Source organism: Adiantum capillus-veneris, chromosome 6 (assembly GCF_014529385.1).
Source record: "Adiantum capillus-veneris isolate H3 chromosome 6, ASM1452938v2, whole genome shotgun sequence".
Taxonomy (NCBI): domain Eukaryota; kingdom Viridiplantae; phylum Streptophyta; class Polypodiopsida; order Polypodiales; family Pteridaceae; genus Adiantum; species Adiantum capillus-veneris.
In genome coordinates, this window is record NC_140936.1 from 138,815,373 (window position 1) to 138,887,461 (window position 72,089).

At 41.2% G+C, this 72,089-nt stretch overlaps 2 protein-coding genes across 2 annotated transcripts; one reads left to right on the top strand and one right to left on the bottom strand.

Moving 5' to 3' along the window:
* Nucleotides 1-22,496: 22,496 nt before the first annotated feature.
* On the top strand, nt 22,497-32,114 carry REF6 (relative of early flowering 6). The gene is made up of 8 exons (XM_086514878.1): nt 22,497-23,962; nt 24,107-24,185; nt 24,271-24,338; nt 25,732-25,882; nt 27,346-28,139; nt 28,266-29,885; nt 30,230-31,321; nt 31,400-32,114. Exons 1-8 carry the CDS (start codon nt 22,696-22,698, stop codon nt 31,924-31,926), a joined length of 5,598 nt encoding a protein of 1,865 aa, XP_086371004.1. The 5' UTR covers nt 22,497-22,695; the 3' UTR covers nt 31,927-32,114.
* Nucleotides 32,115-37,995: 5,881 nt separating this feature from the next.
* On the bottom strand, nt 37,996-39,656 carry LOC147456365 (Mitochondrial substrate carrier family protein). The gene has a single exon (XM_086514880.1). It carries the CDS (start codon nt 39,436-39,438, stop codon nt 38,416-38,418), a length of 1,023 nt encoding a protein of 340 aa, XP_086371006.1. The 5' UTR covers nt 39,439-39,656; the 3' UTR covers nt 37,996-38,415.
* Between the last annotated feature and the right edge of the window lie 32,433 nt (nt 39,657-72,089).

Genomic DNA, 72,089 nt, shown 5'->3' on the forward strand with positions numbered 1-72,089 from the left:
GGAATTAGGGTTGCAGAGAAATGCACACATCTTGGAGAAGATGAAGGAAGCTCAAGGCACACAACTGAGAGTGTATTAGTTAGTGTGTAATGGAAAGATGGATAGCCCTAGAGTGATGGGCGTATATACAATGCACGGGGGAAAAAACCTCCTAAAGAGGGAAAAAATGCCCTGACAGTCCTAGTGTGTTCACACACATCACTACCGCATGTATATGGTAACATTTTCTAGAATTTTGGCAAATAAGTAAAGGGAAATACCATGCTCTGAGGACATGATCGGTCCACAAAGGGGACTATTCTTCGTCCTGTCCCTTGATATTTTCATACCAAGTATCCTCTTTGCAGCACCTAAATCTTTCATTGAAAAAGATTTGGACAGCTCCTCTTTTAGGTCTTTGATGTCCTGCATGTTAGCACTTGTAATCAACATGTCATCAACATACAACATTAGGATGATGAATTTCCCATCTCCCAAATTCTTCGTGTAGACGCAGTGATCCGAGTTGCATCTTGTGAATCCATGATCCAACATCCATCGATCAAACTTCAAGTACCATTGTCTTGATGCTTGCTTTAAACCATACAAGCTCTTCTTTAATCTGCAAACCATTTTCTCCTTACCTTTTACTTCAGACCCCTTTGATTGAAGCATGTAGATTTCCTCCTCTAAGACACCGTGAGGGAATGCCGTATTTACATCCATTTGCTCGAGATTTAGATCATGAGCAGCCACAAGGCTTAAGACAAGCCTAATTGAGTTCATTTTTACAACAGGAGAAAATATTTCATTGAAGTCAATACCTTTCTTTTGAGAAAAACCTTTTACCACAAGCCTAGACTGGTACCTTTTCTTCCCACCTTCTTCTTCCTTCAGCTTGTACACCCATTTTTTTTGAAGTGCCCGCTTACCTTTAGGCAACTCAACCAACTCCCATGTTTGGTTGCGATATAGTGAGTCCATCTCCACTTGCATGCTCTTCGTCCATTGTTCTTTGGATTCATGTTGCATAGCTTCTTCGTATGATTCCGGCTCTCCAGAATCTGAGATCAAGAGATGGTTGAAGGAAGGAACAAACCTTTCTGGAGGTCTACTTGCTCTTGTAGATCTTGGGGGAATAGGTTGAGGCTCAGCATTTAGTTGATGTTGTTGCACATTGTCAACGTTTGCAGTCCTTGAGTCTTCACCGTCCTCAAGCTCCATGTACTCATCACCTGTTTCTTTTGTTTGTTTTCTTTCCAAGTAATCTTTGTACATATTTTGTTCGTTAAAAATTACATCCCTACTCCTTAAGATTTTACCATCTTCAGGATTCCATAGGCGATACCCAAAGTCTCCTTCTCCATAGCCAATGAAGAAACACTTTTTGGACTTTGCATCTAGCTTTGATCTTAGGCTTCTATCTATGTGCATGAAAGCCTCACACCCAAAAACTTTGAGAAATGCATAATTCACCGGTTTACCTGTCCATACCTCTTCTGGAACTCCCCCATCCAATGTCGTTGAGGGTGACCGATTGATTAAGTACACAGACGTACTTACAGCTTCCGCCCAAAGCTCAAGTGGTAGGCCTGCATGTAGCCGCATGCTTCGTGCTCGTTCCATGATTGTCCTGTTCATCCTTTCCGAAATCCCATTTTGTTGAGGTGTCCTTGGGGTTGTCCTTTGCCTCCGAATGCCATTGCTAGCACAAAAGCTTTCAAAAGCTTGGCTGCAATATTCGCCTCCATTGTCGGATCTGAGGCATTTAACCTTGGTACCTGTTTCATTTTCCACAAAGGCTTTCCACCTTTGAATATATGGAAAATACATTGGATTTATTCTTCATGACATAAACCCATGTTTTTCTAGTCGCATCGTCTATGAATGTTACATAGTACAATGAGCCACCAAGTGATGGTGTACTTGCAGGACCCCAAACATCAGAATGAACCAACTCAAGTTTTTTATTTTTTCTTTCATTTCCTGATTTTTGAAAATTTACCCTCTTTTGTTTACCATAAACACAATCTTCACAGAACTCTAAGTCCACTTCTTTCAAACCTGGTAGAAGCTTCTTTGTTTGAAGGATTTGCATTTCTTTGGCACTCATATGCCCAAGTCGGTAGTGCCACACCGCACTGTCAACTTCTGTAGTTGTTGCACAAGCTGAAGGTTGCGTGCTAACAGTACACAAGTAAAGTGTACCGACGTTTTCTCCCTTGGCAACCACCAAAGATCCCTTTGAGATCTTCCACCGTTTGTTTCCGAATGCAATGTCGTAACCTTCATCGTCCAATTGTCCTGTAGAGATCAAATTTTTGTGAAGAGAAGGAACATGCCTAACATCTTTAAGCTTCCATTCATTTTCATTAGTAGTTTTGATAGAAATTGTACCTTTGCCGACAATCTCACAAGCTTTATCATCTCCCAAGTATACATACCCAAAATTACCTTTGGTGTAGTCTTGGAAATGTTGTTTGTGTGGTGTCGCATGGAATGAAGCCCCAGAATCTACTATCCAGGCATTAGACACATTGTCTAATGAGAGAATTAGAGCATCTTGCTCTACTTTACCTGCCACATTGGCCTCCGATGTTGGCTTGTTGTCTTGAGACTCTGTCTCCTTCTTCTTCTTGGACCAACAATCCTTCTTGACGTGGCCCTTCTTGCCACAGTTCCAACATTCAAGAACTGACTTTGTGCGTGACTTGCTCCGCCTTGAGCGATCATGACCCTTTTGGTTTTTGAACCTCTCCTTAGGCCTTCCTCTTGTTTCCACTGATAGTGCAGCACTTGATGATTCTCCTGTGCTTCTCCTTTGCATTTCCTCGCTTAGGAGAACACCCACAACATCATCAAACTTAAGAGTATTTGTGCCAGAGATAGAATTACTTACAGCCATCACAAGGCTGTCCCAACTATCCTGTAGAGATGATAGTATAAGGAGAGCTCGCACTTCGTCATCGAAATTGATTTTCATTGATCGAAGTTGACTTATGTTTGTGTTAAAGTCATTTAGGTGTTCTGCAATTGAACCATTCTCTGCCATCTTTAGATTGAACAAGCGCTTCATAAGAAATACCTTATTGGATGCCGATGGTTTCTCGTAGAAGTCGTCAAGTGATTTCATCAAGTCCTCCGTGGTCTTCATCTCTGAAACATTGAAGGCCACCGTTGACGCCAAGCTTAACCGGATTGTTCCCAGTGCCTTTCGATCAAGGACAATCCATGCTTCATCTGCCATTGTTGCAGGCTTCTTCGCAAGACCGCCTAGTGGAAAATAGAGGTCCTTCTGGTAGAGATAGTCTTCAATCTACATCTTCCAATGTTGGTAGTTTTTGCCGTTGAACTTCTCAATCTTGAGCTTCCCTTCCTCCGCCATAACTCCCACTCAATTCAAGGAATCCTTTCCTTGAGATAATTTAGCTACGAGCAAACCTTGCTCTGATACCAGTTGTTAGAAAATAAGACGTAGCTAAATAGATATTTGAGTAGATTACTTAATGGAGAGAGATAGATGTCACACACAAGAGATTATAGAGTAGAGAGAGAGAGAGAGAGTACACACGATATACGTGCTTCACCCAATGTGGGCTACGTCCACGGGAAAGCAGCCACTCAATGGCTTTAGCACTTCAAAAGAAGAAGTAGTTTACAAAGGGATTAAACCCTTGATAGAGCTCCCGCCTTGCTTCACTCTCACCACCTCACACTCACCTTGTTGCATCAACTTCACACTATGAAATGTGTGTAGAAATGGCCTCCTTTTATAGGCCAAAAGGGCTGCCCTCTCTTATGAGAGACAGCCATGTGTAGCCGCCCTTGTGCGAATAAGTCCAAATCGGACCCTCCAATCTGCCCATGTGTGGCCGCCCTTGAGAAGACAAGTCCGTTTTTGAATTTGGCCACCGGCCACCGGCCATTGACTTCCGACCACCGGCCATCGGCCATTGACTACCGGCCAACCGACCGGTTGTTTTCCGACCACTTTCCGGCCGCCGACCGGCCATAATATTCCGGCGAAAAGGAATATTCCGGCGAAAAAAAGTCTGGGGGGCCTCCGCCCCCGAGGCCTCTAAAGTTGCCCCTGATTCTTGTCCGTGAAAATTTTGGTTTCCGGTGAGTGATTTTCCTTCACGCACGATGGCTTCTCCTCATAATGGGGGCCTTACAAATGTGCGCTTTTACCACAGAAAATTACAAGGGTAAATCAGGCTCCATACTTAACACCCCCCTCGATCAGAACGGAGGGTGCCCATAGTACAAGTCGATACATTTTCAGCCATAGCCAGAAATTGTTTAAAGCACATAAAAAATTTGGGACTTTTCTTTAAGCGGAAATACCCGTGCATGCCTGGAGTAATCATCAATTAAAGTCACAAAGTAAAGGTAATTTCCCAAGGACGGAGTTTGCATTGGCCCACAAAAATCACTATGCACCAGTTGCAACCTGCATGTGGCCCTAACTGAAAAATCCTTTGGAAACTTAGATCGTTACATCTTACCCAAAATACAACCTTCACAAACATGTTTGACAAGTGCTTCAAGAGGCGGCAAAGAAGCAACCATATCAGATTTTTGCAAACGCAACAAACTGGCAAAATTCAGATGACCAAAACTGCATGCCACAGTTTTGCATCTGAAATAGCCTTTGAATCCACAACTGGATTTGCAAAATTCTGCCCACACTTGTCATACAAAGTGAGCTTATACAACCCACGACATAAAATGCTAGATGCAACAATTTCATCACCAAAACTGAGATCATGTACATCTATCATCCACAAATTTGAATACAAGACCAAGTCTAGCGAGTGCAGATACAGACAAAAGATTATTATCGATCCAAAGTACATATAGTGCATCAACAAGTGTGCAGTAAGCACAATCTTTCCAACTCTTTGAACCAAATAAGAGGCATTGTTGGCACAAGTGACTAAATTCCCATGAGGGACAGACTCAAGAGAGGTGAACAAATCACGATGTGAGGTAATGTGCTTTGTAGCACCACTGTCAAAATACCACACATGTGAATCTGCAGAGCAACTGACATGCATGCATCATGGACATCAGGATTATAGGTACACTCTACACTAAAAGCCCTATCTGCATCAACATCAGCATCACAGTCTCCTTTCACAAAAGACTCAACAATAGCTGCGTTTGTAGTGGAACCGACATTTGCAGTGGAACCACCCTCTTTCTTCTTAGCCTCTTTGGCCTTCAATTTAGGACACTGCTTGATCAAGTGATCATTAGCTTTACAATAATGGCAACGCATCTTCTTTTTGCCCTTATCACCATTTTTTTAGATGAATTGCTACCATCAGAAGCATTAGGAACATGTGATTTTTCACTATCAGAAGAACCATGAAAAGTGGCAGCATTACTATTACCACCTTTTCGTTGAGCAACAATAAAAGCCTGTTCAACTGCACGCTGTCTTGTCCTTTTTTTTTATATAGAAAGTGACTCTTGCAACAGCAATGTGCATAATGCGTCAAGCTTGACAACTTCAGGATTTCCTTGGGTCATAAGTCTCCAAGTACTAGCAAAAGTCTGGTAAGAATTTGGCAAGGCATCAAGAACAATCTGCACAAGGGAACCGTCTGAAATGACTTCACCTGCAAAAATAAGTTGCTCATTGATATCCTTGACACCAGCAAGGAAAGTATCCATATCAACTTCCTCATGCATAATCTTCGATTCCAACTCTTTACGCAACAATGCAATTTTAGCCTCATTGCGACTTGCATAAAGACCAGCCAAAATATCCCAAGCCTGTTTGGCAGATTTCATCGAACGAATATGGGGAGTAATAGTGCACTTTACAGACAACACAATCAATGCATGAGCATGCACATCTTTTACATCCCAAAGAGCTTGCTCAGCTATAGGCAAAACAACTCTCATAACAGCAATCCTTGCAGCAAGATCTGCAACATCCTCAACATTGCCTACATCCTCAAAACCAGGACGTACATCAATGCCCTGCACAATATTCCAGACGCCCTTCGACACAAGAACATGCTGCATCATATAAGCCCACATAGGGTAATTGTCCCCATCCAATCTGTCCTCAGCAGCAAACATCTTGAACACAGCTGTGTTGTTGTCAACCATGGTAAATGTTGCACACCTGATGTGAAAACTGCCCAAAAAAAGAAGAAACAAAGTGGGAAAAACACATGCTATATAGCACAAACCGTAGAAGACTGTAAGGACTTGTTATGCAAAAAATGACACTGACAAAAATTCTGCACAAAATGACAAAATAGTGTGTGCAGTACTCCCTGTAGTGGAAACGGAGGCCGAAATGAGCCCGAATCAAAAATCCGGGCAGATTTAGCTCTTTGAGTCTTCCCAATTTTTTTGCCGGCCCGCGAACACTCGCCAAAGCTCAGTGAAATCGGAGAAAGTAAGCAGACATGTGTTGGAGCTACCGGTGACTAAGCCTAGGAGGATGCAACCTGCTATGATACCAATTATCGGAATTAGGGTTGCAAGAAAACACACACAGCTTGGAGAAGATGAAGGAAGCTCAAGGCACACAACAAAGAGTGTATTACTTAGTGTGCAATGGAAAGATAGATAGCCCTAGAATGATTGGTGTATATACAATGCACGAGGGAAAAAACCTCCTAGTGAGGGGAAAATGACCCGGTGGTCCTGAGTGTGTTCACACACATCACTACCACATTGGATGGTAACATTTGCCTCAATCCCCATCGAAAATGGCTTTTTACAGGCAAAAATAGGTCTAAAATGGCTCAAAATGGTCCAAAAAATGGTCAAGTTTGGTCCGGATTGGCCAATTTTTGATACATCAGCTCACATGACGTGGAAAACAAAAGGAGGGGTTGCTTACTGAAGTAAAAAAATAGATAACTCATTACTCTAAGAGAGGGAGCCAAGAGGATTCATGGTGGTGTGTGTGTGCACAGTCCAGCACCCGTTTCACGTGCTATTTCTCTTCTTCCCCACCTTTGAAGAGTGAATCATGGGAGAAATGTTTTCTCCAAACTCTTTGAAATGAGAACAAAAAGAATTGGCATGTTCCACTCCTTGAGAGTTTCAACATAAAGATTTTTCTCTTATCAATTTGATGTTTAGGGATCATCTTGGGTGCTCTGTGATCGATCTTTTTTCCATGGTCATGGTGTTTTGGTGAAGAAGATAGAGGCATTTTCTACATATTTTGCAGGTGTGTGTGCTTGTGCCATTGGGACTGAGTGTGCAAGGAAGAGTGAGAGAGATTTGGGAATTGAGTTGAGTGTGAGAGGATATGAGTATTTGTGTTTGTTGACTGAACTTTTGATCATCTTTGGAGGACCTCCACATCGGCTTGGTTGGCTTCTGTTGTGATCCCAAGCCTCATCGTCATCGATTCTCTACACGCGTCTTGTTGGGGTGGTGGGAGCTTGTAATCCCCACAAGTTGCCTCTTGATTCGAGTGAAGAAATACCTATTTGGGTGATTTTACTCATACCATTTGGGTGTGTGAGTGTCCATTTCAAGCTGCAAGCAAGGTATGTTATAGAGGTGAAACGCTTTTAGTCCTCCTTGTCAATTTTTGGTGCCCCCACGGAGGAGGGAAAGAACTCTATGCATACTTTTGGATTGCAGTTCTTGGATTTGATGATGTATATGGTTGTGGGTCCTTTGGGACAACCGCCTATGTATGTGCAAATTGTGGGCAGGAATTGAGGCGGTAATTGAATTAGATTGCGGCCTTTGTTGAGGGTGGTGAGGTTTTGTGAAGCCAAACAATAGGGGATGGGTTACCCAGTGTGAGGTGGATTAGGTACTGGAGTGATCCATCGACATCCTTACCCTATCAATGTCACATGTAAGTGATTTTGTGGTGGACAAAGATGGCACAAAGCTTTCCTAAATTTCATGGATTGCCACATGAAGATGCTAATGCATTTGTGGAGAATATTGAAGTGGAATGTTTACTATGTGGCATATAGGATCCTGCCATTATGCTGCATCTTTTTGGTTACACCTTGTAAGGTGATGCAAGGGGGTGGTTGCAAGATTTTGAGGCACAAGCACAAAATCCACCAGTGTGCCTAGTTAAGCATGCTTTTTTGAATCGCTTTAGAGAAGGAGAGGAGCAAAATACTGTTTGGCATGAGATTCTAAGTCATATGCAAAAGGAGAATCAAAGTGTTGATGATTACCTAAAGCAGTTTACACGTGTTTGGGATCTTTGGTGTGTATCTCTTGGAGATGAGACTCCACCAACCGTGTTAAAGAAGAACCGTTTTATTGCCAACCTCAAAGGTAGTTTAAAACTCAAAGCGGAGTTAAGGAGACCATCCACTTTTGAAGAAGTAGTAAGCATAGCCATGGCAAAAGGAGTGGAAGACGCGACAATTAACTAAATATGGTATAATCGCGGATCATGCAGTGGAAAGAAGGGAAGATGAGTGAGGAGTTCAAGTGAATGGAGGCCAAGGTGAACAAGGAGCCCATAGGCAAATGGATATGGAACAAATGCAATGCAATATGGAAAACATAATGAGTATGATGCAAGAAATGCACCTAAATGTCATGGAGGTAGACGTGGAAGAGGTGGTTATACTAGAGGTGCTTCACCACAAGCGGGAAGAGGGGGTCCTCAACAATATGAAGCTCCACCACCTATTAGAAATCTTGGACGTGGACGTGGTGTGTATCCTAGTATAAGATTTATTCCTACATGCGACAATTGTGGAGAACTTGGACATATTAGCACTCACTGTTGTGATCGACCACCAAGGATGGGAGGTGATATGTAACCTCTTCCCCATAACTTACCAAATAAAGCCAATGATTTTGCTTTGGACATAAGAGGGGATCATGGTGCTCATGAAGTTCACCAAGAGGCCCAAGCTTATGGTGGTGGTGGCCATGTGGGAATCATTCATGTGGAGGGCAAAGAAGCTGACATGATGCCCTTAGGCAAAAGAGAGAGGCAAGGCGGTGCTGCAAGTCCCCGTAAGAAAAAGGGAAAGGAGAAAGCAGGTGAAGATGCCAAAGCTAAGAGGAAAAGAATGCCACGAGGGAGGTTACAAGTTGCAGATCTTCCCTTGGGAGAGGGTGAGCATGCTTATAACCTTCAGAAGGATCTTGTTGGAAGGAAAGCAAACGTCACATTTGGGCAACTCATGAACATGGTTCCTAAACTCAAACACGTATGAAAGGGGCTTGTAAATCCAATCAAGAAGGAGCCAAGGCATGGATCTATGAGGGTCTTATGTATTGGTGAGTTGCCAGACATTTGCCCAGTTGTAGATGCTTGGCATAAAGGGCAAGGATTGGGAGAGTCTTATATTGACGGTGGTGCCCAAATATGCGTAATCACCCAATCCGGTGTGGAGAAGTTGTGACTTATCATTTCAAGTGGCTCAAATTTTAGAATATGGTTGGCCAATCATGCTAAAGTCAAATGTTTGGGAGTTATCAAAAACCTAGAAGTAGAGGCATTTGATGTCAAGACACTTGTCATTTGTCATGTCATGCCTGCGGGCCTTGGAGCTTTTCCTCTTATTCTTGGGAGACCTTGGTTGAGAGCATTGGGAGCTATCCAGGATTGGAGACATGGAACCATTACTATCTATAACAAGAAAGGAAGTAAGAAGAAGTTTGATATGACTAGCAAGATCCCACTAGAAATTGAAGAGGATGAGGACGAAGTATAATCAACTTCAGTTGAGAGAAATCGACTGACGAGGGCAATACTTCTAATTCTAGCTCTACCAGTGAAGTTGATATCTCTTATTTGCTTCTTGAAGAGGAAAAGGATGAGGATGCTCGTGCCTTTCCAGTGTCAGATGATGGAGGTATGTCAAGCCGTTATGAGCAACTAAAAGAGCTTATGCAACCAAGAATGGAGCCTTTGGTCAAGCAAGACATGTTACAAATGATGCTATGTTCAGATATTTTTGAAGGTGAAAGAAATGAGTTCTTAAGGATGTTAAAGAAGTTCCCAAATCTTTTTATCACCTCCTACCAATAAATAAGGGGTTTTAAAGGAAAGTATGTGCAGATTGAACTCAAGGATGGGACACTACCTGTTAGGCAAAAGCTTAGAAGGCTTGGACATAAGCAAATGGCAGCTTTAAGAGAAGAGGTGAATAAGATTCTGGAAGGAGGTTTCATATGCCTTGTTGATAATGCAGAAAGGGTAAGTCCTGATGTGGTGACCCCCAAGAAGGATGGAAGATGGAGAGTCTGTGTTGATTATAAGCCATTAAATGCAGCCACAAAGAAGGACCTTATCCCTTGCCTTTTATTGATGAAGTTATGGACTCAGTTGTTGCAGGACATTAACAATATAGTGTGTGCGATGGTTTTTCACGTTATTTCCAAATGTCTATTTCTCTTGAAGATCGGAAGAAGACTACTTTCATAACTCCATGGGGATGTTCTTGTTATTGTGTCCTACCATTTGGGCTTACCAATGGACCTGGCAAGTACCAAAGAAGAGCTAATTGGGTGTTCACTCCGTATTTGGGAAAGTTTGTCAAAGGTTTCATCGATGATTTTTGTGTGTATAGTACTCGAGTAGATCATTGTGAAGCTTGAGATGGGATTTAAATGATATGATGATTGTGGAGGACAATTGAATCCAAAGAAATGTCATTTGGCACCAACTAGAGTCAAGCTTTTGGGACATGTGATATTAGAGAATGGAATAGATCTAGATCTTGAGAAGGTCAAGGAATTAATGTCTCTACCATCCCCGAAGGATACAAAGCAATTAGCCACTTTTATCCAAAAAGTTAGGTATACGAGTAGATTCATGTCCCTATCATCATACATTCTCTATCCTTTATAGCAAGCAGCATAGGTTGACCCCTTGATTTGGATTTTTGAATGTGAAGACGTTTTTGAGAAAGTCAAGGAGATTTTGGGTTCTGTTCCTACTATGCAAGCTCCAGATTGGGAAAAAGAGTTTTATGTGAACCCATCAGTGGTGGGAGAAAATGTTATTGGTGCCATGCTTTTACAGAAAGGGAAAGGATCATAGTATATGAGGCCCATAGTATATGAGGCCCATATATTGTGGCAGCCGAGTTAAGAATGCTACTAAGAGAGGTTATTTTGAAGTAGCTTGTTATGGTTAGTGTTTTTAATGCTTGTGAAGACTCAAGCACTATCTACCACCACGGCCTTTTACCTTCTTGACGAGCTATTCTCTACTTCCTTAATTGTCAAACATGTCAAAGACAGTGATAAAATGGATAATTGAGCTTCAAGAGTTTCAATTCTCATTTATGATCGAAGAAAGCACTAGAGCTACTTTGGTAGATCTTCTTATGTATAAAGAGAGTCCACTTTTGATCAAAGAAGAAGCCGTGAAGCAAAAAAGGGTGAGAATACAAGAACTTGAAAATGCATGCTTGATGTATTTTGATGGCTCATATAAGAAAAGTCATGATGCAACATCTAGAGGCATTATAATTTATGATCCCAAAGGAGTTTTGATTATGAAGCAAGGCCTAAAGCTTGATGAAGAAAGCAACAATGAGGTTGAATACATTGCTCTTAAAAGTGGTTTACATATGTGTTTGCAACTTGGAATCTATCATTTACGAATAAGGGGTGATGCCTTGCTAGTGGTTAAGCAAGTTTTGGGAGTGTGGAAAAACAAAAATCCAAAATTAAAGGGCCTTTGTCTGCAAGTGAAACAATTGCTAAAACAATTTGAAGCTTATAGCATCATGCATGTTAATAGGTCCAAAAATGAAGAAGCTCATAATGTTGCACATGAGATGATCACTGAAGTGTTTGTCATCAAAGCTGATGAGGCTATGTATCATGGAAGAGAAACCTTGTCAAAAGAAGAAGAGTTTTTGCAGACAAGAGAAGCATGTGTTCATTAGGAAAGCTAGTAAATATGTGCTTCATGATGATGTTCTTTTCATGAAAGGGAGTGATTTGGTGCTACATCATGTACCTTGGAAGGAAGAGATTTAATGAATTTTAGAAGAGAACCATGAGGGATCTTGTAGTGGACACTTTGCAATGAAAGTAACTTTACAGAAGATCTTACAAGAAGGGTATGTGTGGCCAAGCATACAAAAGGATGTCCATCATTGGTGAAAATCGTGTTTACCATGCCAACATATGGGCAAGAGAGTACTCAAAGCTAAATTTCGCAACATTATGTTGGCTTACAATGTGTTTGAGAAATGGGTCCTTGATGCAATAGGGCCATTGCCTATTATTAGTAGAGGAAAATGCTATATTCTTACTACAGTTGACTGTTTTTCAAGATGGGAAAAGGCAAAGACAATAAAGGAGATCACTAGCAAGGATGTTGAAAAATTTGTGTATGAGGATATATGTTGTAAGTTTGGTGTACCATTGGAATTGCTCTCTGATAATGGTACGGGCTTTCATGGAGAGTTGATTGACTATTTATGTGAGAAGGGACAACATAGGTACACCACTCCATATTATACGCAATGCAATGGAATGAATGAAAGATTCAATGGAGAGATTATGAGGATACTTACCAAAATGACTCAAAGTCATAGTAAAACACGGGATCTTGAACTTTCATGTGCTTTGTGGGGTTGTAGAACATTTGTGAAATCAAAAACATGATTTTTTCCATTTCACTTGGTGTTTGGAAAGGAAGCATTGTTGCCCATTGAAGTTGCAATTCTGTCCATCACTATGCCCATAAAGTTAAATGAAGAGGCACGGACATGCTGGAAGAGAGAATTTTGCATTTACAATGTTTACAACTTGATCGTAGTCTTGCTTTTGAGCATCAAGAGAAAAATCAATAGGATCACCAAAGAAGGTTCAATGAAACTGTGAAGGACAAAGAGATAGAGGAGGGTGAAATAGTACTAAGATACAATAGCAAATTGGATAGCAAATCAAATGGGAGGGTCCATTCATGGTAGCAAAAAGAAGTACAAGAATGGCACTTATCAGCTTGCTGATTTGGATGGAACCATGAACTCATCTATAGTTAATGGGTACATGCGCAAGAAGTATGTGCCAAGAATGATGACAATTGTAAACGATGATACACTTCTTGAAGAGCATGACAACTCAAATGTCACTTTACATGTAGAGGTAACTTCTGGGGATGATATGTGCTCTTTGTTTGCCCTGGAAATTGTCATGAATGATCTAGCAGACTACAGGGTTGGCAAGTTATGACAAGTTTTTTATGCCACTAAGAAAAAACCTAAGGATTTTATGGATGCTTGCCAACTTGCTGGAAGAAGTCGCATATGTATATGACATGTACATACTCAAGCGTGGTCAATCAAGGTCACCCTTATGTGCATATCCCCTGGAGGGATTGGACGCTTGTTTGTGGGTGGTTTTTTAGAATTCCTTGCACATGATGTAAATATGCATCTAAGTCTCAACAAAACAAGTGGAAGTATGAAAAATGCTCTCTAATGCACAAAAACGTGATTTGTGTAGTCGCTCGTGCACCTCGGCTATATCCTTGCAGATTTTATCCAGATCACGTGCATCATGTATAGACAATGATGGATTCTAAAAATTGAGTGCTTTGAAATGCTTTGAGGAATCACCGTGACAAATTTGGTGATTTTTGGTAAGCGTTTGCCTCAATCCCCATCAAAAATGGCTTTTTACAGGCAAAAATAAGTATGAAAGGGTCAAATTTGGTCTAAATTGGCCAATTTTTGACACATCAGCTCACATGCCGTGGAAAAAAAGGGGGGTCTACTTACTGAAGTAAAAAAAATAGAGAACTCATTACTCTAAGAGAGGGAGCCAAGAGGATTCATGGTGGTGGTGTGTGTGTGTGCAGTCCCGCCGTTTGCCGCGATGTTTCTCTTCTTCCCCACCTTTGAAGGTGAAATACACCTTTCTCTTATCAATTTGATGTTTATGGATCATCTTGGGTGCTCTTTGATTGAGCTTTTTCCCATGGTCATGGTGTTTGAAGAAGATAGAGAGGTGTTTTATACATAGTCTGCAGGTGTGTGCGTGTGTGCCATTGGGACTGAGTGTGTAAGGAAGAGTGAGAGAGATTTGGGAATTGAGTTGAGTGTGAGAGGATACGATTATGTGTGTTTGTTGGCTGAACTTTTGATCATCTTTTGAGGACCTTTACATCAGCTTGGTTGGCATCTACTGTGATCCCAAGCCTCATCGTCGCCGACTCTCTACACGCATCTTGTTGGGTTGGCGGGAGCTTGTAATCCCACGAGTTGCCTCTTGATTTGAGTGAAGAAGGACCTATTTCGGTGAGTTTACTCTACCATTTGGTGGTGTCCATTTCAATCTGCAAGAAAGATATGCTATAGAGGTGAAACGCTTTCAGTCCTCCTTGTCACCGACTTGGTACAGCGTACCATACATCAACATATATCTTCTTGCGCATCAAAGAAGTGCAATCAACTCATGAAAATATCAAACTCATGATCCCATACGGTAACCTCTCCTTGTTACCACCTGCATAAATAGACATTTTCTTATCCAAATCCATTGATAAATCACACACAAGACTTGATTACATTGACTCAATTTATATTTTAGCATGTCTAATCAAGGTTACTCACATGGAATTTGATAGGTTCCATGAATACATTGGTAAATTTTTGTTGTGATTGAAATAGCATGAAGATCAACCAAGCCTTCATGCCTCGTTGTCATAACATCATATCAAAGGGATTCTCTTCCATGTTTGGTTGGGACTTGTGTGGTGGCTTCAATAATGTCTTTCTTTGCATTTCTATGATTTCCACAATGCAAAGTATACTGGGAGTTTGCCAAAACTATCTCAAACACATTCAAAGTCCCATCTTTGTATAAATGGCTTCAACAAAACAAAGATGGTTTGTGGTAGTTATGAGCCAAGCATTTCCACTTCAAGAGTAATTTTGCACGATCACACTAACTTATTCGATAAAAAAGTGGGGCCCAAAATTTACATTTGGCCGAAAGACCAAAGTAGAGTCAAAGAGGGAGAATCACCAAAAACCAAGGGAAAATGGGATCAAACATGTAGTCTTAGCCATAGGTCTAACCAGGTAGTGGGAGCACATAAAAATTGACATGGATGAATTTGGCATAGTTGCGTGTATCTTTGGAATGAGCTGGTCACTTCTAATAGCTATTCTAGGTTGGATTGTTAGGGTTAGTTAAATCAGATTAGACAACGCAAGCAGATTTCAGACAAAGACTCAACTGAAATAGGACAAGAATCTGAGATTGAAACTGGAATGTATATTCAGATAAGGGAAGTACACTTGATATCAAGTACAATAGTAAGAGCCAAGGAATGCTTTGACCTAATGCCAAAAGAGTATAAGAGTACAACTAGCTCTAATGGTGGCATAGACTCCGCCAAATGAGTAATGGACCCTGTTTATAGGTGTCAGACTAAGCCTCTAACTGATCGTTCCCTGTACAATCATCACAGTAATTGGGATCAGTAATTACCGGCTCCTTCTACCAGTCCCCTGCGAACATGAAGATAAGAATTGTAAACCTTTAACTCCCCACGTAGTACACCTTGGTGAGATCCAAAATCCACCAGAAATCTCAACTTGTAAACTCAATGCCAACGAACATCTCTCAAAGACTACTCTAAGGTCGAAGAAAACTTGAGTCGATGCTAATGTTGATCTCCTAGCTCTGCAAGTCCAGGTTCCATTTCCACCCTTTTCGCAACCTTGTATGAATTCTCTATATTGGTCTAGACATACCTTGCTTATGACCTAAAGCCTTGCTTCTTTTGGTTTGAATGATCTGGAATTCGCCCATCAAGCTAAGCAATTCTTTTTTTAGGATTGAATTTTGTAAATTGATCAAAGTATTGCCTTCGTTCTGCTCCTTATCCATCAAAACAACATTTAAATTAGTCTCTACAATTGGAAAAATGTTCATGGATACAAGCATTTGCTCAATCTTCTTCGTGCCATACTTCCTGCAAAGGTTTTATGGTCTCATTGTTTTTATTTAAATTCTTCTACTAGGCCCCTGAATAGTCACTATTTGACTAGTATAGTCATGTATGGCTCCAATAGTCTTGAGCCACGGTTTGCCCAACAACATTCCATATGCTCCTTGTACATCCATCACTAAGAAGCTGGCCTTGAATTTCTCTTTTCCAACTTTGATTTGCATGTTCTCAATTAGGTTAGGAGCTTGAACTACTCCTGTATCACCATCCATTATAACCCTTGATAATGGTTCCCATTGCTTTTTAATTTTGTAGTCCACTTGAATGATAGGAACCTCGTCATCTCTTATGGTTGATAAGTCTAATGCCATGGATTTTGTTACTAGCTTCCTCTTCTTCCTTATGAACTTTGCAGCTTCTAGTAAGATTCTTCTAATATCATCCAGTTCCACTGTAAGCTTTTGGATCCTTTCACACGCCTTAACATGTATTTCATCTTAATTGGCTTCCTTTGTCTAGTGGTTGGTTGACCCTGTGATGGAGATTATGATTGCTCTCCAACCTTCTTTGTCCCCAAGTCAGTGCTTCTAGCTTTGGCCAAGTCTATTCTAACTTGCCTCATTTCCTCAGCTAGACTTTTGAGTAAAGCTATCAAAGACTCATTCAGTCCATTTGTTGTTGTTTCCTCACTAGATTCTTTGTAGGCTTCTCTTCTTGAGCCACTAAAGACTGAGGCGGAAACCTCTGAATGGTCCTAGCCTCTGAGCATTCTCGTGGCTTTGGATATTCTTTGCCAGATCCTTTGTAATCTTTGCTGCAAGATCCCTTTGCTCCTCTCATCCATCAACCACCTTTGCCTTGCCATTTGCCTTCGAGGTAGCTTTCTGCTATTCCCATTTCTTCGTTTTAGTAGCTTGCTTCATTTCCTTATAAGATTCATCTGGGAGTTTCTCGATCACCACTCCTCTGCTTCTGGTGATCACTCAAACTAGTATTGGTTCTGGTGGCTTTTGCTCAATTGCTTTTGGTTTCGCATTTTCAGGGCATTGGCCTTCAAAATGGCCATACTTCCCACATGTATAGCAACTAAAATTCCTCTTGCCAAAATAAGCTTACTCTTCCTCAGCCATTGCTCCCTTTATACCCGTCTCTACCAGTTCCAATACTGGGCTTCCTTCTCTTTAGAGTCAGCTGCTCCATCCGATTTGACCACTTTTGGGTTGGTTAATGCAATCATCTACATATCTTTCCCCTTCTTGATCTTGGATCTACATTTTGAACACTAGGCCTCGAGCTTTCCAATTGAGGGTCTAATTTTCGCCATTTGCTTCGGCATGTCCTCCAATTTCCTTGTCCATTATCTTTTCTTTTTGCCTTTAGCCTTATCATCTAAACCACTATCAAATGAGCCAGAACTAGAGCTTGATTTGTGACTCCTCAGTTATTGTGTCACTGTCCCTGGAATCTCTTCTACTCCTATGACCCTTTTCCTCCTTGTCTTGTTGCTTAAGGTTTAAAATTCTTGGTTGGGATTGGAACCTCATGTTCCCTCAGCTTCTTTCTTTTTAATCCGTTGAAGAACCAAGCTCTAAGTTTTTTCTTTGATGGGGGTTCATGCAATTTGTCAAGTCAATTCCTTGAAATTTTCAACATAGCGCCAAACTGACAGTTTCCCTTGCGTTATTCTATCCAATCCATAGAGGATGTCCTCGTCAACCCTATTATAAAAAAATTATAGGCAAAAAGCTTTGATCGGTTGTAAGTTTTTAATTGGAATGCAAGGTAACGATAATACCATTTCCTAGTTGCATCTTTCACTGTCTGGGGAAAATACTCCCCCCCCACTCATCTTCATGGCTATCTTTAAACTCGACATATTGCTCAAAAGCTTGAATATGCACATCTGGATCAATACTATAACTGCAATTTTCAAATTCGTAGATCGTTTATGATGTCTGGATTTGTCTTTTGTGACAGATTTTTTCTCTCTGGTTTGTATCAATGTCCCACTTATCATTGTCGTCTTATCAGTCACAATAGTTCCAACTTTCTTTTTGACTTCGTGTGTGCTGATCTGTGAGTTTTTCTACTGCCTTCATTGTCATCTATAGTGTTTAAACACTTGCCCTTATCTTTTTTCTGAGATCCATGGGAGCGAGAGCATCTCTCTGCTCTCTCCGAATGCCTATGCCTGGACTGGTGAGAATGCTAAGAATCCTCCATCCCCTCATTTCGCTAATCCAATTTTGCATGGACTCGTGAGAAGGCTGGGAATCCTCTATCCCCTCAACTTCTTGTTGATCCAAGTTTGCATATGTTTCATTTCAAGGCTCCGTGTCAGTGTCAAAGCCTCACTCTGACTCCTCTAGAATGGTACTTACACGATCTGGGTCCTCCATGAATTTGGTTGTCAACCTTTGTTCATGTCCGACTTTTCTAGGCGGCATGATTGAATTCGGCTAACTCCAAAATCCAACAGGGAGATAGATTCTCTGTCAAGAGCTATTCAGCTCATCACCGTGATTGCCAAAATGGAGTGAGTTGATCACTTCTATCAACTATTCTAAGTTGGATTTTTAAAGTTAGTCATATCATATCAGGCAAGCAGATTTCAGATACAAGATCATACAAAGACTGAACTAAAATAGGACGAGAAACTAAGACTGCAACTAAAATGTATATTCAAATAAGGGAAGTACAACTATAAGAGCCAAGGAATGCTCTAAGCTAATGTCAAAAGAGTACAAGAGTACAACTAGTTCCGATGGTGATAATAGACTACGCCAAATGAGTAATGACCTTATTTATAGGTGCCGATCTGGGCCTCGATTGACTGTTCCATGTATAGTTACCATAGTATCTGGCCTCGACAAATATGGATTCCTACTGCTCGTCTGATTCCCAACTAGGGTATGTTTCCATTGTCTACAATCTCAGTCCATTGTCCACACCCAACACTATAGAGGTTTCATCTATCAACTTAATGAGCGTGAGTCTAGCAACTTTAAGCAAATTGAAATCACCAAAGTTCAACTCTCTATAAGAACTCACTTCTGATAGCTATTCTAAGTTGGATTGTTAGGGTTAATCAAATCAAATTAGATAACGCAAGCAGATTTTAGGTATAAGATCAGGCAAAGACTCAACTGAAATAGGACGAGAATCTGAGTACAATAGTAAGAGCCAAGGAATGCTTTGACCTAATGCCAAAAGAGTATAAGAGTACAACTAGCTCTAATGGTGGCAATAGACTCCGCCAAATGAGTAGTGGACCCTATTTATAGGTGTCAGACTAAGCCTCTAACTGATTGTTCCCTGTACAATCATCACAGTAATTGGGATCAGTAATTACCGACTCCTTCTACCAGTCCCCTGCGAACATGAAGATAAGAATTGTAAAACTATAACTCCCCACGTAGTACACCTTGGTGAGATCCAAAATCCACCAGAAATCTCAACTTGTGAAGTCAATTCCAAAGAACATCTCTCAAAGACTACTCTAAAGTCGAAGAAAACTTGAGTCCATGCCAATGTTGATCTCCTAGCTCTGCAAGTCAAGATTCCATTTCAACCCTTTTCTCAACCTTGTTCGAATTCTCTATATTGGTCTAGGCATACCTTGCTTATGACCTAAAGCCTTGCTTCTCTTGGTTTGAATGATATGGAATTCGCCCATCAAGCTAAGCAATTCTTTTTTTAGGATTGAATTCTGTAAATTGATAAAAGTATTGCCTTCGTTCTCTTTCAGCTTGCTCCTTATCCATCAAAACAACATTTAAATTAGTCTCTACAATTGGAAAAATGTTTATGGATGCAAGCATTCGCTCAATCTTCTTCGTGCCATACTTCCTCCAAAGTCCTTATGGTCTCATTGTTTTTATCCAAATTACTAGGCCCCTGAATAGTCACTATTTGACTAGTATAGTCATGTATGGCTCCAATAGTCTTGAGCCACGGTTTGCCCAACAACATTCCATATGCTCCTTGTACATCCATCACTAAGAAGCTGGCCTTGAATTTCTCTTTTCCAACTTTGATTTGCATGTTCTCAATTAGGTTAGGAGCTTGAACTACTCCTGTCTCACCATCCATTATAACCCTTGATAATGGTTCCCATTGCTTTTTAATTTTGTAGTCCACTTGAATAATAGGAACCTCGTCATCTCTTATGTCTGATAAGTCTAATGCCATGGATTTTGTTACTAGCTTCATCTTCTTCCTTATGAACTTTGCAGCTTCTAGTAAGATTCTTCTAATATCATCCAGTTCCACTGTAAGCTTTTGGATCCTTTCACACGCCTTAACATGTATTTCATCTTAATTGGCTTCCTTTGTCTAGTGGTTGGTTGACCCTGTGATGGAGATTATGATTGCTCTCCAACCTTCTTTGTCCCCAAGTCAGTGCTTCTAGCTTTGGCCAAGTCTATTCTAACTTGCCTCATTTCCTCAGCTAGACTTTTGAGTAAAGCTATCAAAGACTCATTCAGTCCATTTGTTGTTGTTTCCTCACTAGATTCTTTGTAGGCTTCTCTTCTTGAGCCACTAAAGACTGAGGCGGAAACCTCTGAATGGTCCTAGCCTCTAAGCATTCTCGTGGCTTTGGATCTTCTTTGCCAGATCCTTTGTAATCTTTGCTGCAAGATCCCTTTGCTCCTCTCATCCATCAACCACCTTTGCCTTGCCATTTGCCTTCGAGGTAGCTTTCTGCTATTCCCATTTCTTCGTTTTAGTAGCTTGCTTCATTTCCTTATAAGATTCATCTGGGAGTTTCTCGATCACCACTCCTCTGCTTCTAGTGATCACTCAAACTAGTATTGGTTCTGGTGGCTTTTGCTCAATTGCTTTTGGTTTCGCATTTTCAGGGCATTGGCTTGCAAAATGGCCATACTTCCCACATGTATAGCAACTGAAATTCCTCTTGCCAAAATAAGCTTACTCTTCCTCAGCCATTGCCCCCTTGATACCCGTCTCTACCAGTTCCAGTACTGGGCTTCCTTCTCTTTAGAGTCAGCTGCTCCATCTGATTTGACCACTTTTGGGTTGGTTAATGCAATCATCTACATATCTTTCCCCTTCTTGATCATGGATCTACATTTCGAACACTAGGTCTCGAGCTTTCCAATTGAGGGTCTAATTTTAGCCATTTGCTTCGGCATGTCCTCCAATTTCCTTGTCCATTATCTTTTCTTTTTGCCTTTAGCCTTATCATCTAAACCACTATCAAATGAGCCAGAACTAGAGATTGATTTGTGACTCCTCAATTATTGTGTGCACTGTCCCTGGAATCTCTTCTACTCCTATGACCCTTTTCCTTCTTGGCTTATTGCTTAAGTTTTAAAATTCTTGGTTGGGATTGGAACCTCATGTTCCCTCAGCTTCTTGCTTTTGAATCCGTTGAAAAACCAAGCTCTCATTTTTTTCTTTGACGGGGGGTTCATGCAATTTGTCAAGTCAATTTCTTGATATTTTCAACATAGCTCCGAACTGAACAGTTTCCCTTGCATTATTCTATCCAATTCATAGAGGATGTCCTCGTCACCCCTATTATCAAAATATTATTGGCAAAAAGCTTTGATCGGTTGTAAGTTTTTAATTGGAATGCTAGGTAACGATAATACCATTTCTCTTTCACTGTCTGGGGAAAATACTTCTCCCCACTCATCTTCATCGGTATCTTTAAACTCCACATATTGCTCAAATGCTTGAATATGCACATCTGGATCAATATTAAAACTGCAATTTTCAAATCCTTTTTGAAGAGCAAAATTTTTGTGACGATGGTGCGACCTAAAGCAAATTCAGTTTTCATCATCCTATTTAGAGAATATTGCTAAACAAAGTGAGTTTTCTTGTCTAATGAGGAAACATGCCTCCAAAAAGATAGAGACCAAAGAAAGTGTGGGTGCCTCTACGTCACAAGGTCACAAAAGCTCATTTCTCATGAAGCATGCTTTCTAATGAAAGAGAAACTACACACCCATGAATGTCTTCTCGAGCAATTCATGGGTAAAGCTAGGAGGACTATCAAAACCACACATTTTCCTCAACAGATGTAAATGGTCTTGCTAGACATTGGAGATGGAGCCATTCAAGAGACTACATTTAGGGAACCCCTTCATGTTTTTTTTGGAGAACTACTTCATGTTGTCGCCATGAAGAACATATGTTTTCACATGGACAATGCAAAGGTTTGGCAATAGAGATCCATTTTGTGGCCCACTGCACTTTTCTTTGCCGTTGCCATGTCTCATAATCCTAAAGCCTCATTGCACCAACAACGAGATTCACTTCTCCACTCTGATGAGCACGGTTTGCCTATGTGCAATTCTGGCTCCTTAATAACGTCCATATGAACTAAATTTGATTGCCACAATTGAGGTTAGGTGTCATGATTGCGGGACAACATTGGCCTTTCGACTAGCCATCCGACGAGCAACCATCCAGTGTACCCAAGTCAGGCTTTCCCTGCAACGGCCTTAGGTTTTGACATCAGCTAAATGTTGCGTCGCTTAGTTTAAATTAGCAAAGGTTCAGTCGCAAAGGTTAATAACGTATTTTCTTTTCTTACCCTAGGCCAACAAAAGTCCGCCAAGTTAAAATCGAGTTCCGTCGTTTCATCATCTCTGTGGGCTCACCCACACACACACACACACACACACACACACACACAGGAGCAAGCTAGAGAACAGAAAGAGTGTAGCGGACAGCTTCGTAAGCTGGATTGAAACACTGCTGATCTTTGTCCGCTAACTCCATGCCTGTTTCTTCTCATCGACTAGCCCCATCGCTGCTGCCTATTAAGGTTGCAGCTCATGGCGGAAGCTTTTGAAGTGGCAGCTTGGCTCAAGTCACTGCCATGTGCGCCGGAGTTTCGACCCACAGAGGCCGAGTTCGCGGACCCCATAGCCTACATTTCGAAAATTGAAGCAGAAGCTCGAACCTACGGCATCTGCAAAATTATCCCCCCTTTCCCTCGTGCGTCGAAGAAAACGGTAATGGCTAACCTCAATCGCTCTCTTCTTCTTAAAGCTTCTGACTCCGCTTCTTCTTCTGCCGCCCATGGCTCCTCGGCCTGTGAGCCTGAGGTGCGACGCAGCATGGGCGGCTGCATGCCTCCTCAAAAGGTAGGTCGTCGCAGTATGAGTGGTTGCTGTCCTCCTTTTCAGCATCCTAGAACTCGTAGTAGCCCCTCTTCTTTCTTCATTGAAGGAGACGAGGAGCTCAAGGCCAAGTTCAACACACGACGCCAGCAGCTGGGCTGCAGTACAGGCAAGCGATCTAGAGTGTCTGTTCAAACCCTTGCGCAGAAGCTCGTTTGGCAGAGTGGGGAGAGCTACACTTTGGAGCAATTCGAAGCAAAGGCCAAACAATTTTCTCGTGCCCGCCTGAAAACTTCCAGAGATCTTCCCCCATTTGTCATCGAGTCTCTCTTTTGGAAAGCTGCGGCAGATAGGACTGTCACCGTGGAGTATGGAAATGACATTCCTGGTTCTGCCTTTGGGGAGCCGGCCCGGCTTGCTACGATAGATCCGACTTCTCGACTAAAGAGAAAATGGAGTTTTGACGAGGAGAATCAAGTGCATCCTCTTCAACACCCTGCTAAAGAACCTAAGCTTGATGATCCAGGGCTTGCCAATTGTGCTGATGAGTTTGCTTCACAGTATCGGAGCTCTGAGACAGCTTCGAGTTGTGGTATTTCTTCGAAAGGAAAACCATCTTCTACTTTTGCGAAGGAAAGGTTAAGGCCTCGCAAAAAGACAGGGCTTGCAGATGTTCATGGCGGCCGAGCTGGTTCAGAGTTGGCTGATAGTTTCTGGAACATGAAAGTGATGCCTCGTTCACCAGGATCCCTTTTGAGGTACATGCCAGATGAAGTACCTGGTGTGACTTCTCCCATGGTGTACATTGGCATGCTTTTTAGTTGGTTTGCGTGGCATGTAGAAGATCATGAACTGCACAGCCTGAACTACCTGCACATAGGTGCTCCAAAGACATGGTATGCTGTACCAGGAGATGCCGCTCCAGCTTTAGAAGAGGTTGTTAGGGTCTATGGCTATGGAAACTGTACGGACTCTAAAGGTATAATTGCAGTTTGTTTGTTTTGCTGATGGGTTGGTTTGTTATCTTACTGGAATTTTCCAGCTTAATTTTGCTCCATGTGCTTTGTTTGTGTGCACATAGAGAAGACTTTTTATTCGTGGCTTACTGCTTTCTTTATCGCAGCTGCATTTACTCTGCTGGGTGAGAAGACCACTGTAATGTCACCAGAAGTTCTTCTGGCTGCAGGTGTTCCTTGTTGCAGGTAATTCTAAGTCTATCATTGCAGCAGGAAGGTTTTAGCATAGGCAATTACCTTCAATCCCCTCTGCTTTTTCTTTGTCAACCAGGCTGGTGCAAAATGCAGGTGAATTTGTGGTTACATTTCCAAGGGCATACCACCTTGGTTTCAGCCATGGTATGACAGCTGCATTACTTTTGGATATTTTAGATGGACACTTCTTTGGTTCACGAACTAATATGCAGTGCAAGGAAGACTCAGTATAATTTGTAGAGATACTTGTAACTCGTTAGATTTTTGCAAGCTTTTCTTTTTCGTATGATATGAAAGGAACCGTAACTAGAATATCAAGATAAACAGGGGAAGCTATGGACACTATTGTAGTATTGATCAAGATAAAAAGGGGAAGCTCATGGACTTTGTGGTAGTATGTAGTCAATAATATGCATGATGGAGCTATTAGTTAGATAGATCATAGTCATGTGGTTGACTAGCATGAGTTTGTAACTTGCACTTTCCTTAGTGAATCTGGGCTTTTTATCAGACACATTTTTTGACATTTTCCATGTGCAAAGCAGTGCCGGTGGGATTTACATATGGTCCAATTTGCTTTGATGCTTGGAAAATGCTGTGTACTATCTGTCCTCTCTCTTGTATTCTTCCAGGCGAAGCAGCTGGTTTTGATAACTGTTCTGGCAAACAAATGGAGAAGAATGATATCTCTGTGTTGTAGTGTTTTCCCAGTTTCTAGTGTTTTATGAAGAATTTTTCTGATCCAGCTGTGGCTTTTTTTAATTTCTGGCCGTGAATCCGAGCTATAAGTTGTACCACATGCAATGGATTCTTTCACACAGGGAGTCTTCATCATGCGTTGTTTCTTTAGTGGGTGGCCGCTATGTCAGATGTTCCTATTGTTGCAGTGTGTGCTGGCAAACTATGCTTGTATCTCATTGTTAAGTTCACGTTTAATCATAGTCTAGGAGATACATTCCTAAGGTTCCTTTTTGTGCTGCTGGCTCCTTTTTGAGCTGCTGATTGTTTGTTATGTTGAACAGCATGCTTGGGTTGCTGGTTCTTACTTTGTTAAGGAGCGGATGCTAAAATATATGGGGACTTATTGAAATTGGCGACTTTCAGTTTGATTAAGTTGCGTTAAGAAGAGTAAAGTTTCTCCATGTTGCATGCATTTTATGATTCCATCTTTCCCCACTTTTAAATGCTACTTCCAGAACTTGAAGCAACGTGCATAGGAGCTCCAGTTGTTTGAGGTTTAGATGTGTGCAAGGGCTTCCTTCGTTTTGGTCTTGCAGCATAGCTGGGTGTGAGGCTAAAATGTGGGTGAATAGATGTTGCTGTGGCCATTCTTGCTGCAGGGTCTTTTGCGGGTCATTTTTGTGTTTTAAGCCTGTAAGCAGGTTATTAGGTAGTTATGGAATTGCTATAGATTTTTGAGTTAGTAACTTTAATTTTTTGAGCACACCTATTGTTTTTTGTGAGAATCCTATACATAATGACCCTCGAGTTTTGGTGTGGTTGTATTTGAGCTTCTTTGTTTGGGTTGTCCAAGCAGGCTTCAATTGTGGTGAAGCTGCAAATTTTGCAAGTCCAGCTTGGCTTGAAGTGGCTAAGGATGCTGCAACAAGAAGGGCAGCCATGAATTATCTACCCATGCTGTCTCATCAACAGTTGCTGTACCTTCTTGCATTGTCCTTCTCCCCCAGGTTGTTCTTGTTCCTACGCTGTTCTTGAGTGACATAGCTTCAAATGTTGGTCTAACAATTGTTTGAACAAGATGAAGTAGAGTGTACATATTGCTGTGATAAGATCCAAGAAGAAGCAACTTGCTGATAATTCAACTTGTCTTTGGCTCTATCTTTCACTGGACCGCATGTACAGCATTAATGTGAGCATAATTGACTAAAGGTTTTCATGGAATGGAATCTTGCAGCTCAGCTGCATGTGATTGAAGAGTGTAATTTGCATGGTGTAACAAGCTTTTGTTAGGTGAAGCTTCGTACTTATATTTCTCCACGTACGTGTGGTGTGTGTGTGTGTGTGTGACACATTATGCTGGCATGTTGCTAAGATTGCAATTGAAACTTAGATGACTAACACCTACATTGGGTACACTTGCCGCTACTGAGACCTCTTTACCCTGATCTAGAAGCCCTTGCATATTCTTGGTGTCTGCATCTTGAATTTTAACTCTTTACTTACCAAGCCTCAGGTGATGCTTGAGATAGATACGCCTCACCGATTAATCTAGCTCCATGACCAAATGTTTCTAACTTGTTTATGTCCTTCAGACTTTTTTTTTTCCATGTTATCATGAAGTGAGCCAATGTGCATTCTCCCATTGCCCTTCCCAATAACTCGCCTGTAAGTTATTTCACCCCAAGCACATTTGAGATCTTTCACTTGTCTGTTATTATTGTGGAATTTCAATTTATATGCAGGGTGAAAGTGGGAAGTCTTTGGTTGTTTTCTGTCCTCCATGAACTTTCTGAAGTGCTATTTCATCAGCATGCACATCCTCGTCACCATCTAGCAAGTTACTATGTATCAAGCACGACTGTTACTGCACTTAACAGTCATGCAGCAAGATTATTTCTTGTCCGCCCACTTATTTGACTCTCAACTTTGAGCTTTTTTAATCATTGCTTTAAAACATACTTCCTGTAGGCTTTAAGTGAGTTCTGACATGAATCCATTTAGGCATGCTATTTTCTACTGCACTCTTCCTATTGACAGTGTGAATGAAGAAGCTTCTTTGATGGGAATTCGTGAAGTCTCTCTTGAGTGAGAGATATGTGGACTTGGCTCCCCGAATGCAAGGATGTTACCCTTTTACAAGCTAAATGATGAGGTTCAGAAATAAATATCGTGGTATCTGGGGATGCCTTTTGAAAAGGATTGTTTTGAATGCAGGATTTGTAATTTGTTAAAAGAGACTGAGGTCCTGTGTTGTTAGGGCAAGAATCTATAATATTATGAAAATGACTTCACTTCTCTATTGCAAAATTCCTACAGGGAGAAAAGCTAACTGATACACTTTAGCCATAGATCCATGTTTTCTGTTGTTGAAAAATACTGTCTGGCTTGTTGTTTCTGCCGCTAAGCTGTTCAACTAAGCTACCTTATTCCCAATTTGGTTTAAAGATTGGGTTATTGGATTGTTTCACAGGGTTCCACTTGCTTTGGCCTTTGAACCACGGAGTTCACGATCAAAGGGCACAATGTCTTCTTCAGGAGAGGAGGCTGTGAAGATTGTTTTCACCAATGATGCTGCCCATAACAATCGCCTACTTGGACTTCTTGTAGACAATGGAGTCACAGGTTGCGTATTGATCAGCGATGGAGCAGAGTTATCTTCTGCTTTATCAGAGCATTCCAAAGTGTCAAGCTCAGTTGTTGATAATGATTTAAGGACTGCAAGCTTTATGGATGAAATGCTATCAGAAGCTTGTGAAATAGGAAATGGAAAAAACAATTCAGGAGGCTCAGAAGATCATGGCATTTCATCAGAGGATTTGAAATGTTTCCCTGAAGATTGTGAAATACGGCGGACTACCAGTTCGTCCTTTCGGTGGGGGACCCTTCCTTGTGCTGCCTGCGGTCTCTTGTGCTTTCCAAGTATCGCTGTAGTTCAACCAGTTTCCAATATTAGGAAGAGCTTGGCTTTGGCTCAACAACTTAACATTGCCACTCTTCCGTCTTTTTATTTGAAGGAAGAGGAAGGTCATGCTGCTGATACTGGTCATCTTCCATCATTTTTTGCAATGAATCATGTGGACCTACAAACTGATTACATGAGGGCTTCTCTTTCTGAAGGCATATATAGTTCTGTTGACCCACTAGGAAAGACCTCACATTGGGAGATGGAACAAGAAGCAATACAAGGATGCGGTAAAGACTCTCATGGTTCAAAGAGGAAGTCACTTCATTGCGCATTGTCTGGGGAAATAGGGCATGCAAATGGTACTAAGCATCTTTTGACAACTACAAAAGAATTTTGTTTAGAAAATTGTCTGAAAGAATAATAAATTATGAGGTGCTCTAAACATGTTTTATTGACTCTGACCTATATCTAATTGGTTTTTTCAGCACTCCAACAGGATTTAGAAGAAACACAGAAATTTTTGGAGGGTTCGTTCAATTATCAAGGGGACCTGACTAATGAATGTGTAGTTACAAAAGCTGCGAATATGGAAGAGTCTAATGATAGCAAGTTGGTGCTGCAAAAGGATAAAGTAGTGTTTGAAAATTTTTCGGAAAATGTTGATCAAGCAAGCTTTCCTCAGGCTCGGGTACTTGCAGAAAGTTCAGAAGATCAGCGGGACTCAAAGAACTTGCCGTACCAATCATCTGGTTCTATATTTGAGGGTTGCGAGAACTCACTAATGTTAGACAATTTGCTACTTGTGAATGATATTGCAAGGACAGGTCACAGAGTTACTGAAACAGGATCAGCGACATCGGTACTTGACCTTTTGGCAGTGACATACAAAGATGAATCTGAGGATTCAGGTTCACATGGACGCAGAAAGAAATCTGTTCTTCCAGAGGTGGAGCATGGTGGCACTCATTTCCATCCACATTCTTCTTTACTCTCTGATGATGTGGTTGGCTGTACAGTGGACGCCCCATGGCACCGTGTGAAAGAGGAAGCTGAATGTGCCTCGTCACGAGGCAATATCAGCAAGCCTTGTTCTTTTGAATGTGCTTTTGCAACTCCTTTGCGTGAACTGGATAATTTTTTACAGAAAGAGGTGTTGCTACAGAAGGTTGATGGTTCTTACACGGTAACAGAGTGCACACCCAACGTGGACTTGGGTCCTTTTGTGCAAAGTGTGACAAAGTGCATTTCAAATAATCAACTGGTGGCTGTGTCAGGGAAAGCTACAAGTTTAGAGAAAGAGGGAGGCTCTCTTGGTCTACAAGGTGGTCATTCTCCCCTTGAGATGCCTGCCGAAGCAAGAGAACAATTTGTAGGTTCAGAAAAAGCTTCACAGCTAATCGCTCAATCATGTAGGGGGTCTGAAGTGGCAGGCTGTGGTGAAAGCAAGGAAGCTCTTCACTCACCTCTTGCCACTCACTTCTCAGCAGGGTCATCCACCTTTAAAATCAGGACTCCTAACAAAGTCGTAATTCTTTCCGATTCAGGCAGGCAAGTCGTGGGCTCGAAAGATGGTGACCACAGTGCTTTCTCAACAGACAAATCAGTTTCCAGCAATTTTGGTCAGGCCTGCTCACTCGAAATGGGTGGTACTAGGACCTCCACTTCTATGGAGAATTTGTCTACTCTGGACTGCCATAGAACTCGAGTGGTTTGTCAGCAGGCTTGTACAGATGGAACAAGCAATGCATACGTTGGTGCTAACCTTGATCCAAGTGTAAACTGGATGCACATTGAGGGAAGGGATATTGGCACGCTCTCCATGTTTGAGGATAGTTCTACTCTTGTAATGGGCAATAATAAATTTGGTAGTGAGACAGACCACAGCTTAAAAGCTGAATCAGAGGATTTGTGCATGGAAAATGCAGAAATCTGGAAGAGACGCACAAGGGATCATAGATGTAGTGGAGCAGCTCATAACAACCATGATTCTTCATCTTCAAATGCGTCATCAAGACCACGCTTTCTGTGTTTAGAGCATGCATTGGAGGCTCATCATCAATTAAAGCAGCAAGGGGGCTCACAGATGCTGATTATCTGCCATTCTGGTAAATTTCTAGAATTTCTCAACATCCCTTTAAGAATATGTCTTTTGTAAGGCTGTGTGAAAGGTACTCTTATCAATCTTTGATAGCAGCAAGTTTGCATGCTTATCATAGCCTTTACCTTCGACTATTGAATATGCTAGCACACTTATCAAATAATAAATGCCTGGTAGGAGTTCTATTCAACAAGTGATATGTGAGGTGATGGCTTTGAGAAGCAGTTACACAATTAACTTTTAGTTTGAGTGTAGATACATACGTATGTTTACTTGCACACGTTCATATTTGGTGCACTTCGTTGTTATTGATTGTGGATGTCTTTTAATACTTCTTGTGTGATTTCACAGAGATCACAAAAATAGAAAGCCATGCCCAACACCTAGCGGAGGAATCGAGTCTGACTCATAGTTGGAGATCTATCACTTACAGCGAGGCAACACAAGAGCAGAAGCATCTTATTGATTTGGCCATGAAAGCTGAAGAGGAAGGAGAAGATTATTGCGAGGATTGGGTTATTCAACTTGGTATGCGTGCTGGTCAGTCTGAGAACAAGACCTTGTCGAATTTTTCAAATGGCTTTTATGGAACGGATGTCAGCTGTGAAGCCAAAGCTGAACCACTTCACAGCTTGGATGGTGCTAGAGAGGACGAAGCTGTTGGAAAAGTGGCAATGCAGAAGAAAGTTTCAGTTGCAGGGCACTGGTGTGGCAAGGTCTGGATGAATGATGAAGTCCATCCAGAATTGGGAGGCTGCTACACTGCACAGTCACAGCTTCAAGCTCTTCAAAATTCTAGGAGAGAGGACAATGCAAAAGCCCTGTTTCTTGAACAACAGATGTGCACCACAGGAACCTCTAAGGGTGTCGCTAAATGTGCTGAAGAGACTAACCTCATAAATAGTCGCGTAAAGGCAGGGTTTCATCCTGAACCTGCTGTCGAAGCTGAGAGAACTAATAAAAAAAGAAAAGTTCCTGAACATAACATGAATCCATTACAAGTAGGTTTAGATTCCCATACAGAGTCACCCAATGGAAGTAAGAGGAGAGAACTTGCCGTTGATAGTGCTACTCTGGATACTTCTTGCCTCACATCAGCTGTTAGGAAAAGGTCTAACTCCTTCGAAGAGCTTGTTGACTTTGCTAACCAAGACACTAGAGAGGATTGCTGCACTCTGCAATCAACCAACGGTAACACCTCCACTAGCAATGGTGGAAACAGTCAGGTCTCTGATGTTGACGTGATTGACCATGATGCCTCAGATATGGATATATGGCAGGATATTGATGTTGGATGTTATTCACAGGAAGTTCTCTCGTTAGATACAATTGGGGGGGTGACTGACCCGTTAATGGTTGAAACTTGTCATGAGTTGGATGCTGAAGCTCAGGAAGACCTTATTCCTAGCATGCTGAGGTCTTGTTCACCTTTTGATTGTGCAGGTAAGTTGCGATTTCACATGCTTTTGTGTTTTTGTCTATCTTTAGTCATCCCTGATGTTTCTCATTGTCTCTTCACAGATTTCTTCTGTGAGGGTCCCAGCACAAGGTTGCGGTCCAGAAGTGTTTCCAAAGCTGTGAGTATGGATGATGATGAAGTTGTGAATGGGAAACATAGTGAGCTGTTTGGCACTGGGAAAAGACGTAAGCCGCCACGACAGAAGCCCAAGAAGCCAGTTATGAAGGATCTAGAAGAGGAATGTGGTGCATACATTTGTGAATTGGATGGCTGCTCAATGAGTTTTTCATCCAAGCAAGAGCTGAATCTGCACAAAAGAAACACATGCACTTTTACAGGCTGCGGTAAGCGTTTTGGTTCACATAAGTATCTCTTACAACATCGGCGTGTACACCTTGATGACAGGCCTCTCAAATGCCCCTGGAAAGGCTGTAAAATGACATTCAAATGGAAGTGGGCCTGCACTGAGCATTATCGTGTTCACACCGGTGAGAGGCCTTATGTCTGCCCAATACCAGAGTGTGGTCGGACTTTTCGCTTTGTTTCAGATTTCAGCAGACACAAAAGGAAAACAGGCCACACAAAGTAGTTGTAACATTATCTGACATCCCTTGTATGAATACAGGAGAGTTGGGGCCTCTTGCCCCTTGTACTACACAGATTTTCCTCCGACCTTGTGATGTAGAACTGTTCAATAGAAACCAGGTGCCACATTTAGCTTAGGAGTTCTTGTACCGGAAAATCATTTTTGAAATGGGGAGTTGTGCTGTTACGGAATTACGTTTGCCTTTAAGCTCGTGTGGGAACGATGGAAAGGCATGCTTGGATCTGCCAAGAGTTGCTGGTTCATGGAGTTGCCATGAACTTCAGCCATGCCGAGTGGTTTCTGCCATGTTGTCCATGTGGGAAGGGAAAATGAGGGACACGCGGTCGCTAAAGGAGATGTGGGTAAAAGCTCAGGCTCTCAAAGAGGGGGATTGTTAAAATCTTTCATGTCTTCGTTAAGCAGCTTGATCTTCTGAGACAGCTGTCTTCTTCACCTCCCGTTGGAAAACAGAAATTGATGCAAAGATGGTTTCTTTTATCTTAAGCTTGGTTGAAAGATAAACAAGACAGTTCTGGCTTGAACGTCGGCAGTGCGCAATTGCCATAGGTGTTCTTCAGTAGAAGTATGCCTGTGAGGTCTTTTTGACATGTTACTTTTGAACTTTGATCTTTGTAGTATTCAATTCTTTGCATTTGGTTAAAGTGCACATTGAGAAAACGCCGAAGAGAGTTTTTTCATGATCATTGTGCTTGGCCATTGTGTCGGTCATTTTGGGATAAGGAATTCAGATTATGTCAGCTGTTTGCCATTTGCATGATTAAGGTGGGGATGACCTGTTTTGTGTCATTAAGGGGATTCTCGAACAGGGATGCTTAAAGATGGGTTTTGTTAGTGAGTTGATGATATGATAAGCTAACAAGTGGATGCTTTGCCGATAAGGTCAGGTTAGGTTCGAGTGGAAGGTATCAAATGGGGACCCAATTCATGACACAGAGAAATTGAAGGAGTGTTTTTTGCTGGGTTATTGTACCAATTTTCCCTCCCAAATATTAGCCATTTGTTATGGCTCAACCACTCTTAAAGGTGGAGTGATGCAAATGCATTAGAAAAGATGGATTAATAATGAGATGGCAAAGAGAAAGAAAGAGGTAATTATGTTGAGACCCCAAAAAGCTAGTCTCCGTTTTCACGGAAATCTCATTCTATCACTTATTTACAAGAACATGGGGGCTCTCCCTCGATGTCACACATATGTCCTTGTTTGAGTGGTTTGTGTCATCACAAGCAAACTTCCTATGTCTATGACCTCTTGTAGGAGCTCATATCTCTCTGAAAAGAGGCCTTTACCCTTTCCCCAAATCAGGAGTGGACTGGAGTAGCCATGGACTGTCCCCCTAATGCTCAAAATATAATCCTTCAGTTTATCCTCCAGAAAGCTTGCATGAAGCAAAACAGTATCCAAACGAAACAAGATACTAATGAAATTTTGAACGTCTAGGGCAATGCATATGAACATGCATAATGTGCACAAGTGTAGTGCCTATACACTCTTGTTCCATTGAGTGAGCACAATGTCTTTGGGTCCAAGTTGGATCACATCATGGTCCACCATCTTTGACAGTAGATTTGGCTACTAATGAATGTCACGTCCAATATCTGACAAGTTAATGTTGCGACACTCTTGTTGATCGATAATCCTACATGACCTCGTATCCTAATTTAACTACATCAAGAAAAAGTAATATATTCAATTAATATGATATTCTATAAGGGCACCTTCTAAAGGTGGTGTTGCTTCACTCTTCACTAAGTATAGCATGACTTCAAAATCTAACATCATGAAGGTAGTTCCAAAACATAATGATTTTGGATAACAGCCTAAACTCTATCAAGTATAGGAAGAACTACTCTTACAGAACCTATACAATATCCAAACATCTAGTTTTGACGGAAAGAGTTCACTCTCCATATGTCAAATACAAAACCATCTCACAAAATCGACATCCCCTCTACTCCTCAAATACAAAGCATTCCAACACCAAATCAACCGTCCGTAGCTAATTGTAAAAGCATCACTATATTATTTGTTGTGTCATTGCACTCTACAATTGGTTACCTCCCCACTCTTCTTTACCTATTGCAAAGAAGTGCTCCAGTACACCAAGAGTCAAGATATATGCACAAGCCTTCATGTCCCAAGCCACCAAGACAACAACGGATTTTACCAAGATATGACATCCAATAACGAATTATATACTCTTTCCTCTCTTAAAAAGCAACAAAAATTCCTTAGGAGCAGATGGCAACACATGGCAATTCAATAGAAAAGCATAAGAGAGATGCTCTAAAAAACAAGGTCTTTTAGTCTTAGGAGGGCACTCCAACTCATGGTTATGTATACTTGAGTTTATCACAAATTCCTCCAAGTTAGTACTAAATCTATTTCAAAATCTATACATCTATTGGCATGTCTTAGGTGAATCCTCCATCCGAATATGCTATCTAAGGTTGTTGAAACCACTTATTTGTATAGAAGATTCATGGCTATTGATACAAATATCTTTTTTGTAATTTTACACCAAAGACGAGAAAAACATGTCGCAACTTATTAATCATAGCTACTTGTGTCTCTACTCATTAAGAAACGGGCACGATAGGTATTTCCAGTTACAATCGTCATGAACTCAATATGGCCTATGAGAGACCATGCTTCGTCACACAAGAATGTCTTCACATTGACAATGGTGATCTTTGTGTCAACTTCAAATGTGGATGTATCTTGTAGAGTTAATGATGAAGCAAAATATGTAAGTATAAAATCAAAGTAAATTCTTGCATCACTATAGTAACTTTCTCGCATATATGTGCACCCTCATCCTATATCACTAATTTTTTTTGATATGGGTGAGCATTCTTATATTACGTTGCAAATGGGTATTTATACATGGTGATGATACATCATGTGGTTACACTATACCCAAATTAAATGCCTTTCTAAAAATTTGGAAACCTACACATGGAAAATTTAGGAGGTAAATTGACTACATTTTAAGGTTTTTATACTAAATTTCTTTGAATTTTGTATGTTTTTATTGCCAAACTAAAAATAGTGATAAATTTTCAGATTTTTAGGTGGGACTAAACATAGGTAAGTCGTCCCCCCCCTCCCCCGCCCCGGCCCCCCCAAAGCATTGGGTAACATACCTACTTATTTGCACTTCCACTACATGATGCACATTTCATTTGTGTCATATCCATCCATGACAGTAGTATCTAATAACACTTGTTACACAACGAAAAGATGTCACTCTAAGCGAGCACACTTAAATCCCCTTGTCTTTATCGCTAGGCCAACTCATCTTGATAGGAAGCTATAAGATGTCTTACGTATGTGTGCATAATGAGACCATATCATCAATTTACAATCCATCAATTGAGCATGTATATACGTAGCTCATTACTACCCATTGGCACACACTTTTAAGAAAAACTCTTGTTACTGAGTCAAACTTCCAAAAAATAATAGGTGGTAAGCATTTTGGGAGGTGTTTCATTAGCAAGAATCTGGAGAGATGCCTCTTGTTGTTTTACGAGGAAATGAGAAGGGCAAAGTCGTGTGAGGCGAGGTCTGCAATTAGGCCCGTAGAAAAAAAGAAATACATGAATAAAGTGAGTATTAGTAGCATTTGTAATTTCAAGGAACTTGTTTGCTACATATCATTAAACTATTTAAGCTATTGTGTGACCACATTACACTGATTTTTTATTCATACCACAAATACTCATAATTGCTAGTGAGATCGGGCTCTTAGAAAAGAGTCCGGGCTCTTAATTGCTAGTGAGACCGGGCTCTTAGAAAAGAGTATTGAAGCGTTATTCTCAAAATAAGGCTTTATATCTTTGGTGGATCTCTTTACAAAGCTTTGCAAGTTCCAATGGCCTTTCAACTGCCAAGTACCTTGCAATTCTAAACAAGACTCATGTCACTCACTAATGAGTCATCCCTTCTTGCACACAATTGGAATACTTGAATTTTGCACCTGCAAGGATGGGAGACCCTTGGTTATTAGCCTTCACTAGCCTCAGAGTCCTAGCTTCCTCCTTGCATTTGCTACAACGGGGTCTCTCTCCTAGCCCTTGGTTTTAATAATGGGGATATTCTTCAGCTACTAGTTTTTTTTCCCGCGTGGCGGGGGCCCGGGGGGCGGGGGCAAGGCCTTCGTTACTAAATGACATCACAATTCTAGAAGGGATCCATGGTAGAATACCGGCGTTGTTTTTGATAGAGATCACAACCCTAATGTGAACTAAATGTAAACTCCGTCATTGTCAACTTGCATGTAAACTAGATGTGAACTCTACAAGCTATGTGCACTACTACCATTTCCCTTTCATAACAAAATGCATGTACTCGTATGGCATGCAATTCGTGACACAGAGGTCATGAAGTCAAACCCCATCAAACCCATATTTTTTCCTCCAGATGGATCGAACCGTCCAGAATCAACGACGATTTGAGACCATAGATCCCCTCTGTGGTCCCATCCAAATTAGGGGTGTCAAATAGTGCCATGGCAACAACGCCCGTGTCCGTGACACTTAATCTTGGCCATGATCCCCCCTAAGGAGCCCCATGGAAGATAGTGATAAGAATTGCTCAAATATGGTTTTTTTAAATTAGTAATAGCTTTAGTCCAGACTTCATCGATGGTTATAAAATTGTCATTCAAGGACAGGCTAAAAATCCTCCAAATTCCAATCCTCATCTTTTGACAATTACTTGCAAGGGCTTCCCAAAATAAATGAGTCTGGAAGCATAAATTGCATTGCTTTATGTTGGCGGTAGGCTCTTGTGTGTGTGAAGGCGGCCTTGTGAAACTCAAGCTCACTAAAATCCTAGGCCCATCTCATGTAAAATTGGTGGTCAAACATAGCACAAGAAGATTTAGAAATTCTCTCATGTAGGAAAAGGGAGCCTTTTTCTAGTGTTTTTCATACAATGCATAACATCATGAGCTTCTGCTCGGGAGGCACTGCATACCTAGCTAGGTACGTTGGGGGCAGGGGACCACTGGCCCGGCGGTCCCCTGCCCCCAATCGTACCTAGCTAGGTATGCAGTGCCTCCCGAGCAGAAGCTCATGATGTTGAGGTAATTATTGTGAGAATCTGTCCAAAACTTCTTGTGTAGCTTGAATTCATTGTTGAGTGATGCATATATTCTACAAGCTGAGCCCACTAGGATAGCATTAGAGACTTCAGAAGAAGTTGTAATGAAGATCTCGTCTGTCTCCCGCATGAAGTCTCCCACAGCAGAAGAGAATGTGACACTTCATACACCACGCAAATGCGTGCCGGCGACATGATTGATTTGTGTGTAGGAATCTCTAGGTGGTGGGTTCAAATCTCGTGGGCACCACCCTGAGAATCCTTTTGTACCCAAGATTAATTCGCTTTCCTCTCACACGGGGTCTTCAATGAAGATCGAGGGGTAAAGTCAATTACGGGCAACTAGGGCCTGGACTTCAAAATTGGTGTGCACCGTGTCTGAGTTTACTTTTGCCTGTTTGTGTTTACTATATGATGGTATGTTTTGCCATGGGTGACATCATAAGCAACATGGCCGTGTGGCTATGGTGTCCGCCTCCCAACTAGTAGTTCATGGATTCAAGTCACCCAGTGAGTGTTGACCCTGGCTTTTTTTCCACCTATGCTCATTTGACTGCTCGTCTGCATTTAAGACCCCGTGTGATTTAGTGATGTTGCTTCGCCATGGAATCTCCACCATGGATCTTGTCGGGCGTGATTGGTCCATTCCCTCATATGCCTGTGGTAGTTAGTGCTGAGGTATGATCACACAACCAACATTTAAGATGCAGTGTTTCCCACCCAATTCACATCTTTCATCATATAATGATGAATGGTGGGGCCTCAAAGTGAGCTGCACATGGCCCACCCATTCAGCCTCAGAAGAGGCACCACAAAAACCAAACTTGCAGCTGTGAAAGAGTCTAGCACAATGAAGGCAAGGCAACAGGGCATTCTCTGTGGCATACAGGGTCCCTGCCTGAAACCCAAAAATAACCGCCTGAAATGCAAAGACCACAATAGTCTGACGCAATAAGAGAGCAACAATGCCAAAACCAACGGACAATCGAATCTGCACTCGGTGCATAGGTAAGACAAATGGATGAACGAAGGATATGTAAACAGAGCACTTCATCTACAAAGCTAAACCCAGAAGTGACTCTCTTGGTGTGATCAGATTTTTTATATGTACACTTTATATGGTTGCTAGTATACAAGTAACCTCAGAAGCATCTTCGGCAACTGCAGAGATCTCCGTCGTAGCCGACTGCTTTAGAGCAGGGGATCATATACACATTTGAAGCTGATACCCCCTTGAGATAAGCGGCACCCTTACACATTGGGTTCTTTCCTCCTCAGACAAAGCAATTGAGGATGTATGCTTGGTGAGAGCAAGTGCCTCGCCCCTTCCATGTGATGTATACATGTCATGGTTTCAGCTGATATCAAAAAACTTCACTGCCTCCCCTACCATACTCTTGTTTGGTCGACATCCGCTTCAGAAACTCGTATGTGGTGATCATGGTAGTCGCAGACATAGACATGCTTGCCCAGCGAGGACCAAGCCCTTTGTAGCATGCCCTCCAGCCTCCCTCTTTCAGAAGAGTTCTCACTGTCTCCCTTACAGTGGGTCTCTTGTTCTCCTCACTTTCCATCACCTGAAGCCTTGTCTTGATGGTGTCTAAAGGTGTTGTCAATATGGCCGCCACACCTCCAGCACATGCCGCACTAACCCCTTGCACACCTACCAGCAATGGGGAGCTCAGCCTACCCTGCTCCTCGCCATCTGGATTGCGATTCATGCCAAAACCTAGGGTCTTCCAGAGAATTCTTTGAGTCACACAATATGTCACCCACCAAAGAGCACTAGAAGGTGCATATGTCATGATGGACATGCCGAAACCTCTGTAAAGACCCCTCAAACCATCCATTCTGAGAATGGTTCTAAACGCATCGAGCCCACCTCTGTATTTGCAAACCGGGCTGGAGGTTCTGTGATTCCCTTGAACCATGAGACGCTGACTGATAACATCGACAGGGGTCCATACAAGCTGTGCTGCCATGGATGCGCTTAGCCCTGCCATTGCATTAGCCGTAGCAGCCGCAGCAGATTCCTGCAAGCCGAGATGGAGTGCAGCACACCCTACATTACATTTGGTTATTTCAAGAGTGCTCATATACAAGGCTCTTGCAGGGATGGTACCAAGCAAGGAAGTACCAAACCCTCTGTAGAGGGCGCCCACACCTTCAGTTCGGAAGATATGGAAACCCAACTTGATGCTTGACCCATTGCCTGCAGAGACCTGCTGTCTTGTCTTCAAAACCATCATAGGGTAGAGGGTGGCCGAAACCCCTGAGAAGAGAGCCGCGCCCAGCATGAAGAACCTCGACTTATCCAGCATTGTCCAATCTATATCGGCAGGAAGGTGGATTTCTGCAGAGGGCTGCTCCGAATCCCGGAGACTCATGTTCGGCGAAATGGGCAAAAAGTGGAAGAGCAAGCAAATCGTTAGGAATTGACAGTGATTCAAGCCATGGGGGAGAGAGACCTTCAGCGCATCTCCGTGAACAAATCAGGCTTCTGTGGGAGCCGAGCTCGCATGGCGACCTCGTGCCAAATTAGGGTTTCAGGAAGATACCTGTACATGGTTGGATATACGCTTAACTGCTGTGTAAAAGCTTTTATCCGGTTTTCTTATTTCCGATATTCGTTTTGCCAGCTTTAGCTTTTGTCCTTGATCTTTATCCATTGCCATGACCGCTTCACACATGGCTTGCTTACATCAGCAAATCTTTAACCCCACACAAAAACCCTTCTACTTAGGCCCCCTATCACACATGGCCCTGCGTGAGCTCGCATGCGTTGGACAAGAGGCTTCTTTAACACGGCCTCGTCCATCATCCCCATCCGAATGGACTGACATATTTCTCCCTGTTTCACTTGAAAGCTCGACTACAAGCTAGCACTTCGTTTATATCAGCCAATTGGCAAATTGAACAATCGAAAGAGTGAAAGTTGGTGGGTTGAACAAAATTAAAGAAGGCATAGCTATGAGACCAATGTCACACAGGCGTCAGGCACGCTAAAAAAGGTCCTATTGGGGCACTTGTGGTGTCACACACAGGTGGACAAGCATGTATAGGTTTACATGGTGCAACCCTTAGTGGTTTTAGTGGTGGTAGAGCTTGATCTGACATTGAGCGCATGCCACTAGAGAGTGGATTTTAAGCATGTCTAGGGTTTAGGGGTGATGATACCCATGGTTGGGGAGCACATGGGTGGCAAGGCTAGTGTTGTCAGGCATGCCATTACTATTAATCTAGACCTTGAAGTGGTATCCTCAAATGTTATCTATATTGCACATGGGTGGCAAGCCTAGCGTTGTCAGGCATGCCATTACTATTAATGTAGACCTTGAAGTGGTATCCTCAAATGTTATGCTCTCTCTCTCTCTCTCTCTCTCTCTCTCTCTCTCTCTCTCTGTGTGTGTGTGTGGTTGGTGGGTGAACCCAATCTCCGTATCTCCTCCTCCGTTGGCCATTGCGTAGGTGTGGCACCATTAAGATCGTGCATCATTAGGGTAAAGGGGTCAATATAAGGCCACTTAAAACATGGGGGCCAATAGAGGGACATTCAATTTGAACGATATGGATTAAATGATAGGAATTTGATACGAAAAGATAGATCATATCAAGCTCTTGCCATTCCCAATGACATCCCAATCATAATTCCCATATACTTAGGCAATATTTTCCATTTAATGTTAAGGTGGCCTTGTTTTGGACCCCGGTCCGTTATTGGCCCCTTTACCCTAATGGTATCAAAGCAAGTTCTAGAGAGCATGCTAACTTTGTTTGCCTCATGCAACGTGTCCAAGCCCCATTATGTTGAAATCTATTGCGAATTGCAAGCTGGTTGAAGTTTGCTTTACTATTGTGTACTATTAGCATCCTAAATTCTTGGTGATGTAGCATTCATGGAGAAGGGTTGTTACAAGAGATACCTTAAAGATTGTCTTGAAGTAAGATTTGGGCTTGAGACCTCTTTCTTAAAGGGGAAATGAGTGTCATAAGGCCTCCAGATTTAAGTGCTAGGCGATAATTCTCTTCCTTAAAATAAAAATCAGTGTCATAAGACCTCCAGATGCAGCTGCTAGGTGTCATAATAACTAATATCTAATTCTCCTAAATGATTTTCTCATGTTAAACTGATCATTTAATACGGGGAAGTACTAGGGGAGAAAAAGCTAGAATATTGGTAAGGCTAGCAAACTAGTCTCAATAGGGATCCAAAGGAAGGAAAATGGGATCCAAAGAGGGACCATTTGCAAAAGAGCAATGTGCATCAATGGGCTTCAAAGAAGCCCCCCTATGGTTCAACCCATTAAGATTTCCAAAAAGCTTAGGTTCCAAAATTAAATGGAAGGTTCTATGGTCAAACCTTAGGGACATTTGGATGCTTGTGGGGAGACTCAAAAGTATTCCCACATCCCTATTAAGGAGGGGGTGAGTCATTTTTGTAGGGGATGAGAGAGAAACACACACACACACACTCTTATTTAAATACCTAAAGCTCTCACAAAAGGGGGAAGGGAGACACATGTCACAAGGTTAGCAATTATGCTTCTAATTTCCTATTGGCTAAAAGCCTGGCACGGGCCAATGAGGGGCCAGCAAGAGGAATTAGCAAGAGGGGTCGACCAAGAGAGAGAGGGGCCCGATTTTTGCAAGGCATTATCACACACACACTCACACAAACTCATGTGTGAAGTAAAGAAGACTATCTCCTTCTCAAGCTTTAATGGAAAGCTCATCATCTACTCCAAGCTTGTGAGAAGGGAGGCCTACACCAACAACTCTTGGCTTTGTGATGCAAATCCAACCAAGAGCCAAGCTTCAATGCATGCTCATCTTCTCTATCATGCTAATTACTAAGCTATTCTAAGCTATTAAGAGTGATTACGTGAGGAGAAATACTTCTTTCTCGAAGAATACTTCTTCTTCCTCTCGATCTACTCTCATACCCCGCTAGCTCTCACCATCTTCGAAGGTGTGTGAGGTCTTGGGTCTGAGACCTTGAGGAAATTGATATTGTGTTTTCAAGTGTAAGCTTGGTGCTTGAAGCTTCCATTTTCATTGCACCAGCAAGTTATTGAACGAACACAAAGTATTGTATTGTAAAATTTCTCCCTTAAATGGGAAACCTATAATACAAAGCCTTTTGGAGGAGGGACTGGCTCCATGTAAATTTGGTCCTCAACTGTTGTCAATAGCTTAATTTCTCTCTCTTTTTGAAGTATTGTTCATGGCTATCTAACTAGGTGTTATGCTTTTGTTGCTCTCTCCATCCAAGCACTCTTGCTATGCTCATTAGGAATCTATTCTTAATGAAATGCTTACTATGTCTATGTTATTTGCCGCTACACACAAGTTACTAGACCATTAAATGTTACACTAGGCCTCTTCCTTAAAGGGAAGTGAGTGCCATAAGACCTCTAGATTTAAGTGTTAGGTGATATTAAGTTTCAACAAACAATTAGTCTTGTATGCATGCGTGCTCTTTTTGAGTAAGGGCAATGGAACGAGAATGGAACCAAGGCATGATGCCATGATCCATGCAGGTCTCAAGTCTATGACTACTTGAGATTAGCACAATGCTAATTACTGAATAGAATACATCCTCGTGGGATACACTATTGAGAACCCCCTACATAACGACGTTCGAGTGGCATTTAAAAAACCCCTCTTTTAACATGTTTGAATGAATAAAATGATCCCTTATTTTAGGAGTTTTTTTTCTAAAATGGAATATAAAAACCCTCTTTATTAATGTATCTCTGTTAATTCATCTTAAATGTTTGCATTTAAAATTCCTCCTATTGAACTCACATTATGCATTAACATGATTATAGTGCACCCCCCAAGAATACATCTAGCATGCATGAGAGAGAGAGAGAGAGAGAGAGAGAGAGAGAGATAGTTTTAGAAACCTATTGTACCTACTGGTTGTTTGAAGTTTCTCCTTTGCTCTCTCTCTCTCTCTCTCTCTCTCATACATGCACACACAGGCACGCACAGACGTGCACGTGTGCACACACACACACACACAGGTGCTATTAGATGAATCCTATTTTTGAATGCCCTGCTACCTTCATAAAAAACCTCTCTAAAAAAAAAAGAGGGGATGTCTTGTCCTCTAAGTGTACTTGTCTTGATCCTCTGGATATTAGCATTGTAGGTTGACATTGGGGCTCATAGAGTCTAGAAGGTACATAAGAGTTCTTCATCTTTATGTTTCTATACAATCCCCTTGTTGGATAGTTTTTTTCTTATATATTTTTGTTTTGAGCTAATGAAGCATTGATCCTATAAGTACCTCTCATAAATCCTTTCCCTTGTGCTATTGAAAACCCCCTCTTCAAAATCCCTTTGGGTTGATCCATAAAATTGGCCCCCTATATGTATTTTGCACCTACCTTGCAACTTAACCTAGCGGGCTATCCCCGAGGGTGCACACCGATTCCACCTTTTTTTATTCCTATTGTGCCTCATGCAAAACAATCCTCTCCCGACAGTTGTATTGAAGGCTCCTTCTCGCTTGGCAAAAGGCTCACACCTCACTTTGGAAGATATGGTAGCACTCCGAGTATTAGTGAGTGGATCTCACAATTGAATCTCCACCACCATAAGTATGTTATGTATTCCTTTTTTGATAATGTATACAAATGCAATCTTGTGTTTGAAACTTGCCTGTGTTCTTGCCATGGTGTACCTATGGATTGATGGATGATGCTTGATGAAGGGTTGATGGCCATGCATAGCAGAAGGTGACCTCTTCTTGCTTTGGTGAATTCTACCCATATTTCCTATCATTATTATGGTTGTAGTCTTGCTATAGTTTCCCCCAATGGAAACCCTATTTGCTCAACAAATTGTGCTTAATTTAGTGAATAATTTGTTTCTTAAATGTAGGTTTCTCCCTTGTCTAGATGCCAAGTATGTAGCTTCTTGCAGTGAAGCCTTCTTGGCTTGACTAATGGTCCACAATTGAAGTTGATTAGATGGGATGTGATGACTTCCTACTTCCTCTCGCCTTCCGCCTTTATGTATAAGGTGAGGGATTCTTCATCCCTCACTTAGCCTTGGGTTAATTTCTTGTTTTTCTCTACACACACACACACACACACACACACACACATATTTATAGAGAGAGAAGGAAGGAACAACAATCTTCAAATACTCCCTTCTATGGCTTTGTTTGAGGGCTGTACTCCCCTTTTACAAGGGATCTGGTTTGATTCCTCTTCATAGTTTTCTCATCTTCTCACTATGGTTATTATGATTTATAGTTGTACAAGTAGATAATGCTTCAAAGGCTTGAACTTAAAATGTTTAATGGAATTTGGTTTACTTGACATTGTATGGTTTTATTTAGCTCTATAACCTCGTGCTATGGCTCCCTGTCATTGATAATTCATAAATTCTTCTTCTGATTTAAAAAAAGACAATTGTTTGTAAAATGATACTGCTAGTGTTTACCTAATTTGATACAATGGAAAATTGAGGCTATCCTCTTAGTAAGAGTTGGATTATACGGGCTGCTCTACCTTCATGATTTTATGTTGGTAGCTTTCTCCTCAAAGGAGACCCAAACTTGTAATTTAAGCCTTGAATATCAATGCTTTAAGCCTTAGTAAGAGTTGGATTATATGGCATGCTCTCCCTTGAGTACTTTATGTTGGCAGCTTCATCCTCAAATCTAAGATCAGAGGGGACTGGACCGTGCCACTCCCCACCCAACCTTGCTGTAAGGACACGGGTCCTACGGGCAAGGCCATCGGCACGGCCGGACAGTGTGTACGCTAGGGGGAGGTTATAAGATAGCATGGTTGGGTGGAGATTAGCACACTTTATTACTCCTCTCCTTTCAGTGGTATCCGAGCTATTTCGAGAAAGGGGAAAAGCGGGTTGCATGTGCATGCGACGTATATCTCCTCTCCCGCGATCTGCATGCAACAGGTGGGGAAGACGACGGCCCACAACGTAGAAAAAGAGAAGACTTTCACAATGTGTTGTGCGTAGCATGAGAGAACAGACAACGAGCAGTCCACGATCCTTGTGGGCATCTAGAGTGTGAACAAAGAGAAAAAAAACTCCAACATGGCAATGGTGCATCTATAATGATGGCAAGAGAGAGAAGAAGAGATACAAGGCCCCATAGACCTCATCGTCTTGCATTGCTGTGCCGAATTTTCCTGCCCTTTGCTGTGCAAACGCAATAAGCCCAATTACACCCAATTTCATGCCGGTCGACTGCACCCTTTCCCCAACCAAGAGGCTGTACACACGGTGGCCTTCGGCCTCGACTCCCTCTGCAAATAAGAGACCCTACACACGGGCGACCTCGATTTTTTCTCCATGGCTTGCATGAGCATGCACAAAAAGGACCACGACTTCATGAGAGCTAGAGAGAGAGACCACCAGCCTCCATGCTTCATGGAGAGGAAGAGAGATTGACAGAGCAAATGGGATGAAGAGAACAAGAGTCCATGCCCTTTCCCTCCATAGCTACCCTTCCCTGAGTTTTGATACCAATCTGAGACCAGAGGAGGCTAGACCATGCAACGCTCCACCCAACCTCGCTATATAAAGACTCATAGACTACTAAAATATAGCACCCTTGATCGCATGTACGTCCTGGCCCTTCGCTTGCCCGGTCTTACCCTTGGCATGACATCAAAGGAGACCCAAACATGTAATTTAAGTGTTCAATATCAATGCTTTACCTAGTATTGATGATGTGGCTGTGGATTTTTTGCTAATTTTTGATATTGTAGACCTTGATGGTTTACATCCCCCCTTGCCCTTAAGCTCTCATAAAATTTTGTTGGGCCAAGAATTTAGTATTTTGTCACAACAATGCTTTTAGGATAGGATCTACAATCTTGGGCCTTGCTAATTCTCTATGGATGCTTTGACATCTCATTTTGACTGGAGTTTTTTTTGCTTTGGCAGTGAAGTTGCCTAGGGGCCCTTTAGGCACTAGATTTATTATTTCTTCTTCTTGGACAAAGCCATATATTTTTGCTGGTGTTACCATATACATGTGGTAGTGATGTGTGTGAACACACTTAGGACCGACGGGGCATTTTTTCCCTCTTTAGGAGGTTTTGCCCCCCGTGCATTGTATATACACCATCACTCTAGGGATACCTATCTTTCCATTGCACACTAAGTAATACACTCTCTATTGTGTACCTTGAGCTTCCTTCATCCTCTCCAAGCCGTGTGTGTTTTTTTGCAACCCTAATTCCAACAATTGGTATCAGAGCAGGTTATGTCCTATCGGGCTTAGTCGCCAGCAGCTCCAGAACACGCCTGCTCACTTTCTTTGATTTCAGTGAGTTTGGCGAGTTTGTAGGTTGAATTTTTTTGGGGGAACTCGTAGAGCTTAGTCTGCTCAGATTTTTGATTCGGGCTCATTTCGGCCTCTGTTTCCACTACAGACACTACTGCACAGGCTATCTTGTCATTCTGTGTATAATTTCTATCAGTGCCAATTATTGCATAACAGGTCCCACACGGTCTACTGCGCGTTGTGCTATATAGCATGTGCTGGTCTTACTCAATTTCTCCTCACTTCGGGCAGTTTCCACATCAAGTGCAGACATTTTCCATGGCTGACAACAACGCAGATGTGTTCAAGATGCTTTCTGCTGAGGACAGATTGGATGGGGACAATTACCCTATGTGGGCTTACATGATGCAACATGTTCTTGTGTCAAAGGACGTTTGGAATATTGTGCAGGACATTGATGTATGTCCGGGTTCTGAGGATGTAGGCGATCTTGAGGATGTTGTAGGTCTTACTGCAAGGATTGCTGCTGTTAGAGGTGTTTTGCCTACGACAGAACAAGCTCGTTGGGATGTAAAGCATGCACAAGCTCATGCATTGATTACGTTGTCTGTGAAGCGCACCATTACTCCTTACATTCATTCAGCAAAATCTGCAAAATAGGCTTGGAATATTTTGGTTGGTCTTTATGCAAGCCGCAATGAGGCAAAAATTGCGTTGTTGCGTAAAGAGCTAGAGTCAAAGATTATGCATGAGGAAGATGATATGGACACTTTCCTTGCTGGTTCAAGGATATCAACGAGTAACTTATTTTTGTATGTGAAGTCATTTCAGACAGTTTCCTTGTGCAGATGTCCTTGATGCCTTGCCAGACTCTAACCAGACTTTTGCTAGCACTTGGAGACTTATGACCCAAGGAGTGCACATTGCTGTTGCAAGAGTCACTTTCCAGAAAAAACAAGACTAGATAGCGTGCAATTGAATAGGCTTTTATTGCTTCTCAAAGAAAGGGTGGTAACAATAATGCAACCACCTCTTATGGTTCTTCTGCGAGTGGAAAATCACTTGTTCCTAATGCTTCTGCTTACAAAAATTCGTTTGGAAATTCTGGCAATAAGGGAAAAAAGAAGATGCGTTGCCATTATTGTAAAGCTAATGATTACTTGATCAAGAAGTGTCCTAAGTTGAAGGCCAAAGAGGCAAAGAAGAAAGAGGGTGGTTCCACTATAAATGCTGGTTCCACTACAAATGCAACTATTGTTGAGTCTTCTGTGAAAGGAGACTGTGATGCTGATGTTGATGCAGAATGGGCTTTTAGTGCAAAGTGTACCTATAATCTTGCTGTCCATGATGCATGCATGTCAGTTGATGCACTTTATGTACCTGGGATCAAGAAGAATCTTTTGTCTGTATCGGCACTTGCTAGACTTGGAATTGTAGTCAAATTTGTGGATGATAGATGTATAGTTCACGATCTCAATTTTGGTGATGAAATTGTTGCATCTGGCCTTTTGTGCCATGGGCTGTATACGCTCACTTTGTATGACAAGTGTGGACAAAATTTTGCAAATGCAGTTGTAGATTCAAGGGTTGTTTTAGATGCAAAACTCTGGCATGCACGTTTTGGGCATATGAATTTTGACAGTTCGTTGCGTTTGGAGAAATATGATATGGTTGCTTCTTTGCTGCCTCTTGAAGCACCTGTCAAACATGTTTGTGAAGGCTGTATTTTGGGTAAAATGCAGTGTGCTAAGTTTCCAAAGGATGGGTCAGTTCGTGCTACATACAAATTGCAACTTGTGCTTAGTGATGTTTGTGGGCCTATGCAAACTCCATCCTTGGGAAATTACTTGTACTTCATGACTTTCATTGATGACTACTCCAGGCATGCATGGGTATATCCGTTGAAAGCTAAGTCCGAAGTGTTTATGTACTTCAAGCAATTTCTTACTATGGCTGAAAATGTCTCGAAATGTACTATGGGCACTCTCCGTTCCGTTTGAGGGGGGGAGTATATGTCTCATGAATTTAATGCATTTCTGGTTAGTCGTGGGATACAACACCCATGTACAGTGCCGTATACGCCTCAGCAAAATGGTGTTGCTGAGAGGAAAAACATGTCTCTTACGAAAATGGCACGATGTATGGTCAAAAGTCAAGCTTTTCTGCATTCTTTTTGGCTTGAGGCCATCATGTGTGCCACTTATGTACTAAACAGGTGTCCTATGAAAGCTTTGTATTCTATTACTCCATATGAAGCATGGCATGATAGAAAGCCTTCTATTGAGCACATGCGTATTTTTGGCTGTTTGGCATATGCTTTGGTGCCACAAACACAGCGCAGAAAATTGGATGATAAGACTGTCAAATGTATTTTTGTTGGTTATAGTGCTGAAAGCAAAGGTTACAGGTTGTACCATCCGCAAACAAAGCGTATTTTGGTCTCACGTGATGTTGTATTTGTGAAGATTCTATTCAGCCTTTGCTGTCATGTATTAGAGACAATAATGTAAGCTCATAAGACATTTATGACACTTTGTTGCCTCTTTTCAGTGGTGGAAGTACGAATTCCAATGAGGCAAATGTACAACCTATGGGGGTTTCTAAAAATGTTACAGATCAGCCTATTACTGATGCAGATGTACATGATGTACTTGATGAGGAAATGACTGAAATTGAGCGAGCTAGAGGTATGCCAAAATGGATGGTGCACACTTTGCATGATAGTAAATTGGATGCACCTTTGTCTAGTCGTACTTGTTCAAGTTCTTGCCATGCCTCTTATGCATCAGATTGTTATGCTTTGGCTGTGTCTAGCTTACATGATGTTGTGGAGCCTCTGTCTTTTGATGAAGCACAAAATTCAAAAAATTGGATGGCTGCCATGCAATCAGAATATGATGCACTTATAGAAAATGACACATGGACTTTATGTGATTTTCCTCATGGCAAAAATGCCATTGGCACACAAAGTGAATTTACAAGTTGAAACACAAGCCGCATGTGAGGTTAATCGCCATAAGGCTCGACTTGTTGCAATAGGCTATGCACAACAAAAAGGCATAGATTATGAAGAAACTTTTGCTCCCACTTGTCGTATGACTACTGTTCGTTTTCTATGTGCATTGGCACCTCATTTTGGTCGGGATGTACATCAGTCACACATTATGGTGACATATTTGAGGAAGTTTATGTAACGCAGTCTCGTGGTTTTGTCAAGAAAGGATGAGGATAAGGTGTGCAAATGTAACAAAGCTTTGTATGGGTTGAAGTAATCTCCTCGTGCTTGGTATGAAAAGGCTGACACTCATTTGGTTAAACGAGGCTTTCGTAATAGTCCAACAAAAAGCACATTGTATGTCAAGCGTGAGGGCAATGTACTTCTCATTGTTGTTCTTTATGTGGATGATTTGCTGATCACTGGTCCCAATGAGGCACATATTGCTGAATTTAAGGCTGATTTGAATGCTACTTTCAAGATGAAAGATTTGGGGCTGTTGCATCTGAGTCTTACCGTAACACGAGCAAGATTTGTCGAGCAACGATAAACCCACAGCGAGTAGCAAAGTTATTATATAAGTATGAAAACCATGTCATGATCCACAACAACAATCAACACTACAATTTTAATGCAAGATTTGTCGAGAAATCAGAAACTTGAGCGAGTAGCAAAGTTATTTTACAAGTATGCAAACCATGTCATGATCACAACAACAATCAACATTATAATTTTAACTTCAAATTTTAACGATCAATCTTATGCAATTCAACACTGCTCATACACCTACAAAGTTTCTAAGTTCTATATCAAGAGACAATTGTCATATCCTATATCCAACAAAGAGAGACTTTTGAAGAATTGTAAGATAAAAAGTGGAATATTGATGCAAAATAGAGAGTAGCCAGAAAAGGTATAGTTTTCTCTAGTGACTATGAAGAGTCACACTCATCATCAATACAGACACTACACCTCTAACACTTCTCATGGATGTCAAAATTTGTATCGTACATCAGTCACCATTGTTTTTGCAGTCCATGCGGGATGTCAAATCCCGACCTTAAAATCAACATCAATGGCAATGTAGTCCCCAAAAATGGCCATGCATCATGAGTCGGACCATGAGGAGAAAGAAGGCAAGGGAATCTCAACAATGTAAACAAAGAAACCGTTTTCTTTGCAGCAATCTTCCCCAGAGCTACTGCGACACAAGAGGTCTAACAAATTGACTTAGCTCCAATAAATGTAAATGAACAATACAAGCCACTACATAGCAAGTGATAGATCACCAAGCTCTTGGTCTATGTTCTCATCCATTCTAGTCTCAATAATCACCTCCTTTCCCTTGCGGGAAGTATTTGTAGCTTAGAAAATGTAAAAAAACTCAAAACTACCAAAATGCAAAACAAACAATGTAAGAGCTTAAAGCTCTTCAACCAATTATGTTTGAGATTGTTTGAAGTAACCATTTACCAAATATCACCTCATCTACTCCAAAAGATGGAGGAGGCACATCGGATGTGGCACTAGCTCTCATAGTGTTGTGAAGCTCTCTCTCTTCTGCCACCAAAACATGCCCAACAGCCATGTCTATCCACCTTGGGCATGTCTCCATCTCCCAAGTAGTGAGCTTATGCATGGAAGGGGAGTACATGCATTCTTCTCCAACAAATAGCTGCATCGGATACCTGGAAGAAAGCCTTTGCCAACTAAGAATAATAGAAATATAAAACAAACAAACAAAATAACATCACTATAACCTCCAACTAGCAAAAGCTAGTTAATACTAGTATGATGAGCTCCACCTATAGGCTAGCCGTTGAGATGCCATGCGAACTGTGTCACTGCCACTGATTTGAATACCTGAATCTTGATTTGAAGAAGGTTGTCTTCCTCTCCGACCTTGTCCACGAGTAGAAGGACTAGCATAACACAACAAAAACAAATTTTCTTACTTCACTGCAATACCAAACCAATTTCACTGCAATTAAAAAAGTTAAAAAAACTAGTAACTCAGAAATTACTTCTAGCCTACCATGTTGGCAATATCTATGCTGCCTTGGATGGCTTGAAGGAGCTAAAATTTCGAGCAAGTGATGACCAAATTTAAAAACAATCTCGTGTGTTATCACAGTGGCCCATTTTGATTTTCAGCAATGATTCAAAAACTTTTGAGAATTATGGCCTATGAGACGTAGCTTTAATTTCATTGATTTTATAGCTCTTAAAAAATCAAGAGAAAAAAACCTCCTGTAGCCATCCATGCTAGCGTGGATGGCTATAAATAGTTTGCAAAGGTAACCTGATGATTTAGCAGGAATACCGCTCTCACAATAATGGTGCCTCTTCTCATGTTTTGGCCAAGAAACCAGCTCTGCATTATCATACTCGGCTTAATAAATAAGCAGCAGTAGTAGCTCGGCCATCCCTGATCAGTCACAACCCACCATGTACTATTGAAAAACTATCATGAGATCGATTCCCATTTGTAGCAGCTGCGCAAACTAGCACACTATTAGCAGCAAAGATTAGAACTATCAAGGTGAGTGTCGCTCAATTTTAGCACTTCATACTCTTGTAAACATGTGAAAGGAAGTCACTAAAGCTATTTCCAATTTGGCTTGCAAAGGGTTCCATTAAGGAGTTCGAAATACCTGAAAGAGATGATTGGACTCATCCAAAGTCCCAGCCTGCTTGGCGTTTTGCAAATGGGATGTTTGGTCTAGTTCTTTCCTTTGGACTTCTCCTCACAGGATTAAGGAGCATGCAGGCTCGTGCGTGGCGCTACGGAGCAAGCATGCATATGTGCTGTCTCTGTTTTGACTTGGTTCATGTAAATTGAAAGCTAGCTATTTGTCATGACAAATGCAAGCTTATACTAAGGGGCAAAGGATCTTGTAATGATAAGCTTGGTTGGCTAAGAGAACTAATAGAAAATTATGGTCTAGCAATCATGGTACTTGTCTAGATTGGAATATCCTATGCACCTACAGATCATGTGCCTACTATCATCCCTCGACGCCTTTTCAACCCAAACGCATGGTCCACTGGTGCAGCCCAAAACTGGACGGTAATCAAGGTAGGCACCCATTGTATCTGTATAGGGTCATCTTTTTGTGGCAGGAAGAAGCCAGTGCATGCAATCATGGAACTGCAGCAGTTGGCCGACATTATGAGGAGGCCTGCACGCTTAGGGGAAATAACTTCCTATAGCCATCCACGCCGGCGTGGACTGCTACAGGTAGTTTGCAAAGCTATCAAGAGCACACCATGCTCATTGTTCAAGCAGCACTGATCTCACCCACCCTGCAAGTCCAAGAGCTGGAGCTGAGCCACCAAGAGGTGTGCCATCCGGCTCATACAACCATTGAAGCAGCCGGCTCTCGCTCGCCACCACTCTCTGCCATATCAGCCGGCTCTCACTCTCCACCACTTTCCAGTCTTGCAAAGCTATCAAGAGCACACTGCGCTCACTGTTCAGGCCACGCTGACCTCACCCACCCTGCAAGTCTAGTAGCTGGAGCCGAGCCACCAAGAGGCGTGCTGTTTGGCTCATACAGCCATGCTATTGAAGCAGCTGACTCTCGCTCGCCACCACTCTCTGCCATATCAGGTTCAAAACATGCATAAAACCTGTGCCAAGTGGGCGAATGAAATGAAGAGCAAAAGGCTTTGACGAGCTACCACTGCCATCGCTATCACTGCTAGCACCACCGCCAAGATATTTTAGCTCATAAACTCCTCATAATCGTCCCCGCAGGAGCCTGCAACAACTTTTGAACGACCTACTACTACTACAACACACTTCAATTAAACCCACCTTAGCAAATAGGTGAAGCTGCAATAGGAACACAACCGTGCATAGTAACCTTAAAAGTATGTAAAACAAACTCACTACATGTAGTTTTTAAAGGTACCTGGGAGGATTTTTTCGCATAGACGATGACTCCTAGCTTCCCATGAAGAAGCTTAAACGATGCCGTTAGAGACAGTGAAGCTCTTGGTGGACTGCAAATCGTAGGAGCCTGTGAGTTTGAGACAAGGAAAGCATAGAAGGATATCCTCTTCCCATGCCAATTGGTTGATAAGGTGCAACCCCATGTATTTAAAATGTCAGTTAAAGGACCTGGCAGTGGAGTTGATTTAGTGAATCGGATGCACCGTGGAGGTAATTTAGAGCAAATGTGGGTGCACTTTGATCATGTCCACCGTGTTCAAGGATGGCCGACTATGTCAACACATGTCTATGACCCTTACGTACGAGATTTGCTCACCATTGCAAGTGCTGAGTTTACTATGGAAAATAAATATGCTCAGATTGAATTTTGTGCTTGGAACAAGGTTTTGAAAACCAGAGTTCAGAGGATTCATTGCAGATGAAGAAAGTGCCAATTGGATTGTTGTGCACGTACGGTTTATTTTGGAGGAGCAAAGAAATCTACTCCAAACAAAGAGAGATAATGTTTGTTCCATTGGGAGCAATGTATGGTTCAAGGTACTACCAAGTGCATCCATCCAACATTTCAATAGGAGCACAAGATTTTGTGTTGCAAATGGATAACTGCACCAACAGAGAATGCGGCTGAAAATTGTAAGGGGGAGCTTAGGAGATTTTGGAGAACAAGAATGGCCATTGAAGGCGAGGTTCCTTCATTGGAGACATGGTTGGCTTGGTGCGATGTACAAGTCCCTCATTGAGGGGAAAGATTTGTATGGCAAGATGCCGAAGGTAGATATCTTTGTCCCTAACACAAACTTGTCTGAATCAAAACATGCTAGTATGTGTGCCTCTATTAGTTACAAGGGTCACATAATTTTGTATGAGGCAACATGTGCATATATGGCTTTAGTTGTGCTTCAAAGTGTGAAACATAATGCCTATTTAAAAGGTGTTGGTAGCTCCACCGGTCCCGGCATTAAAGACTTGGTAGATCGCTTCATGAACCGACCTTCATCTACTGCTGCAACAGCAGCAGGAAAGAAAGTAGCTGACCTGACACACTCTTCAATGTATGAAATGGGTGTCAATAGTCCTGAAATGAATAGAACTATACTCCAAGAAAAGTGTATTAGAAGAAAGAGACCAATTTTTGCTGATGCAAATATTATCTTGGAGGAGGACAACCATCGACCTGAATATGTTACAGTGATAACTTCAATTGGTGGGCTCTAGCACACAAAAAATCATTCAAGGAATTTCCCATATCTAGAGGTAACTGTAGAAAAGTCAATTTGTGCAATAAGAAGAACAAAACCCGGGAGAAAGATGACTTGTTTTGGTGTGATGTCAAAAGATGGCGATCGTTGTGGGTGGTTTATTAATGATTGTTTTATGGATTCCAAAAATGGGGTGCCAACTCCTTGCTTCTAGGGTAACAAGAAATATCCTCAATCTGGTTCAAACCCAGAAGGGCTCGTAGAAGGGTTCATTTGGTTTTGTAACTCCAATAATATGCACACTTGGAAGGTTTACAACATAGTTGAAGGGCCACCAGGTCTAGCTCTCGGTGTTTGGGTGGTCGCAAAGGGCACAAATTTGCAACCTCAAGAGGTAACTCAATTGCAAGTGAATGGTTTTGTTTTGCAAGGAGGAGTGACTTTAGCAACAAGAATTCATGAAACAATTCCATTGAACCAAAGAGTTGCTAGTGCCCCAAATGTAGAGATGGCAAGATTGTGAAGTAGAGATCACAGTTAACAAAGGAATTTCATGGCAAGATCGAACTGGTTAGAACCATGGCAGAAAAGTTGGTGCGAGAAGTCATTGTGGTTTGCAATGAAACACATGTTTTCTATGTTAAGACTGTGGGGTCAAGTGCAAAGGGAGTGACATACTCTGTGACAATGTTAGATTTTCCAAGATGTACTTGCAAGGATTTTCAAAATTGAGAAAGAAAACACCTTGTATATATGCCATGTAAGCACATTTACTTCATATTTTTGCAAGTCCTTGGCCTTGACCGTCACGCTCATGAGTTCATGCATGAGGCTGCTCTAACAAAAATAGAGCTAGTTCAAGCACTTGGAGGTGCACTGGTGAGCAGCCTTGAAGGCTTGTGTACCTTGCAATGGTTTGGAGAAGTAGTTTTTTGGTGATATATGGTTATGGCCGTTAAAATTTGTGCCAAGAGTTCTTGATCAAAAGTATTGTTGTACATTGTACACTTTTTTGAATTGTAGGTGCAATACATCTTTTTTGTGGATTTAATTGTTGATGTAAGGTTTTTGGCATGTGTGAGTGATTGAACAATTGAAAAAGAGTTATCTAAGGTACAGAGACTATGAAGGGACAACCAAAATCAAATATGTATATAACAAATATATTGCACAAGGGTGTCACAAAACATCGTAGGTTTTTCTCGGTTTTATGGTTTGCTCGATTTCGTTTGCTTGGATTTTGGGATTCCTCTTGCATATTTACTTGGGCATACAATTTAAGCAATGTGATGGTGACATTACCTTGTGTCAAAAAAGTTACATAGAGATATTGCTATGTAAGTTTGGACTTGAGGATTGCAAACCTATTGCCACTCCCATGGAAATAGGTTTGAAGTTGAGTCTAAATGATGCTAGTGATCTTGCTGATGTCACTCTTTACCAAACTGTTGTTGGTTTCCTCATTTATGTATGCAACACGAGGTCGGATATTCAGTTTGTAGTCTCACAGGTCAGCAGATTTATGCATAGCCCAGGGTCTAAGCATTGGCAGGCTGTCAAGAGGATTTTTCGCTACTTGAGTGGCACTTTACATCTTGGATCGTTTTATCCAAGGGGGGATCATTGCCATCAAACTTACATGCTTTTTCAGACTCAGATTGGGCTGGTTGTTTTGACACGCGAGTGTCCACAAGTGGTTTTTGTTTCATGCTTGGCAGTTCATGTATATCATGGTTCAGCAAGAAGCAACATACTGTGGCCACTTCGAGTTGTGAGACTGAGTACAGGGCAGTCTTCACAGCTACGGTTGAGTGTGTATGGCTCAGCGCCTTATGGCTGATTTGGGTGTTGGACAGAACACTACCAACACTATCTACAATGATAGTCAGAGCGCATTGGTAGTTGCAAGGAACCCAGTTTTTCACGCTCGCACAAAGCACATTTAGGTGCATTACCACTATGTCAAGGAGAGGCTCTTAGCAGGAGAGATCAGCTTGGCTTATGTGCCAACACATGACAACCTTGCATATCTTTTCACAAAGGCATTGTCTCGTGAGAAGTTCAAAGCTTTCCGCAAAGCTTTGGGCTTACTCCCCTTTGTGGACCGATCATGTCCTCAGGGCATGGCAATTCCCTTTACTCATGTGCCAGCTCTCATTCATCACATCACTCCTAGGGGAGATTTGTTACCATATACATGTGGTAGTGATGTGTGCGAACACACTTAAGACCGTCGGGGCATTTTTTCCCTCTTTAGGAGGTTTTCCCCCCTGTGCATTGCATATATGCCCATCACTCTAGGACTATATATCCTTCCATTGCACACTAAGTAATACACTCTCTGTTGTGTGCCTTGAGCTTCCTTCGTCTTCTCCAAGCTGTGTGTGTTTTCCTACAACCCTAATTCCAACAGCTGGATCTATGCTCTGTAAGAACTGGAGAGCTTCCATCTCTAGCCCTGCTAGTTCTACCATACTTTCTTCAGAAGTAGGTGCTTTTTCTTTGGATTGCAGTTTTGTTGCATCCAACTCACCTTGGAGCTTTGTTATTTGCCTTTGATACTCTTTTTCTTTGTTTATAAAACTGAGGGAAAGTTTCCTCATGTGCATCCGCTCTAGCTTCAATTCTATTTCTAAATCTTTACACTGCTTTTCCATTGCGTGGAAGGTGAGATCGGATCCTTGAAGGGTAATTAATGTGGGATTTTCTTTTAGCTTGTCTAGCATCTCACCTTGATCTTTCAGTCTAGCCTCTCTCTGTGCCACTTGCATGTTTGCAATGTCCAGTTGCATTTGCAACCAATGTGCATGTGCGTTGGTATCAAGTATGGTTGAATCTAAATCTTTGATCCTCTTTTCTTGAACTTCTCTTGCAGCTATAATTGCTCCACTAGCCTTGCCATTTTGGAGAGGTATGCTTTCTACCTTGTGTGGGACTCTTGGAGTCTTTGTGTCTCTAGCTGTGATGTCTCATACAAAACCTTGTACTCATCTAGGAATGAGTCTACAACCTGTATTCTTTCTTCCAAAACTTGTTGTTTAATCTCCGCAAGCTGGATGTGTTTTTGTTGGCGATACACTTCACTCTTCAAATTTTCTAATATTTGATGTGCATATTGCGTGTACTCATCAATTTCTTCTAAGCCCTTTGTTTTAGATGTGGAGGCTAATTTGTGTTTTTCATCTTTATCTTTTGCCCTTTCCTCCAGTGGTTCCTTTGTAGTTGGTTGGATACTTGGTCCAACTTCTTTTTCAACTTCTTGTGGTGGCTGGACTTTCAACTTTTGAATTTCTTCAGCTTGTTGAAATTCTACTTCTACTTCGATTGTTGGCTGACCCACTCTATCTCTTTGGCTGTTTCTTGTTCGAGTGTTCCTTCTTGAGTTGCTGTTTGGTGGACACAAGAAACTGACACATAACAGGCGGATGTACAACAAACCCTATAATACTCGCTCATTTTTAAGAAAGAAGTTGTATAATTCAGCTAATGAAGATTTGTAATTGTAATACATTTTGGCATACCCTCTCAGCCTCTCTGAGTCTACACTCTTATAAGTGGCCAAATTGCCGTGGGAAAGTTCCCTTAGCCTTTAAGTCAAAACCCTTAGTTTTAGACAAAAGGATATCATTACCTTGAGGAGTTTTGAACATGCACTGTGAGAAGCTTCTTGTTGCTACAAGTTGTAATCCACTTTTCTCCTGGATTGGTAATCAGAATTCATTTCCGAATAGTGTGTTCCTTGTCTCTTGCTCTAGAATTTAAGTATAACCATTCTCAAGTTTGCCGTGGTTCACGATGCATTGCTTGTGAGCTAAATACATTGATTTGAAGGTTTAAATGGTTGTTTTTTGATGTTTTGACCATGGATAAGTGTTTCTATGCTTAAGGGGGACCTTTCGTTTAGTTTTGTTTCAGTTTTCTGCACATTTTTTGTGATGGATCCTGATTTATGTACCTTCCTAGATGGTTGCAGAACTTGGTGGGATTGTGCCCCTAGGTGTTGTAATACCTCTCCTTAAATTTTGTTGAATTCCGAATTCGTTTGGATACCGAAAAGGCGTGATGACCTAGAGCGGTGAGATTGGACGCATACTGATTTTCTGACTAGGAAGTGGTTGATTTGCTTTTGTCGTAGTATGAGTAGCTCTTTGAGTTCACTTTGGTGAGATTGACACTCTCATTAAGTCTCCGTGCCCCATCCCGAGTCGTTTCCTTGCATATTGACATTATGTTAGTACACAAAAGCTATGTTGCAGACGTCTGTCGCTCGCGGCTACCCGCTAACATTGGCGCCACTGCCGGGGAAACCGATCCTTAGGTGGTGAGTGACTTAGTGGGATGAAAAAATCCCTTCTAAATCTTTTGACACCCATTCCGCTTGCGTACAGACAATAAAGCAGCTAGAGGTAGGTTTAGTGCTTAGTAGAGACTGGAGTCCGAGACTAGTGAGTGCTACTCCTTATGAGCAAAGAAAGCTATGAGTGAAGTACAAAAGAGTATTTCGTTCTTTGATGTTCCCATGCTTGAAAAGGATTGTTCCACGACACACTTCGTTGTCATTTTTGTACTGTTAAATTCATTTATGTTTGTTTCAGTTTATAGGAGTAGGTTAGGTAACAGTTTACACCATCATTCGGGGCCAAAAGGATCGAGGGAAAAACTGTTAAAAATATTATTTTGGTATTGAAGACCATAACTTTGAAAAGTTGAAAAATTGATGGTCAGAGCTTCAAAACTGAACCAAAGCCAGCAAAACCATCAGAAAGGGGATAGACACACTTGCCAAAAACAGACTGTGCAGAAAATTTCCAATTTGTCTGTCCAACATGGATTGCGATCCATGTACCTTTCTAGCAAAATGGGCTAGAACCGTTTCCTTTGCTTAGAATAGGCTCTCAGGCACCAAAACCTTGAGTTTGGTCAGAAATAGAGTGCTAAAAGATCATTTAAATCAAGAAATTCAGTTGAGCAGAGCAAAACCTTGGAAATTGAGGAAAACTAAGAAAAAATGAACTTTTACTTGTCCATATTCAAAAAGGGAAGAGAATTGGGATCAACTAGAAGCAGGGAACCAGCAAAACCAAAAATGATGACCGGATGCTTCCCAACATGGATTGCGATCCATGTACCAGGTAGACATCTGACATTGAAAATTGACCAGTGCACCCTTGATTACTAAGGGAATAACTTTTCCAAAACGAGCCATAGACAAAAAGTGAAAAAACCTGATCAAAATACCAAAAAAGGAGTTGTTTGCAAAAAGCCGCAAAACAGACACAAAATCTTACTTTTGATTTGGAAAAAGTTGATCAAATCCAAAAAGATTTGGAGAATAGCATCACCAGACCTTTTATCACAAACTCACAAAGTATCAATCCAAAATCTTGCCAAACATGGATCACGATCCATATACCTTTTTGGAATTTTGAGCTGATATTGGGCAAGTAGAAAAGTGATAACATTTGAAGTACTTTCTTCCAAGGGATCCTTATCAGAAAAGGTCAAAAAGAGGGCAAAAGGGACAAAAATATGATCAAGGGGGAAACCATTGGAACAGACCCTAAAATTGACCTTTGGATAACCTTAAAAACTCGAAAACATTTAAAAATCATATAGCCAGCATCAGTAGGCCAAGGATTAGCTATGGGTAAAGTTTCAATACATTCTGACACTAAGGTACATGGATCACGATCCATGTTCCTCTGACACATTTTGATACAAATGTTGCACCATAGCTAGAGGCCATCATAAGGAGTCTAGTGGTCCTTTCAAAATTGAATTTGGATACAAAAAACCATACCAAAAGCCCAAAATTTGGACCTAAATTGTTGATGTTGTGTGAGGAATTGTGTGCTATTGAAAAACCTAGCTAAATTTTGTCTATTAAAAGCCATAACTGACAGGAACGGCTATAAGCTCACAACTATCAAGCATTTTTGACAGATTGCAGGTACTAGAGGATACTACCCAGCAAGTAAGATCAACTAGGGAAATAAACTAGCTAATGAGGTAACTTGGTTTGGATTTTGCAATACCAATTCTTCATGAAATTGCGATCAAGAAGATTGTACCAAAATAGGAATCCCAGCGTCTTGGACCAATGGAGCAATCACTCAACTGAAGGAAGCGTGAATCAAAGACCACCTCAGCCCTTAGAACCCATTTTAGAGGAGAGCTTCTTTGACACTTTGTCAAAAAGATCATACAGCCTCATGACTAAAGATTCTAACAAGTTGAACCCTTAGGGAACAACTTCAATGGGGGCAGGTCCTTTTCAACCTGCAGTTGATGTAAAACTGTTGTATTTGAAGTTTCAATTTGAAAATGTGCTTAAGGCCAAAATCTATAAGGATGGAATGGACCGCTACTCTGTTAAGTTGGAAAATAAGCCGAGTGAGTTCAAAGACCTTGTAGATGTTGATTATGATGTGGATAGATATTTTGACAGAGAGGGAATGATGTACCTAGTGGTTCATAACCCGTTTACTGTGGATAAATGGGGGATGACTGGCACCAAGGACAAGGTAGATCACAAGATGGAAGATTGACGAACCCCGCATCAAGGAACTGACTGATCGTAAAAAACTATATGTTTTTATGTACATGGAAGGGAGAAGTATTCAGGTGGTCATAATAAACAAGTATAGCCGAAAGTACTCTCCTATGGATCATAAGGAGTTAGAGAGATATACATATTTTGGGGGAACACAACCACGACTACTCACACGAGACCTGAGACTACACATGTGAGTCCAATGAGAACTAGAGTGGAAGAATATTTTGGACATGGACGAGTTCCAAACAGAGGGCCATTAGGATCAACAGGGTCTAGGATTCCATGAACACGCATAGGGGCAGTACTGCTCCTGACGTGACTTACACCACTAGAATCCCTCCGACTATTACACGAGATCAAATTGACGAAAGAATAGCGGGTAGGATACCACTTGTAGTGCCAAGAGGAGATTATGAACCTAAAGAAACCACACTAGGAGAACAAGGTGTTTTTAGAATGGTTGTGGAGTCCAAACGCATACGACCATCTCAAGTGGCAAAATGCATACCCAAAAAGTATAGTGGATCTAGAGATCCGTATGCCCATGTTTCAATCTTTAAACAAGTGTTGAGAGTAGAACAAGTAACTGATTTCCATACTCAATATGAAGGATTTGGGTTGATGTTAGAAGGGACTGCTTTGACCTGGTTCCAACCATTAAACAGCTTGTAATTCCCATGTATTGAGCAACTTCTCCGACAGTTTGCTGAGGAATTCTCAAAGAGAGGAATCAAGCATAACACTGTCTCCCAGATCTATGCATTTAGACAAAGGAGAAAGAAAAGGTGAAGGAAGCATCGCTTCGTCTCAAGCAATACATAGAAAGATGCCCTGCTTGAGAACTACCTCAGGATGAAAGACTATCAGTCCTTTTCATAGAAGGATTGCGAAATAACACGCTAAAAAAGGACTTGCACTTAAAGGCACGTGTAACTTTTGAACAAGTCACGAAAGAGGCGTTGTATCTGGTAGATAATTGCAAGGCATATGGAGAGGTGACTGAAGACACAGATCAGGGAACGAGTAGTACCTCTTCAACCACTAGTGAGTCCACGATGAAATTGGGCGGGCAAAACCCAAGTGTGCCGGACATTGATCAAATGATCGAGGAAGTGATTAGAAGGATAAACCAAGGAAACAGGACAAACCCAAACACACGACAACCGCCCACCCGAAAATGTGACACTTGTGGAGGAGATCCTTCGACCCAATGGTGCAACCTTCAATAAAGGCCAAGAGTAAACGCACCGCAAGTACTGAAGTGGTGTGCTACTGAGCAAAAAATGGACAAACCATGAAGTTCACAAATGTTTCTATAATCGGAACTATGTTAGAGAGAGACAATACGGACCACATGGAGGGAAAAAATTTCCACCCCCTCCAAGATACCAAGTAGGGCCAAATAATGCAATCCAAGGGCAGGAAAAACCTCAACCTGTGTTGGGGCATCAACCTCCTTTAACCCAGGACAATAGGGCCATGGTACAAATTTCTCAACCCATAGAAACACCTTTTGATCAGAGTATGGTCCAGGTAGTCTTATATCGAGAAGATTTAGACAGTACTACGAGAGGGGGCTTGATGAGAATGCATATGCTTTGGAGGGACAAATTCCATGGATTATTCTAGAAGATATTCCCGAGCCCTCATACATAGCACAACCAACAAAAAACCATTACTTGGTTGATGAAAATATGCTTATGTTTATGGAAAACGAGAATTACAAACCTAGGAGGTATCCTCCTAGAGAGTAGGACAACCGATGGGGGACTTCACAGGCTTCTCCACCACCAGTAGGACCATGCTATGAATGTGGCGGTGATCATTGGGAAAGGATTTGTCCAAACAAAGGAGAAAAAAATTAAACTTTTTGGGTTTTGTGAAGGGTGTACAACTGACCATTTCATTCCACATTGTCCAAAAAAAATCCGATAACAAAGGGAAAGCAGCCATGAACAAAATCGGGATTGTGCCAAGCTCAAGTGGATCAGAAATAGAACCAACCATTCTGATAAACACGCTAACGAGAGCCCAAGCACATGAGGCTGCAAGGAACGCCCCAGCCAGTCAAAGGAGATAGAAAATTTGTCTGTCCGAACCCCTAGGAAATCTTGGAACGCAAAATGAGACAAGATAAAATCCAAAAGAGAGAAAGAAAAAACAGCTTTGGAAACCAAATTACTTCAAATAGAGGAACAATTGAGAAGGGAAAGAGACCTTAAGGAAAAAAACGAGGTAGAAAAACCATAGGTTATACCATCAAGTGGATCTGTCTTGGTGGACAAGGTTTTTGAACCTTTGGACGCAATTTTAAAAGCTTACGATGTGAGGCTAAAGCCTAACCAAACCCAAGAGGATAGGTGGTTAACGTACCCTCATCTAGGCTATGAAAAAGAGAGGCTAAAGATGTGCAAGGAGCTCATCCAAGCCGCTCAAGCGCTTATGGAACCACCAGTTTTGACTGCTCCAAAAATTGAGATATTAATCCGTGAAAAAATTAAAGGAGAGGGGAATTGAAAAGGAAGACCAACCAAATTCTGTAAATGAAACACCATTGGATACGAGGGTAGCAGCCAATACAACATATGGAATGTATTTTCAAGCACCTCTGTCAATTCCGAAAGTGGAAGAATAATGGCCTCAGGAGCTATGGGAGCAGATCAGGAATAGAAAAGATGGAAGTGCTACACTTCTGTCAGCCCCTATCACAAAGATCCACCTAGAACATGAGCTCTACCCAAATGATATCCGATCACTATATGGTGATGCAGGTATGACGATATCGAAAGACAGCAAACAATAGTCATTGAAGACTTTACCTTCATTTATTGGTAAACCATGAAACCCGATCGGAGGTGAAGAAAGTACCATCTCAATGGAAGGCCAATCCTAAGATGATGGATACCAAAACTCTTCATGAGTTAATGTCATCTCCTATCCGTTGTACGCTGAGGCGGTCCGGGGCGGGCAACAAGAAGAGCGGCCTCTAAACACCCTTCGAGGCTCCCGTGCTGCTCAATAGGGGCTGGGGCAAGCACAATCAGAGACAACAACAACCCACAGCCAGAAACCAAACAAGAAAAGGGGCACCACCTAGTTGTAGATGCGAACTAGGACGCACGTGAAATCTCCTTGTACTCAAACGCACAAAGAGAGGGGAATGCAAGATAGCCACACACACCAAACACAAACATTCACCACGCCAGAGAGAGGTAAAGAGCACAAATCAACTTGAGCAACTCAGTCTTAGCCTTAAAGACTAGATGCACACAAAGCTTGATGATAAATAGAGAGACAACACAAAACTTGACCTTGTTGCCAATACACAAATTGTCTTAGGGTCACGGGAGCCCTCTCACCGAGCATCCTCTTACAATTTACCTTTTAGGCAAACAATTCAACAAGCCCTCAAACCACCAAGCATGAAATGGCACAACAAACTTCAAGGACAATATACCTTCAACCACCTGATGTGCCAACTTATCAAGTCAATTTGGAGAGAAGAGTCGTAGTTGCAACATACAATTGCACCCAAAACTATGAATCTTATTTATGGACAAGAGTAGGCTACAAGTGTGATTGCAGAGTATAGTATCACTCCACTCCTCTAGATGGCATAACTAACTTCAAGCTTCTCCATGCACCTATGTGTAGTGATGGAATAGAGCACTCACAATGCACACACTCTACACAACTAGGCTTGAAGAGTGGTGTGTTATGTGTTGAGAATGGTGTGGTGTAGTGTGATCATATGATTTACAAGGGAGAGAAGGGCTCTATTTATAGGTTTTAGAAGCCTCGATTAGGATTAGGCCTAATCAAGTTTATTTGAAGAAATAAAAGATTGTGCATATTTTACTTTTTTAAATGAGGGTGGGTCTCTCTTGTCCTTTTGAGTCACATGGATGTGGGCTCAAGGGAAGAGAATTATTGAGGATGAAAGGAGAGAGGGATTGAGTGAATAATTTGGGAGTGCCTACTCTAGTAGAGGGTGCATTTTACAATAAGGTTAGTGGTTAGTAGTTAGTAATTATCACTACAAAATATTTACAAAATCATTCACCAAATGGTGAGATATATGATGAGAAAAGTTAGAGAAGGGATGAGCTTGTAAAGAGAGGTTGAAGCTTTGGAGAAGTTGACATTCACCTCTTTACAACACCGGAAGAAGAAGCAGTCAGCATGGCGAAGTAGCGCGTGTCGATGAAGCTATGTTATCTTCAAACCTTGGAAAATTCATGATAAAAGACTTCATTTGCAAAGGTTATCCTTGGGTTTTTGCTGATTTTTTGAAGTTCTTTACAAAGTTGAAGAGAGTATGGTAATATGGACATATATGTAGAGAGAAAGGGGGACACATAGGGTGTAGAAAGGGAGGATGAAGGCTATGGAGGTGTGAGAGATGTGGCAATGGTGAAGAGGGTGAATTAGGACATAGGAGTTGCAGGTGTGGGAGTGGGAAGGAGAGGGAGGAGTGTGTGTGAAAGAGGAAAATGATAAAGTGGAAGAGGGAGTGTGGTTGCATAGCATGGGCAAATTGGGGTCCACCAATAAAATCATAGCTCACAGCTCGTAGATCAAAAATATATGAAAAACTTTGAGGTGAAAGTTCAGCTCACGAGCTACAACTTTTGTTTGTATCACCTTTTCAAATTCGGGGAGCATGTGAACTTTAAAATTCAACAAAATCGACTGTTTTTTCCACTGCACAAGGTCCTTGTGAGGTCCTTTTTTGGATGATTCTTTTGAATACCTCCAAGAGTGAGCTCCCCATGGTGCATGCATGCATTCCACATACCCTTGACCTTATTTGGTAGGTCTATAATTGAAGATATTGTTGAGATCATGATATAAATGAATAGTACAACTAAGAAAATCAAATATTGAGGGGTCTAAAAAAATATGTACATGTCAAATATAAATAATATAGGTGGAAAAAATTATAAAGGGGTCAAAATAAATCTCTCTCATTATAAGTCTACCATAAAAAGATGAATATTTTTTGTGGTATAATTTATGAGAGTAATAGAGAATAGATGTAGGAAGGAAAAAATCACAATAGTGAAAAAATATACACATAAATAGAACTAGTTTTTTTGGATTTTTATTGGGATGGAGTTACTCCAAAAATAAGACAAGCTTGCATGAATTTTTGTTTATAAGAAATAAAGAGTATGCAAAATGTGAAGAGAAAATATGGTAATGGTGAGTCAATGTACATAGCATAAATAACACATACCTAAGTATAAATATTTAAATAAATACCAAAATAATTATGAAAAATCCTTTTATTTAGACCCTATATACAATGAAATATTTACACACAAATGGGTCATAATATACTTATATTTTTTATATTTTTTATTTTTTTTGGCTCAACTAGCCCAGTGACTAGCTAATTAAGGGTTTTTAAGAAGATATGGGAAAAGTCCCCTAACTCACACACGCCTATGTACAGTGAAATGGTAGGGATAACCAAAATGTTTGAGTGATTTGATAGGGTGAGGTAGCTTACTATGGAAATTATGGAAAGAGGAAAAACGGCTATCATTAGTCCCCCCCTTAGATAATGGTACATTCATGTACCATTTATCCGATCATACAACATGTAGATTGTGTAACGTCTGTCTTTGTCTGCTCTCGTTTTTGAAGAACCTTTGTTGTATGATTAAGAAACCTTGTGTGATATGAAAGGTTCTCAGAGCAAATAGCATGATGTAATGAAGTGACAGAGTAAACCTCCTCCATTGAGAAAGTTTCCATAAGCACCCCCCAGGATCAAAGATCTTGAAATATCTTTCCCAAAGAGAGCTGTATGGTATGGAATCACTTACTGATTTTGGTTGAAGAAACTTGTAGATTTTATTGTTGTCCATCATTGCATCTATCACTATGAATGTGATATAAAAGACTGGTTGCTCTTCCTCCTGTGTAAAGTTGATGTATCTGCTACGATCTTCAAGAGCTTGTATGAGCGAATTCCTGAACTGTAGCTCATAAAATTCATTCAACCTGGGTAGGCTCACCAAGTCAAAAATTATATGGCCTTCATTATTTAGGAAAGCTTGATCCAAGCTTCCAGTTGCTATTGGAAGATATTGCAAATAGTTTACCACATAAGTAGATAATAGACCAAGGTTTCTATTGCTTCCAACACATTGGAAGAGAATAGATTTGGGTACTGATTGATGAAATATCCACATGTAGCAATCAACAAGTTTTTCATCTATGATGAAGACCAGAAGCATCACAATGTGCGACCTCCATACACCAAAGAACCAGATGAAGAAGGTTTGGAAACATCCGTTTATCACCAAGTATTCATGTCCTCTTCCACTTAAGAAGGTATGGTGCCCCTGATGAAAGGTATATATGAAGAGGGGAGAATTTGACTTTGAAGAGGTGAAACCCAATGTGAAGATGATTGTGGATTCAAAAGTTTGGATTTTCTTGCTAAGAGATTGCCCCATGAATGAAGAGCCACCGACTAAAACACCATTGGAGAGAATGATACCCTTCTGACAGTTTTCTTTTATGATTTTATTTTTTACTACTCTCCCATGTTCTTCATCCCCTTCTAAGCCCCCCCTTTGGCAAGGTTGTAACTCCTCACATCGTACCACCCCAAAGGTTGACGGATTACTGTTTGATTTTGTGAAAACTTTGGCTTCTTGCATGATAGGTTCCTCTATGCTTAATATACATGGGTCATACCAATGCTTTTCAACATCCTCAAACACTTCTTGAAGATTATCCTCACATGGATTCAACTCACACTCTTCTACTTTGTTTTGGAGTTGGCATTCCATGTACACAATCATCTCTTTATGATCAATGTGGTCTATGATCTCCCCACCTATGATTTCATCTTCTTCTTCACTCTCTTCTTTTAGACAAGATACACTCTCAGCACATTCCATAAGATCAAGGTTACCTTCAAGGTCTTCATTCTCCATAGAGTCATGTTGCACAAAAGCTTCGTCTGCTCGAACTAGAAATTGATCCTCCGTCAAAAGGTTGGATGTATCCATTATTGAATCATCAATGCCATTTGAGATATCTTGTGTCGATTTTTGCATGCTTGTGATAAAGGTAGAAGAAAGAGATTCCACATTTGAATCTTGGCCACACACTTTAGCACTTGAATAATCAGTTGGCATGTAAGTAACTTCTTCAACATTTGTTGGAGTAGAAGGAGACAAGTATGGCAAAGAAGATGACTCCTTGATAGAAACACTTTCATGATGGTTGGTTCTTCCAGCATGATGGAAACCATTTTTGATGTAGAAGTACTTGTGAAACTTCCTTCGGGAAATAGTGACCGCTTCTTCAAAGGTAGAGGGTCCACTACAAGTAACCTTAGTCTTTAGGAAAGGAGACAAACCCGAAATAAATTGATCCATTTTTACATAATCTGGAAATGTAGAACTAAATCCACATCTTTCCCATTGACGAGAAAAAATATCCTCATAAGCATAATAGTCTTCACCATGTTGTTGAAGTCTCCCTAATGAAGCCCATGCTATCTCTGTTGTTGGAAATTTAGAGAATCTGGTCTTCAAAGCTTTGGAAATTTGGGTATATCCATTTTCAATCTGAGAAGACATACTCCAAAACCATTGCTCAACGTTGCCTCTAAGGCATAGCAATAGAAAATCCCCTTTTTCAATGTCATCCCTTTTACCAAGGATACGACAAACCATTCTAAAATCAGCAAGAAAATAATCAACATCTTCTTCTAGATTTCCGAAGAAGATTGGGATATCATCAAAGGTATAGCGTGTCATAGTCTCTCAATGCTAGAACCACACAAAGATTAGTTCCAAACAATCACTTTCTCTCATGACATCAACTAACTACACAAAGTTTTGAAAGGTCTTTCAACATGAATTCTAGATTCTCATGTGAAAATGTTTTTTTCCTTTCTTATGTTATGCTAATCCAAACCATATTCTAGATCAATTTTTGTTGCAGTGAAATTAAACTCGGTCATACAAGTTTTCATGATTCATATAATCTTCTTGATTATGCTAAAATTCAAGCATTCATGCAATACAACAACACTAAGCACAAAGTCAATCCTCCGTGGGGGCACCAATTTGAGGCGGGCAACAAGAAGAGCGGCCTCTAAAAACCCTTCGAGGCTCCCGTGCTGCTCAATTGGGCCTGGGGCAAGCACAATCAGAGACAACAGCAACCCACAGCCAGAAACCAAACAAGAAAAGGGGCACCACCTAGTTGTAGATGCAAACTAGGACGCACGTGATATCTCCTTGTACTCAAACGCACAAAGAGAGGGGAATGCAAGATAGCCACACACACCAAACACAAACATTCACCACGCCAGAGAGAGGTAAAGAGCACAAATCAACTTGAGCAACTCAGTCTTAGCCTTAAAGACTAGATGCACACAAAGCTTGATGAGAAATAGAGGGACAACACAAAACTTGACCTTGTTGCCAATACACAAATTGTCTTAGGGTCACGGGAGCCCTCTCATCGAGCACCCTCTTACAATTTACCTTTTAGGCAAACAATTCAACAAGCCCTCAAACCACCAAGCATGAAATGGCACAACAAACTTCAACGAAAATATACCTTTAACCACCTGATGTGCCAACTTATCAAGTCAATTTGGAGAGAAGAGTCGTAGTTGCAGCATACAATTGCACCTAAAACTATGAATCTTATTTATGGACAAGAGTAGGTTACAAGTGTGATTGCAGAGTATAGTATCACTCCACTCCTCTAGATGGCATAACTAACTTCAAGCTTCTCCATGCACCTATGTGTAGTGATGGAATAGAGCACTCACAATGCACACACTCTACACAACTAGGCTTGAAGAGTGGTGTGTTATGTGTTGAGAATGGTGTGGTGTAGTGTGATCATATGATTTACAAGGGAGAGAAGGGCTCTATTTATAGGTTTTAGAAGCCTCGATTAGGATTAGGCTTAATCAAGTTTATTTGAAGAAATATAAGATTGTGCATATTTTATTTTTTTAAATGAGGGTGGGTCTCTCTTGTCCTTTGAGTCACATGGATGTGGGCTCAAGGGAAGAGAATTATTGAGGATGAAAGAAGAGAGGGATTGAGTGAATAATTTGGGAGTGCCTACTCTAGTAGAGGGTGCATTTTACAATAAGGTTAGTGGTTAGTAGTTAGTAATTATCACTACAAAATATTTACAAAATCATTCACCAAATGGTGAGATATATGATGAGAAAAGTTAGAGAAGGGATGAGCTTGTAAAGAGAGGTTGAAGCTTTGGAGAAGTTGACATTCACCTCTTCACAGCACCGGAAGAAGAAGCAGTCAGCATGGCGAAGTAGCGCGTGTCGATGAAGCTATGTTATCTTCAAACCTTGGAAAATTCATGATAAAAGACTTCATTTGCAGAGGTTATCCTTGGGTTTTTGCTGATTTTTTGAAGTTCTTTACAAAGCTGAAGAGAGTATGGTAATATGGACATATATGTAGAGAGAAAGGGGGACACATAGGGTGTAGAAATGGAGGATGAAGGCTATGGAGGTGTGAGAGATGTGGAAATGGTGAAGAGGGTGAATTAGGACATAGGAGTTGCAGGTTTGGGTGTGGGAAGGAGAGGGAGGAGTGTGTGTGAAAGAGGAAAATGATAAAGTGGAAGAGGGAGTGTGGCTGCATAGCATGGGCAAACTGGGGTCCACCAATAAAATCATAGCTCACAGCTCGTAGATCAAAAATATATGAAACAATTTGAGGTGAAAGTTCAGCTCACGAGCTACAACTTTTGTTTTATATCACCTTTTCAAATTTGGGGAGCATGTGATCTTTAAAAATTTAGCAAAACCGACAGTTTTTTCCACTGCACAAGGTCCTTGTGAGGTCCTTTTTTGGATGATTCTTTTGAATACCTCCAAAAGTGAGCTCCCCATGGTGCATGTATGCATTCCACATACCATTGACCTTATTTGGTAGGTCTATAATTGAAGATATTGTTGAGATCATGATATAAATGAATAGTACAACTAAGAAAATCAAATATTGAGGGGTTTAAAAAAATATGTACATGTCAAATATAAATAATCTAAAAAAATATGTACATGTCAAATATAAATAATATAGGTGGAAAAAATATAAAGGGGTTAAAATAAATCTCTCTCATTATAAGTCTACCATAAAAAGATGAATGTTTTTTGTGGTATAATTTATGAGAGTAATAGAGAATAGATGTAGGAAGGAAAAAATCACAATAGTGAAAAAATATACACATAAATAGAACTAGTTTTTTTGGATTTTTGTTGGGATGGAGTTACACCAAAAATAAGACAAGCTTGCATGAAATTTTTTTATAAGAAATAAAGAGTATGCAAAATGGTAAGAAAAAATATGGTAATGGTGAGTCAATGTACATAGCATAAATAACACACACCTAAGTATAAATATTTAAATAAATACCAAAATAATTATGAAAAATCCTTTTATTTAGGCCCTATATACAATGAAATATTTACACACAAATGGGCCATAATATACTTATATTTTTTATATTTTTTATTTTTTTGGCTCAACTAGCCCAGTGACTAGCTAATTAAGGGTTTTTAAGAAGATATGGGAAAAGTCCCCTAACTCACACACGCCTATGTACAATGAAATGGTAGGGATAACCAAAATGTTTGAGTGATTTGATAGGGTGAGGTAGCTTACTATGGCAATTATGGAAAGCCGAAAAATGGCTATCAACGCTAACTCTGTCAGAGTTATTGCAGATAAGACCGCATCTTTGGGAGGAGGTCGGGAAAAGTTTGGAAAAAATAGGCCTGGTAATTCCACCACCCAATGCTTCTCCAAAAACACTAAAGACCCAACCCTCAAAACAAGCTAAACATGAGCCATTACCAATGAACAAGGTAGGAGATTATTGTGAAGGTGAAGAAGGAAATACTACCCTACCGGTGGACGACAAAGATGTTAAGTCGATAGCAATATTGGATAGTGGGGTCGGAATAGCCATAGCCACCAAAGCAATGTGGGGAAAATGTGGGAAACCTGCTCTCCAAAAGACTAGAATG

Coding starts and splice junctions, on each gene's coding strand:
- REF6 (XM_086514878.1), top strand. CDS start 22,696: ATGGCGGAAGCTTTTGAAGTGGCAGCTTGGCTCAAGTCACTGCCATGT. Junction 24,186..24,270: donor GCAGGTGTTCCTTGTTGCAG/GTAATTCTAAGT, acceptor TTTGTCAACCAG/GCTGGTGCAAAATGCAGGTG. Junction 24,339..25,731: donor CCACCTTGGTTTCAGCCATG/GTATGACAGCTG, acceptor TTGTCCAAGCAG/GCTTCAATTGTGGTGAAGCT.
- LOC147456365 (XM_086514880.1), bottom strand. CDS start 39,438: ATGAGTCTCCGGGATTCGGAGCAGCCCTCTGCAGAAATCCACCTTCCT.